Here is a 71,873-nt window from a genome sequence, read left to right on the forward strand (position 1 = left end):
TATCGCGTCTTAACGAGATGTGATATGTCGATCCCAGATAAATCGATTGCTACCCACCAATACAGCGGGTAGTGAAGACGTACCCCCAGAGGGAAGAAAGAACATGATAATGAGGTGCTTTTGCATCAGTACCCTGCTACAATTCCTTACAGAAATAGAACTGTTAAATAACAAGTCGAAGTTATTGATAAATATATTCAAGACCACCAAGATCATGAAATTCTTAACATTTGACAGATTTCCCCCCTTAACTATAATGATCTTGTCAGGATTTTTACCTTGAAATTAATTATATTTATTCTCACTTTTGCCTTCAACATAGAGGTTTTTTTTTTGCCTGTGTACTATGAAGACATAGCAAAATAGATTTTAAAAATAGAATTATGACTAGAAATAGATATAACAACAGTGAACATATTAAAGTCAGTAAACATCAACAGCCTTCGAGTTGAATTCAATACATTACCTTGACGCTGAATGATTGCAGATCAGTGTTTCTCCCTTTCTTTCAGTCCATGGATCACTTCACCAGAGAATCCCTCATGGACCAGCGTCTCTCTAAAGCTACTGGTCCCAAGTGCTTGGGTCATCAACTGTTTTATTCTTGGATTCTGGAGAATCACTAGTGTATTGGAATATAAAAATGAAACTAAGTTATGACTTACATAACTAAGGTCTGACTCTTTGCCTAATTGTACTGCCACTAGTTCTCACATTTTTATCATAGTGTTTACAGCAATGAAGCCCATTTCTGCTGGGTTCATTCAGTGTCTGAAGTAGCATGTTACCATCAATGTGCAGCAATTCCTGCTTACTAATTAATCATTGAATAATTGAATAACCAATACTTCAGTGATTAATAGGGGTCATGAGCTATACTGGTGAATGAATAGTATCTTTGCTATAAAACGTCAGTGTTCGGCATTCAGATTTTGTTTTATATCTTTCATGCAAACATTTGTAAATAAAAATACAATTTTATATATTTTAAATAAATGGGATGGAGGACTCACCACATTCACAAATTAAAGAGGGAAGCAAATATTCTTTTTTTCATACAAAAAGCCATTTTTGGGGATAAACAGTATCAATTCCTGATTTTCTGTTCCTCCTTTGCACTTTGGTGCACCCAGTGAGCATTGTGCTATGGCTGATGTTTATGTTTAAGAATCGTTGGCAGACTGGTCATTTGAAATGAAAAGGTGCCTGGGCTCAAGCAATTTTTTTAATTTCATAACTGATGCGGCCAGCCTAGAGGTGCTGGGGCTCAATCCTGGCAAGCCCTGGCACAAATGAATCCCTGGGAGAGACCCCACTGCACCTGGGTTCCACAGCCCACTGGCAACATGAGCTGGAGGCTCCTTCATGGAGCCCTGAGGTGTTCACAGACAGCAGTGGCCTGCCTCTCACACATCCCTGCCCCTTCTGCAGCTGGGGTTCAGCACCTCGACCATCCCCTTCAGATCTGGCTTCTCTTCTCCCCTCCCCTGGTTATTTATGGTCACCCTGCCCAAAGCCTCAGGAAGCCCAGGGACCTCTTCATAAGCTTGGCCTGGCATTGGCCCAGCTCAGCCTATGCAGCTCTCTCCTTTTCCTCATTCCCTCACAAGTCCAGGCAGAGCTCCCCAGGCAGCATCCAGTCACTCCCCAGACATCTCCTCAGAGCAGCAGGCATAATTCATGGTTCTCTGCCTGATGACCCCACTGGCACTCTCTGGCTTAGCCCTGTCCTTCTTGTGTTCTCCCCAGTAATTAGTTGATCTCTGTTCCTTTTTTCTCACCCTTCCCTTCCTCGGGGGGGGGGGGGAGTGGGCACTGCTGTCTGGCAGGCTCAGGCCAAGGGAGGGGAAGAATGAAGGCCCCAGGAAGAGACCTAGCCTGGGAGGGATTTTTCAATCTGTGCTGCATCATTTTTCCTTCAGAGTCCAGCTCCTGCCCCTCAGCAAGTGAGCCAGGGCAGCCATGGGCAAGGGGAGCCCTGGCAGTACGGCTCCAATGGACTGATGCTGCTATGGAGCTAGGATGGGCATCAAGGAGCAGAGTCAGTGTAGAACATACGAACGTAAGAACGGCCATACTGGGTCAGACCAAGGGTCCATCCAGCCCAGCATCCTGCCTGCTGATAGTGGCCAATGCCAGGTGCCCCAGAGGGAGTGAACCTAATAGGCAATGATCAAGTGATCAAGCCCAGGGGCTCTGCACAGATGGCTAGGATCAGTGCAGGTCCCTGAGGCTTTCACTGGTTTGTGGATAGGTCCTGCAGCCTTTTCACAAAGGGCCAACCCTGACCACTCCCCCCATGCGATGATGTGGGGAAAGGTCTAGGAGGGGCCCAAACAGACCTGCTCTGCGCCACAAAGTGAACAACAGAGCGAGCTAACACAATGTCACCGGCTCCTGCGATTTTATTGTGAGTCTCGTGATACTTGGTGTTTGACAGAGAACCCCAGCTCCTGGAGTCAGGTGACTAGGTGAGAGACTCAGTTTTTATTTAAACAAAAAAAGTCAGTTTTTAAGCCCTCCTGGTTGCAGACAGAAGCTTGAAAGTGAGTGCGGCCAGAAGTCTTGGGAGAAAATGTGTTTTGTTTCGGTTTTTTTAAATAAATTTCATGGTGTTTTGGGGGCCAGGTTCATGACTTTCTAACATTTGGGGTCAGCAATCCTGGTAACATGATGCCAACCATAACTGATCCTGGTCCAAATAGCCAGTCCACCATATCATCTATTTACCAGCTGGCTTGCCTGGTTTCTCCTGCCAGGGGGCAAATGCAAGGGGTCTCCTCAGGGGATGGATGTGGCTGGGAACATCAGGGGCTGGATAGGGGACGGAGTGGAGGAGTAGGAGTTCAAAAATCCCCAAGCAGACCAGAAGGCATGATTTATTTTTTATCTTTTGGGGGCCAGGCTCATGATTTTCTGTGCTCCTATGCTTGTGGTTGGCTATACTGGTATTTCAAATCCCTCTTCTACAACCAGAATGCTGCTGAGTATCTTCCTATGGGGGTAGGCAGGGTGGTAGGAGGATTTGGGGCTGTCAGCCGGACAGAGGGGAGGGGAGTGGAGGGGAGGAGACTGTGCAAAGCAGAGGGAAATTGTCCTTTTGAGAAATTGCTGATTTCTGCCTGTCTGTCTTGTTAGTGATTGCAAGGGGCGCAGTATGGCAGTGAGGCCGTTTCATTACAATAGCTAGAATGACTAGACCAACTCACCACAGGCTGCTTGCCCCACACAGCATCCCGCATGGGCACGTACAATTTATGGCTTCAACTTTGTTTTTAATTGTATAAAATGGCAGCAAAATTTCAGACTGTCCTAGTGGAGCAGACCTAGGTGCCCTCATTTTAGTGTCTCCCCCACAGCCTCCCAGAGCCTCCCAGCAGGGTCAGCTGTAAGCTAGGTTTGAAGAGATTCCCAGGTCACCTCAGGGCCATTAACTGCCTGATCTGACTCCCAAAAGAAGCCAGTCCCAACGCCTCGGCATTTACTGTCCTAGGGACTCTGTGCCCATGGCAAGGAGTGAAACGGCACAGGAGGCAGGTGTGAGAGCACCAGGCTCTGCTGCAAGGGCTGCTCTGTGCTGCAGACTCAGCCTTGTGAGAGGAGCTGGTCTCAGTGTGATGGAGGGGTAGGGTTACCATACGTCCGGATTTTCCCGGACACGTCCGGCGTTTTGGGCTCCAAATTCCCGTCCGGGGGGAAATCCCCAAAAGCCGGACATGTCTGGGAAAATCGGGACATGCGGGCCGGCGGCCGGCGGTCAGCGGTGCCGGGCCGGGGGCTCGGGGGCTCGGGAGCCAGCGGTGCCGGGCCGGGGACTCGGGGGCCGGCGGCTCGGGGGCTCGGGGGACGGAGGTCGGCCGGGCCGGGCCGGGGGCTCGGGGGCCGGCGGTGCCGGGCCGGGGGGCCGGCGGTCGGCGGTGCCGGGCCGGGGGCTCGGGGGCCGGCGGTGCCGGGCCGGGGGCTCGGGGGCCGGCGGTCGGCGAGGCTGGGCCGCGGGTGCTCGGCCGGGGGCCCGGGGGCCGGCAGTGCTGGGCGGGCCGGAGGTGCTCGGCCGGGGGCCGGGCCGGGGACTGGCAGTGCTGGGCAGGCCGACCCGGTCTAGGGTTACCATATTTTGAGCCTCCAAAAGGAGGACACTCCACGGGGCCCCGCCCATGCCCCCCCGCCCCAACTCCGCCCCTTCTCCAAAGTCCCCGCCCCAACTCCGCCCCCTCCCCTGCTTCCCACGAATATTTGATTCACGGGAAGCCTGAAGCAGGTAAGGAGGGTGTGGGGGGAGGAGGCGCGTCTCCAGCCTGGGTCGGCTAGGGTTACCATTCGTCCGGATTTACCCGGACATGTCCTCCTTTTTGTGCTAAAAATAGCGTCCGGGGGGAATTTGTAAATCACTCAAAATGTCCGGGATTTCCCCCCCCCCCCGGCAGAGCAGAGCGAGCGGCTGGGAGGGCTGCAGGAAAGTCACGGGCTGGACTCCGGAGCAGCTGTAGAGGAGCTCCTCCTCCTCCCTCCCTCCCTGCATTCTGAGCCGGCAGCTCCTCCCCGGCAGCCCCGCGCCCGGCTCCAGCAGCACTGTGCAGGGCCAGGGACCATGTTGTGTGTTGTGCTGGGGAGCGCAGCCACATGTCCGGCTCGCACAGAGCCCAACACCCTGTTCTGAGCAGCAGGGTAAGGGGGCCAGGGGGGCAGGAGAAGGGGCAGGGAGGTTCTGGAGGGGGCAGTCAAGAAACGGGGGGGGTCGGGAGTTCGGGGGGGGCTTTTTGGGGGGAGTGGAGAAAGTTTTGGGCAGTCAGGGTACAGGTAGGGGGTAGGGTCCTGGGGGGCAGTTGGGGGGGGTCTTAGGAAGGAGCAGTTAGGGGATAAGGAACAGGGAGGCTTAGGTAGGAGGTGGGGTTCTGGAGGGCAGTTAGGAGCAGGGGTCCCAGGAGGGGGCAGTCAGGGGACAAGGAGCGGGAGGGGTGGGGGGTTGGGAGTTCTGGGGGGGAGCTGTCAGGGAGCAGGAGTGGGGAGAGGGATCGGAGCAGTCAGGGGACAGGGAGCAGAGGGGTTTAGATGGGTTGGGAGTTCTGGGGGGGCTGTCAGGGGGTGGGGAGTGGTTGGATGGGGCGTGGGAGTCCCAGGGGTCTGTCTGGGGGTGGGGGGGTGGATAAGGGTTGGGGCAGTCAGGGGACAAGAGGCAGAGAGGCTTAGATAGGGGGTGGAGTCCTGGGGTGCAGTTAGGGGCAGAGGTCCCAGGAGGGGGCAGTCAGGGGACAAGGAACGGGGGGAGGGTTGAGGGTTCTGGGGGGGTGGGAAGTGGGAGGGGCAGGGGCGGGGCTCCTCCCATCCTCTTTTTTGCTTGCTGAAATATGGTAACCCTATGGAGGGGGAATGGGGAGAGCTGGGGAAGGGGATCTGGTAGCTGGGCCAGGGGAAGGGGAGTGAGACCCCTGCCCCAGGACTGTGTGAGCAATAGGCCCTGGCTGGGTGAAGGAAACCCACTCACAGGAAGGAGCCATGCAGCTTTTTGCCCCTCTCCATGTTAGCTCCACCCCAGCCTCTTGCCTACCCCTTCTATCTTTGCACCTTCCTCCATGCCTGGAACGCCCACCCTGACCTACTGCCCCAGGCCTGCAGACTTCTCCTCCTCCTCCTTGCTTACACCCATTAGTGAGCCCCTAAACCCAGCCCAGCCTGGAAGCTCCCAGGACAGGGACCATACGACATGCCCAGGGCACTGAGGGGGCTACAGAAATAACATGGGAGTAACCCCAGTAATTCTTCAGACAGAGCAAAGGGGTAAATAAACCAAGACCCAGAGAGTGTGGGGGTGGGGGAGAGACAGAAGGGCTGAAAGCGGAGCTGGGGGAAATAATGTACTGCATGTGTTGTATCCAGTGAGCTCAGCTTCTGTTCCAGTTTCTCAGCTGCCCACAAACTGACCACAATTTTTTCAGATTTATTTGTTATTCAAAAATATTTGCTAAATACGTTTGTCAAATACATTGATCTGCATGGGTTAGTTCTGATTGGACACACAGGTCACATGGGATTGTTTCTGAGTTCTGAATGGATGAATTTAATTCTTATAAACAGGATTTTGGTGCAAATATTTGTGATTCAGGCTTTGGTGGGTTTCCTTGCATTGTGAGAGTTATGCATATGCTTGTTAGATTAGGGCCTTAATTTTCAAACATTGCTTCCCATGAATATTTTATAACATTCAGCAGAAATCCCTGGTTTGCATGGCCATTCCTACCAGGAAGCGCCTTCGACTGATTATACCTGGGGCGAATAGAGAAGGGGCAGGATCACAGCTGAAGGGAGTTCATGGGAGCCAGGCACCTCACTCACACAGGCACTCTTGAAAATACCACTCGGCTTCTGTCTGAATCTTTAAGTGCCTAAATAGCTTTACAAACCTGGGACAGAGACTAAGGGCAGAGTTTGGAAGGTCTGTGGGCACCTAAAGATGCAGTTGGGTGTCTAGTGGGATTTTCAACAGCATCGAGGTGCCTAACTCCCATTGGAAGCTCAGTGCCCAGACACCTTTGAAAATCCCACTAGATACCTATCTGCATCTTTAGACATCAAAACACCTTTGAAACTTTGGGCCCAAGTGACTTGCCTAAGGCCACCCAGGGCGTCTGTAGCAGGGCAAGGAATTGTGCAGCCTGACACTGGAACTTCTTTCAGAGCTGCACCTGAAGCATCTCAGAGCCCCTGAGCTCTGTCAGCACAGGCAGTGGAGTGTTTAATTATCATTTCCTATCAGTGTTTTCTGGAGCACATGGGCTCAGCCTTGCTATTACCCCAACTCAGGGCCTCTCTGTCAGATAAGAGTTCAATGATGTGCAATAAAAAAGGAGACTCTGACCCCCAGAGGCTCCCACTGGACATCGCTCCCCTCTGCAGCTCAATCAACTGATGCTTATTGTTACCCTTTGTCCCTGATGCTCGTCACTTGCCCCTTTCTGCTGCTGTTATCCAAGGTCATCATCTCAGCTGGATTGTAAATGATGGGGGAGGGGAGAATGCCCTGAGTAATGATCGGGAACAGTTGGACAGTAACTAGGGTGTCTTGATAGCTTTTCCCCTTAATTTTTAAATAGGATTTTTCTCTCCCATTCTCACCTCTTTCCTTGGAAACAATAATATGGCCACATAAAAGAACAGCTGATAAAATCACATTGTTAGTTTCTCTTTGCTCCTTCCTCTTCAGGAACTTGGGGTTTGCCACATTCAAAGTGAAAGCTGCACCTGAGTCTTATCTGAGCCTGGATTGGGCTGGGCTGTGAACGTCAGACTCTGGACCACCGTGTCCCTGCAGAATCACTCGGGTCAGCGCAAGGGCTGTTGTTACTTTCTGACATTTTCATTTTCAGGGACAGGGTGGCGGAAACCCAGAGGAGATTTCACAGAGGAGACAGAACTTTGTGAGCTCAGCTCAGTGCCCCCCTGTAACAATAGCCCAGGGGTTGCTAGGACCCTAACAATGCACATAGCAATACACAGGTGATGAGCTGTGCGCTAGGGTCAGTTCCAAGGCCCAGAGAGTCTCAGATACGTCAGAGCCCACTGATAAGAAATGTCATAAGAACATAAAACTGGCCACTTTGGGTCAGACCGGTGGTCCATCTAGCCCAGTATCCTGTCTTCCAACAGTGGCCAATGCCAGGTGTCCCAGAGCGAATGAACAGAACAGGTAATCATCAAGTGATCCATCCCCTGTTGCCCATTCCCAGCCTCTGGCAAACAGAGGCTAGGGACACTTCAAGAGCATGGTTTTGTATCCCTGCCCACCCTGGCTAATAGCCATTGATGGATCTATCCTCCATTAACTTATCTAGTTCTTTTCTGAACCCTGTTATAGTCTTGGCCTTTACAATATCCTCTGGCAAGGCGTTCCACAGGTTGATTGTGCATTGTGTGAAGAAATACTTCCTTATATTAGTTTTAAAGCTGCTGCCTATTAATTTCATTTGGTGACCACTAGTTCCAAATGTGGGATTGGAAGGGCCCTGGAGATGTCAACAAGTCCCAGGGCCGCCCAGAGGATTCAGGGAGCCTTGGGCAAAGCGGGGGAGCTGCAGCACTTGTACTCACCCGGCGGCGGTCCGGGTCTTCAGTGGCATTTCGGCGGCGGGGGGCCCTTCAGTCGCTCCGCGTCTTCGGCAGCACTGAAGGACCCCCCACCGCCGAAATGCCACCAAAGACCTGGACCACCACCGGGCCAGGGCTCGCGGGGCCCTTGCAGGGCCTGGGGCAATTTGCCCCACTTCTCCCCCACCCCGGGTGGCCCTGCCAAGTCCAGCCCCCTGCACTGAGGCAAGGTCCAATAAACTGACAGGGGTTCACCCTTGTCTCTGGGTGCAGTGGGGGAGGGGCATCCTCAGACAAGGCTTTGTGCAGACCTCATTTTGCTGCTCACAGGAGGCAATGCTGGGTAAGCCGAGGGCAGCAGAGAACAGCAGGAGGGAAGGGAGAGGGACTCAGCAGGGAGCCCAGCAGGGACATGGGGTGCTGGGCACACAGGTACTATTGCTGAGATGTAACGTGTTTGTCTATAATGCAGCTGCCACATTCAATAGGAGCAAGGCAGAGTATAGCACAGGGGAAGAGGGGTATGTGTGTGTGTGGTGGGGGGGGAGGGGGCAGCCAGAGTTGGTGTGCCAGGCTGGGCTGTCACCATGTGCATTTTCGGTGAGACCTTGCTAGAAAGGGATTAGGCAGAGGCAGCAGGCCCAGTAGTTAGAGCAGGAGATCTCTGGGAAGGATCCACTGCTGCAGGGAATCTGTGGGGGCGTGGGGGTGGCTGAAGGCAGAAGCCAGCAGAGCCATGTGCCAGGAATCTGCCCAGGCAATAACTCCAGGCCTGCCTGGCTCTGGGGCATGTCTACACTGGCTGTACTGCCGAGTTTGGCCAGCCAGGCTGGGGGGAAGCAGCCAGGCCTACGGCCCTTCTCTGGGTGGGGAGGAGAGGGGGCAGTGGCTGCAGGCAGGAGAGGGGGTGGCTGAAGAATCCACATGTGACACAAAGGTATTATATCTCTCCCCTCCCCGAAATCCCATTGCCTCCTGCTTCTCATTCAGGTGTTGGCCCTCACTCATTTGCTGGCCCCAAATGCAGTGTGTGTGTGTGGTGTGTGTATGTCATGTGAGGAGGGCAAGGGTTGTACTGGTACCGCGGGGCTGTATGGGACCCCAATGTCTCTGGGCCCCCTAGAGCACACACTGGTCAGTAACCCTGGCCCAGATCAGCAGCCTCTTGTATCGCCTCTTGTGTCACCCTCTTGTAATGTCAGAGGCGGCAGCTCCCCTCCCGTGAGAACGGCTTCGGGATGCTGGGGGAGGGGAAGGGGAGCTCTTCCTGTGGCAGCCCTGATCAACTGTTCAGCCCCAGGATGTGGGAAGAGCAGCGTGGTGGAGGGATGGAGCTTCCTGTATTATCAAGGGACAGGTTCCAGACTGTCCAGAATCACATCACCGTGAGAACATCGTGTGCTAGTTGCTGACACGGCCTGGCTGTGGATTGGAGCTGCGCAGGGAGCCCCATGTACCTGTATGCAAGGGAGCGCCTGTGGGGGGCAGCTGCTGCAATGGGTAGGCTGGGAGGCTGTGGGCTGAGGAGATGGTTCAGCCTCGTCTATGCAGCAAGATGAGCAGCAGCCCCTCCTGCCAAGTGGAGATGCAGCGGATAGTAGCAGAGAATGCTTTCCCCAGGAGAGATGACACCAGCTCCCTGACGGGAACAAATTGTACCAACAAAAGGGCCACAGGGCGGCTTTTTCTGGCATACCTATGTGGGCTGGGGGTGAGGCGGGTTCAAACTCCTAAGCAAGCTAGCTTTGCCAACACAACATTTATCTGTAGACCAAGCCACAATCTCTCGGGGCCTCCATAACACTGACACTGTCCATTGTAAGGGACTCGGTACAGTGGTGAGGCCCTTTCAGAACAAGAACGACTAGGCCAGCTCAACGCAGGCTGCCCCCCCACACACACACTCACAGAGTCCCACATGGGCACTTGCAATTTTTGTCCTCAATTTTTTTTTAAATCGTATAAAATTCAGAGAATTGCAGCAGGATTTCAGAATGTCCTGGGGCCTAGGGCCCCTCATTTTAGCACCTCCCACACAATCTCCAAGAGCATCCCAGTGGCATCAGCTCCAAGTCAGGGGGATTCCCAGATTCCCTCAGGGCCACTCCCAAAGGAAGCCAGTCCCGGGGGCCCAGTGAGTGCGACGTGGCCAGTGAGTGTTAGGGAACGTCCTGCCATTTACTGCCCTAGGGACTCTTTGCTCATGAGGAGGAGTGAAACAGCCACAGGGAGCAGGACTGAGACCACCAAAGCGTTGCTGTACCCATCATGGAATCATAGAATATCAGGGTTGGAAGAGACCTCAGGAAGTCATCTAGTCCAACCCCCTGCTCAAAATAGGACCAACACCAAATAAATCATCCCAGCCAAGGCTTTGTCAAGATGGGCCTTAAAAGGATGGTGTCATGAATATAAAGGGAAGGGTGACCACCTTTCTGTATACAGTGCTATGGGGTCCCTCCTGGCCAGAGGCACAAAATCCTCTTACCTGTAAAGGGTTAAGAAGCTCAAGCTGGCACCTGACCAAAAGGATCAATAAAGGGACAAGATACTTTCAAATCTGGGTGGGGGGGAAGGCTTTGTCTGTCTGTTCTGTGTGCTTGCTGGAGTCAGATCAAGGAAGCAAGCAATCCAACTCCTATAGAGTTAGTAAGTATTTAGCAAGGAAATGTGTTAGTTTACTTTTATTTTGGCTTGTGTTTTCCTTTGTGTAAGAGGAGGTTTATGCCTGGTTTTGCATCTGAAGAAGTGAGGTTCTTACCCACGAAAGCTTATGCTCCCAATACTTCTGTTAGTCTCAAAGGTGCCACAGGACCCTCTGTTGCTTTTTACAGATTCAGACTAACACGGTGTCATAACTATAAAGGGAAGGGTAATAGCTGTCCTGTGTACAGTACTATAAATCCCTCCTGGCCAGAGACTCCAAAATCCTTTTCCCTGTAAAGGGTTAAGAAGCTCAGGTAACCTGGCTGGCATCTGACCTAAAGGACCAATAAGGGGACAAGATACTTTCAAATCTTGGGGGGGGGAAGGCTTTTGTTTGTGTTCTTTGTTTTGGGACGGTGTTCGTTCTCCGGGAATGAGAGGGACCAGACATCAATCCAGGTTCTCCACATCTTTCTAAACAAGCCTCTCCTATTGCAAACTTGTAAGTAAATAGCCAGGCAAGGCGTGTTAGTTTTCCTTTGTTTTTCTCAACTTGTAAATGTACCTTTTACTAGAGTGTTTATCTTTGTTTGCTGTACTTTGAACCTGAGACTAGAGGGGAGTCCTCTGAGCTCTTTAAGTTTGATTACCCTGTAAGGTTAATTTCCATACTGATTTTACAGAGATGATTTTTACCTTTTTCTTTAATTAAAAACCTTCTTTTTAAGAACTGATTGATTTTTCCTTGTTTTAGATCCAAAGGGGTTTTGGATCTTGATTCACCAGGAGTTGGTGGGAGGAAGGAGGGGGGATGGTTAATTTCTCCCTGTTGTAGATCCCAGGGGGGGGGGTTGGAACTGATTCACCAGGAGTTGGTGGGAGGAAGGAGGGGAATGGTTAATTTCTCCTTGTTTTAAGATCCAAGGGGTTTTGGATTTGTTTTCACCAGGGATTTGGTGAGGGTTTTTCAAGGCTTCCCAGGGAGGGAATCCATTGATGGTGGCAGCCGAACCAGAGCTAAGCTGGTAGTTAAGCTTAGAAGTTTTTCACGCAGGCCCCTACATTTGTACCCTAAAGTTCAAAGTGGGAATCTCAGTCCTGACATGGTGGCAGCGGTGGGATCATTTTAAACCCAAAAGCCAGTGAGATTTTTTTTTCCTTCTAGCTGCTTGGAAAGCCGAGCTGGAAGTAGATAGATGCATATCTTATCTCTCCTTGCCTGAAGGCAGAGGTGTTAAGTTTTTTTTTACAGGTCCTTTGTTAAGAGAAGGGTTCAATTAGCAAATGACTGGTAAAAGGTATTTACAAGCTGAATTGTTTTTTTTTCTTTTTACATCCTCGGGAGTAGCTAGTTAGAAAGTTACTGTTAACTCTGCAGCAGCCAGAGCTGAGAGCTTCCCAGTTTGTCAACTGCAAAGGGGGTTACCCAGCACAAGAAAACAGGAAAATGACTACCAAAGAAGTAGCTAACAAAATAGAACTGGCCAAACTAGAAGCAGAAGAAAATGAAAGAAAACATCAGAGACTGCTTCAATTAACAAAACTCGAGACAGAGCAGAGAGAAAGAGAAGAAAAAGCCAAAGAGGAGGCCCACAAGAGAGAGATGGAGCTGAAAGAAAAAGAGATGGAGGAGAGAGAAAAAGAAAGGAAGCATGAACTGGAAGTAGCAAAGGCTAAGCAGGATGCACCAGCCAATGCTAACAACCCCCCTCCAGGTACCACTTCCCATCCCAGAAAATTCCCCATCTACAAGGCAGGCGATGATACTGAGGCCTTCTTAGAAAATTTTGAAAGGGCCTGCCTTGGATACAGCATCACTGCAGACCAGTACATGGTAGAGCTGAGGCCGCAGCTCAGTGGACCCTTAGCAGAGGTGGCGGCTGAAATGCCTAAGGAACACATGAACAGTTATGAACTTTTTAAAAACAAGGCCAGACTCAGAATGGGGCTAACACCCGAGCATGCCCGTCGGCGGTTCAGAGCCCTAAAGTGGAAACCGGATGTGTCATTTACCCGTCATGCCTACCACATTGACAAAAATTGTGATGCCTGGGTATCAGGAGCAAATGTTAAATCTCTGGAAGATCTGCTTTCCCTAGTAAAAATGGAGCAGTTTTTAGAGGGTGTTCCTGCGGAAATAGAAAGGTACATCCTAGATAGGAAGCCCAAAACTGTAACTGAGGCGGGGGAGATTGGAGCCCAATGGGTGGAGGTGGCAGAAAAGAAAAAAACTAGTAGCAGTTGGAGCGAATATCAGAAGGGGCAAGCCGAAACAAAACCTTACCACCGGGGAAAACCCAAGGCCCCACCCACATCCCAAGGGAAACCCCAGACGCCTTCTCACCCCATCACACCAGTCTCCACCAACCAACCTCGTCCCGGTGATACCTTAGCAGGGCGATGTTTTAAATGTAATGGACTGGGACATATAAAGGCTCACTGCCCCAAGAACCCCAACCGATTACAGTTCATTACACCCCAATCACACCAAAGATCCCCAAACCCAGATGCCTCTCTCATACCCTCGGAGCGAAGGGAAACCTTGAGAGTGGGCGGAAGGAAGGTTACCGCTTGGAGGGACACTGGGGCTCCAGTGTCAACTATCCACCAATCCCTAGTGGACCCCAAACTCATCAACCCAGAGGCTACAGTGACAATTCAACCCTTCGTGTCACAATCTGTAACCTTGCCTACAGCCACGTTGCATGTCCAGTACAAGGGCTGGTCAGGAATGTGGACTTTTGCAGTCTATGACAATTATCCCATTCCCATGCTGCTGGGGGAAGATTTGGCCAACCATGTGAAGGTAGCCAAGAGGGTGGGAATAGTCACCCGCAGCCAGGCTAAGCAAGCTTTCACCCCCATCCCTGTTCCTGAGCCGTCCACCAGGGCCCCGTCTGTGTTACCGGAGACCCAGACAAAGGTGGTGGAACTGGATCCTCTGCCAACGACTGCAACAGCCGTAGTGGATCCAATCCCAGAGACCCAGCCAAAGCCAGTCCCAGAACCGGAACTGGCAACGCAACTAGCACCAGAACCATTGCCAGCCCTGAGTCCAGCGCTTGCAAACCCGTCTACAACTCCAATGCCAGAGGGGACCAGCGAGCCTGAACTGGCAGAAGCAGCAGATAACCCTACCCAAGAGGCTCAGCCAGAGCCTGAGTTACCACATAGTGCACCAGCGGACAGCGGTTCACAGTCAATGGAAACAGCCCCAGCACCTGCATCACTTCCAGAGGGACTAAGCCCCAGTCCACAGTCCAAGGAGGAACTGATGTCTCCAGCATCAAGGGAACAGTTCCAGGCCGAGCAGGAAGCAGATGACAGCCTTCAAAAAGCTTGGGCGGCGGCGCGGAGCACCCCACCGCCTCTCAGCTCTTCTAACTGATCCCGGTTTGTTGTAGAACAAGGACTTTTATACAAGGAGACTCTTTCTGGTGGGCACCAGGAAGACTGGCATCCTCAAAGGCAGTTGGTAGTTCCCACTAAGTATCGGGTAAAGCTCTTGAGCTTAGCCCATGATCATCCCAGTGGCCATTCTGGGGTGAACAGAACCAAAGACCGGTTGGGGAAGTCCTTCCACTGGGAGGGAATGGGCAAGGACGTTGCTAATTATGTCCGGTCTTGTGAGGTGTGCCAACGAGTGGGAAAACCCCAAGACCAGGTTAAAGCCCCTCTCCAGCCACTACCCATAATTGAGGTCCCATTTCAGCGCGTAGCTGTGGATATTCTGGGTCCTTTCCCAAAGAAGACACCCAGAGGAAAGCAGTACGTACTGACTTTCATGGATTTTGCTACCCGATGGCCGGAAGCAGTACCCTTAAGCAACACCAGGGCTAAAAGTGTGTGCCAGGCATTAACAGACATTTTTGCCAGGGTAGGTTGGCCCTCCGACATCCTTACAGATTCGGGAACTAACTTCCTGGCAGGAACCATGGAAAGCCTGTGGGAAGCTCATGGGGTGAATCACTTGGTTGCCACCCCTTACCACCATGAAACCAATGGCCTGGTGGAGAGGTTTAATGGAACTTTGGGGGCCATGATACGTAAATTTGTAAATGAACACTCCAATGATTGGGACCTCGTGTTGCAGCAGTTGCTTTTTGCCTACAGGGCTGTACCACATCCCAGTTTAGGGTTTTCACCATTTGAACTTGTGTATGGCCGTGAGGTTAAGGGGCCATTACAGTTGGTGAAGCAGCAATGGGAGGGGTTTACGCCTTCTCCAGGAACAAACATTCTAGACTTTGTAAGCAACCTACAAAACACCCTCCGACATTCTTTGGCCCTTGCTAAAGAAAACCTAAAGGATGCTCAGGAAGAGCAAAAGGCCTGGTATGATAAACATTCCAGAGAACGGTCCTTCAAAGTAGGAGACCAAGTCATGGTCTTAAAGGCAATCCAGGCCCATAAAATGGAAGCGTCGTGGGAAGGACCATTCACGGTCCAGGAGCGCCTAGGAGCTGTTAACTATCTCATAGCCTCCCCCACCTCCAACATAAAGCCTAAGGTATACCATGTTAATTCTCTTAAGCCCTTTTATTCCAGAGAATTAAACGTTTGCCAGTTTACAGCCCAGGAAACAGATGACGCGGAGTGGCCTGAAGGTGTCTACTACGAAGGAAAAAAGGATGGTGGCGTGGAAGAGGTGAACCTCTCCATGACCCTTGGACGTCTGCAGCGACAGCAGATCAAGGAGCTGTGCACAAGCTTTGCACCAATTTTCTCAGCCACTCCAGGATGGACCGAACGGGCATACCACTCCATTGACACAGGTAATGCTCACCCTATTAGAACCCCACCCTACCGGGAGTCACCTCATGCCAAAACTGCTATACAAAGGGAGATCCAGGACATGCTACAGATGGGTATAATCCGCCCCTCTAAGAGTGCATGGGCATCTCCAGTGGTTCTAGTTCCCAAACCAGATGGGGAAATACGCTTTTGCGTGGACTACCGTAAGCTAAATGCTGTAACTCGTCCTGACAACTATCCAATGCCACGCACAGATGAGCTATTGGAGAAATTGGGACATGCCCAATTCATCTCTACTTTAGACTTAACCAAGGGGTACTGGCAAGTACCACTAGATGAACCCGCTAAGGAAAGGTCAGCCTTCGTCACTCAGGCAGGGGTGTATGAATTCAATGTACTCCCTTTCGGGTTGCGAAATGCACCCGCCACCTTCCAAAGACTTGTAGATGGTCTCCTAGCGGGATTGGGAGAATCTGCAGTTGCCTACCTCGATGATGTGGCCATTTTTTCTGATTCATGGGCAGAGCACATGGAGCACCTGGAAAAAGTTTTCGAGCGCATCCAGCAGGCAGGACTAACTGTTAAGGCTAAAAAGTGTCAAATAGGCCAAAACAGAGTGACTTACCTGGGGCACCAGGTGGGTCAAGGAACTATAAATCCCCTACAGGCCAAAGTGGATGCTATCCAAAAGTGGCCGGTTCCAAAGTCTAAGAAACAGGTCCAATCCTTCTTAGGCTTGGCTGGATATTATAGGCGATTTGTACCCCACTACAGCCAAATCGCCGCCCCGCTGACAGACCTAACCAGAAAGAAACAGCCAAATGCAGTTCAGTGGACTGATGAGTGTCAAAAGGCCTTTAACCAGCTTAAGGCAACACTCATGTCTGACCCTGTGCTAAGGGCCCCAGACTTTGACAAACCATTCCTAGTAACCACAGATGCGTCCGAGCGAGGCGTGGGAGCAGTTTTAATGCAGGAAGGACCGGATCAAGAATTCCATCCTGTCGTGTTTCTCAGTAGGAAACTGTCTGAGAGGGAAAGCCATTGGTCAATCAGCGAAAAGGAATGCTACGCCATTGTGTACGCGCTGGAAAAGCTACGCCCATATGTTTGGGGACAGCGTTTCCAACTACAAACAGACCATGCTGCGCTACAGTGGCTTCATACCGCCAAGGGAAATAACAAAAAACTTCTTCGGTGGAGTTTAGCTCTCCAAGATTTTGATTTTGAAATACAACACATTTCGGGAGCTTCTAACAAAGTGGCTGATGCACTCTCCCGGGAAAGTTTCCCAGAGTTAACTGGTTAACAATTGTTCTTGGAATGAAACATATTGTTAGTTTTTATATAATCAGTAGTATGTCTAAAGGTACATGTGTCTTATTAACTCTGTTTTCTCCTAGAACTCCAGGAAGAAATCACAGCCAGTGTGGAACCGAACATCCAACACTATCTGTGATTTGGGGGGCGTGTCATAACTATAAAGGGAAGGGTAATAGCTGTCCTGTGTACAGTACTATAAATCCCTCCTGGCCAGAGACTCCAAAATCCTTTTCCCTGTAAAGGGTTAAGAAGCTCAGGTAATCTGGCTGGCATCTGACCTAAAGGACCAATAAGGGGACAAGATACTTTCAAATCTTGGGGGGGGGAAGGCTTTTGTTTGTGTTCTTTGTTTTGGGACGGTGTTCGTTCTCCGGGAATGAGAGGGACCAGACATCAATCCAGGTTCTCCACATCTTTCTAAACAAGCCTCTCCTATTTCAAACTTGTAAGTAAATAGCCAGGCAAGGCGTGTTAGTTTTCCTTTGTTTTTCTCAACTTGTAAATGTACCTTTTACTAGAGTGTTTATCTTTGTTTGCTGTACTTTGAACCTGAGACTAGAGGGGAGTCCTCTGAGCTCTTTAAGTTTGATTACCCTGTAAGGTTAATTTCCATACTGATTTTACAGAGATGATTTTTACCTTTTTCTTTAATTAAAAACCTTCTTTTTAAGAACCTGATTGATTTTTCCTTGTTTTAGATCCAAAGGGGTTTTGGATCTTGATTCACCAGGAGTTGGTGGGAGGAAGGAGGGGGGATGGTTAATTTCTCCCTGTTGTAGATCCCAGGGGGGGGTTGGAACTGATTCACCAGGAGTTGGTGGGAGGAAGGAGGGGAATGGTTAATTTCTCCTTGTTTTAAGATCCAAGGGGTTTTGGATTTGTTTTCACCAGGGATTTGGTGAGGGTTTTTCAAGGCTTCCCAGGGAGGGAATCCATTGATGGTGGCAGCCGAACCAGAGCTAAGCTGGTAGTTAAGCTTAGAAGTTTTTCACGCAGGCCCCTACATTTGTACCCTAAAGTTCAAAGTGGGGATCTCAGTCCTGACACACGGCTACCCCTCTGATACTATGCCTGGTTTTGTAACTTTAAGGTTTTGCTTAGAGGGGAGATCCTCTGTGTTCTTGAGTCTTTTGTTATTCTGTAAAGTACTTACCATACTGATTTTACAGAGGTAATTCTTTTACCTTTTCTTTAATTAAAATCCTTCTTTTAAGAACCTGATTGATTTTTCATTGTTTTAAGATCCTAGGGTTTGGGTCTGTGTTCACCTGTACCAATTGGTGAGGATATATTCTCAAGCCTGCCCAGGAAAAGGGGTGTAGGGGCTTGGGGAGATATTTGGGGAAGGTAGGTCTCCAAGTGGCCCTCCCTAAATCTTTGTTTAAATCACTTGGTGGTGGCAGCGTTACCTAATCCAAGGTACAAGGAAGGATTTGTGCCTTGGGGAGTTTTTAACCTAAGCTGGTAGAAATAAGCTTAGGGGGTCTTCATGCGGGTCCCCATGTCTGTCCCCTAGAGTTCAGCATGGGGAGGGAACCCTGACAGATGGAGATTCCACCATCTCCCTAGATAACCCAGTCCAGTGCTTCACCACCCTCCTAGTGAAATAGTGTTTCCTAATATCCAACCCAGACCTCCCCCACTGCAACTTGAGACCATTGCTTCTTGTTCTGTCATCTGCCACCATTGAGAACAGCCTAGCTCCATTCTCTATGGAACCCCCCTTCAGATAGTTGAAGGCTGCTATCAAATCCCCCCTCACTCTTCTCTTCTGCAGACTAAACAAGCCCAGTTCCCTCAGCCTCTCCTCATAAGTCATGTGCACTAGCACCCTAATCATTTTCATTGCCCTCCGCTGGACTGTCTCCAATTTGTCCACATCTCTTCTGTAGTGGAGGGACCAAAACTGGACACAGTACTCCAGGTGCGGCGTCACCAGTGTCGAATAGATGGTCTGCTCTGTGCTGCAGACTCAGCCGTGTGAGGGGAGTTGGTCCCAGCACAATAGAGAGGGGATGGGGAATGGGGAGAGCTGGGGAAGGGAATCTGGTAGCTGGGCCAGGGGAAGGGGATAGAGGAAAGAACCCAGGAAGCTTTTTGCCCCTCACCCTATGTGTTAGTCCATGCCAGCCTCTTGCCTGCCCCTGCCCAATGTCCTTCTATCTTTGCATCTTCCTCCATGCCTGGAACACCCACCCTGACCTACTGCCCTGGGCCTGCAGACGTCTCCTCCTCCTCCCTGCTTACACCCATTAGTGAGCCCCTAAACCCAGCCCAGCCTGGAAGCTCCCAGGGCAGGAACCATAGAACATGCCCAGGGCACTGAGGGGGCTACAGAAATAACATGGGAGTAACCCTAGTAATTCCTCAGGCAGAGCTAAGGGGTAAATACAAGTCAGGAGACCAAGACCCAGAGAGTGTATGTGTGTGGGGGGGGGGGGCAGGGGGGATTGTGGGGGAGGGACAGAAGGGCTGAAAAGCAGAGCTGGGGGAATAATGTGCAGCATGTGATGTGTCCAGTGAGCTCAACCTCCATTCTGGTTTGTCAGCTGCCCAAGAACTGATCATAAATAGTTGCTAAATACGTTTGTCAAATACATTGATCTATGTTGTTACTTTCTGACAATTTCATTTTCAGGGGCAGGATAGCAAAACCCAGAGGAGATGTCACAGAGGAGACAGAACTCTGTGAGCTCAGCTCAGTGGCCCCCATAACAATAACCCAGGGGTCTCTAGGACCCTAACAACACACACTGCAATACACAGGGTGATGAGATGTGCCCTAGGGACAAACCCAGCAGCCAATGGGAATCTCACCATTGATTGCAATTGGTCAGGCTCCAAGTCCCAGAGCGTCTCAAACAGAGCAGAGCTCATGGATAGAAATGTCAGGCTGGATAGGCCCTGGAGAAGTCACCAAGTCCAGCCCCCTGCGCTAAAGCAGGGTCCAGTAAACCTGACTGGCAGGGCTTCACCCTGGTCTCTGGGTGGGGCAGAGGCATACTCAGACCATGCTTCATGCAGACCTCGTTTTGCTTCTAACCCGAGGCGATGCTGGGCAAGCCAAGGGCAGCAGAGAACAGTGGAAGGGAAGGGAGAGGGGCTGAGTGGGGAGCCCAGCAGGGACACGTGGTGCTGGGCACACAGGCGATATTGCTAAGCTGTAACGTGTGTCTATAACGCAACTGCCACATTCAATAGGAGCGAGGCCGAGCAGTGTGTGGGGGAAGGGGTGGCAGCCAGAGTGGGTGTGCCAGGCTGGGCTGTCACCATGTGTGTTGTCTGTGTAACTTTGCTAGAAAGGATTAGGCAGAGGCAGCAGGCCCAGTGGTAACAGCAGGAGATCTCTGGCCCTATTTACAGCTGAGCTAATGGCTCCCTGCCCTTTACTGGTCCCCCCGATATGCTGAGCTGGATGGGCCTGTCTCCAGTAATTCCCTCTAATACCTTCCCTCTGCCCAACCCCGCTCCCTTGTCCACATCTGTACTGGTGGCCCCTCTCTGGGAAGTTCAGGAGGGGTGGGTGGTGCTGTATTACTCTGAGGTGGGTTAGTGATGAAGGAGCGATGAAGGCCACAGTATAGTCAGCACATTTGTTTATTCCCCTGTTCGCTGTTAATGGTTATCAGTATCAGTGATGGTGTGTTAGTGCCTAGGAACCCCAGTCACAGATGTGTAACAAGAGACTCCCTGGCCCAGAGAGCTCACAATCTACACAACAGACACAACAGGAGTGAGGCCTGGTCTACACTACGAGTTTAGGTCGAATTTAGTAGCGTTAAATTGAATTAAGCCTGGACACGTTCACACGGCTAAGTCCCTTTTTTCGACTTAAAGGGCCCTTTAAACCGATTTCTTTACTCCACCTCCAACGAGGGGATTAGCAATAAAATCGGCCTTAGCAGGTCGGAATTGGGGTAGTGTGAACGGAATTCGACGTTATTGGCCTCCAGGAGCTATCCCACAGTGCTTCATTGTGACTGCTCTGGACAGCACTCTCAACTCAGATGCACTGACCAGGTAGATAGGAAAAGCCCCGCGAATGTTTGAATTTCATTTCCTGTTTGCCCAGTGTGGAGAGCACAGGTGACCACGCAGAGCTCATCAGCACAGGTAACCATGGATGGAGTCCTAGGATCGCAAAAGAGCTCCATCATGGACCGAACGGGAGGTACGGGATCTGCTCGCCATATGGGGAGATGAATCAGTGCTAGCTGAACTCCGTAGCAGTAAACGAAATGGCAAAATATTAGAAAAGGTCTCCAAGGCCATGAAGGACAGAGGCCATAACAGGGATGCACAGCAGTGCCGCGTGAAAATTAAGGAGCTAAGACAAGCCTACCACAAAGCCAGAGAGGCAAACAGAAGGTCCGGGGCAGAGCCGCAAACATGCCGCTTCTACGCAGAGCTGCATGCCATGCTAGGGGGTGCAGCCACCACTACCCCAACCATGTGCTTTGACTCCTTCAATGGAGAAACACACAGGTAAGCAGGTTCGGGCTATGAGGAAGATGAGGATGAAGATAATGTAGATAGCTCACAGCAGCAAGGAAGCGGAGAAACCGGTTTCCCCAACAGCCAGGATATGTTTATCACCCTGGACCTGGAACCAGTAACCCCCGAACTCACCCAAGGCGTGGTCCCAGACCCTGAGGGCACACAGGGGACCTCTGGTGAGTGTACCTTTGTAAATATTACACATGGTTTAAAAGCAAGCGTGTTTAATGATTAATGATTAATTTGCCCTGGCAATCGCGGCCAGTACAGCTACTGGAAAAGTCTGTTAACGTGTATGAGGATGGAGCGGAAATCCTCCAGGGACATCTCCAGAAAGCTCTCCTTCATGTACTCCCAAAGCCTTTGCAAAAGGTTTTTTGGGGAGGGCTGCCTTATCCCGTCCGCCATGGTAGGACACTTTACCACGCCAGGCCAGTAGCACATAGTCTGGAATCATTGCATAACAAAGCATGGCAGCATATGTTCTCGGTGTTTGCTGGCATGCAGACAACATCCATTCCTTATCGCTCTTTGTTATCCTCAGGAGAGTGATATCATTCACGGTCACCTGGTTGAAATGGGGCGATTTTATTAAGGGGACATTCAGAGGTGCCCGTTCCTGCTCTGCTGAACAGAAATGTTCCCCGCTGTTAGCCACGCCGTGGGGGGGAGGGGTGAAGTGATCATCCCAGAGATTTGGGGGGGGTGTTAGTTGGGTTTGTGCTGCATGTTAACCCGGAAACCGCAGCCCCTTTTAAATGGCCAACCCAACGGGTGCTTGGTATGGGAAAGGAGGGTGCTACTGTTTGAAATCATTCCCACATGTTAAGAAGGTTAAAAAAGCCAAAAGACTGTGGCTTACCATGGCTGCCTGCAAGCCGAAATCTGTTGCCTGGCACTGCGTGAGTGATCTCTCACACCAAACCGGCAGGCCCTCAATATAAGAGGAAAAATGTGACCTTGTAACGAAAGTACATGTGCTGTGTAATGTGAACAGCAAAATTTAACGTGAAAGAGTGTACCCATTGTTCTCTAAAATGTGTCTTTTTTAACCACCTCTCCCTTCTCCTCCACCAGTTGCAATTGTTTCTCCTTCACAGAGGCTAGTGAAGATTAGAAGGAGAAAACGGCAGACTCGGGATGATATGTTCTCGGAGCTCCAGATGTCCTCCCACGCTGACAGAGCACAGCAGAACGCATGGAGGCAGTCAATGTCAGACTACAGAAAAGCACAATATGAACGAGAGGAGAGGTGGCGGGCTGAATCGCGGGATGAACAGAGCAAGTGGCGGGCTGAAGATGATAGGTGGCGTCAGCTTGCAGACAGAAGGCAAGAGTCAATGCTCCGTCTACTGGAGCATCAAACTGATGTGCTCCAGCGTATGGTTGAGCTGCAGGAAAGGCAGCAGGAGCAGAGACCGCCGCTACAGCCCCTGTGTAACCAACAGCCCACCTCCCCAAGTTCCATAGCCTCCTCAACCAGACGCCCAAGAACACGGGGGGGGGGGCCTCCGGCCACCCAGTCACTCCACCCCAGATGATTGTCCGAGCATCAGAAGGTTGGCCTTCAATAAGAGTTAAAGTTTTAAACTGTAGTGTGTCCTTTTCCTTCCCTACTCCCCCACCCATCCCGGGCTACCTTGGCAATTATCCCCCTAGTTGTGTGATGAATTCATAAAGAATGCATGAATGTGAAGTAACCATGACTTTATTGCCTCTGCATGTGCTGCTCGAGGGTGGGAGGGGAGGGTGGGGTGGTTGGTTTACAGGGAAGTAGAGTGAACCGGGTGGGGTGGGGGCGGACGGTTCATCAAGGAGAAACAAACAGAAGTTTCACTCCGTAGCCTGGCCAGTCACAAAACTCATTTTCAAAGCTTCTCTGATGCGCACCGCGCCCTGCTGTGCTCTTCTAACCATCCTGGTGTCTGGCTGCACGTAATCAGCAGCCAGGCGATTTGCCTCAATCTCTCACTCCGACATAAATGTCTCCCCCTTACTCTCACAGATATTGTGGAGTGCACAGCAAGCAGCAATAACAATGGGGATATTCTTTTCGCTGAGGTCTGAGCGAGTCAGTAAGCTGCGCCAGCGCGCTTTTAAACATCCAAATGCACATTCTGGAAAAGACCTTTCCAACACTCAGCTGGACAGCATAGCAGAGTTCATCAAACAACTGGGGTTAAAACCAGGAAAAAGGGGGAGGGAAGGGAATGTCTGTGGGGAACATGGCAAGGAGCTCACATGGTTCTGTAAGGAGATTGCCAAAGCTCTTTGTGAAGATTGCAAAGGATCCCCGACTCACCGCTCTCACGCTGTGATTCCCATGGCAAAGGCTGCTCATGGGTCCAAGGTAGGGGTGTTTTGCTAGCTAATTAAATCACTTCAAGGCCCTGTGTCACCCCCTCTCTGGACTGACGCCAGTCTGCTGTGGGTGGGCCTAACCCCAGGATCCCATGTGCTTCTGGGCCTCTCAGACACACTCCCAGCTGCAGACCCCATGTCTGCCACCCTGCTTTGTGGAGTGCTCCTGCACAGCCCAGCTGCCTTAACCCCACGAACCAGTGCTGCTGCCCTGCCAAGCTCCAAGTCACATACACACGCTCCACACACTGTGCAGATTTCCAGCTTGCTGTGCGCACGCTGAGTTCTCAACTGACCCTTTCAGGGACAATGTGTCAGCCGAGTCGAGAACACTGGCCTAGGAAAGGGATTTCTGAACCATGGGCCTTTGTACCAAAAAAAAAAAAAAAAAAAAAAAAAAAGCCGCAATCGCGATCTGCGGCGGCAATTTGGCGGGAGGTCCTTCACTCCCAGGCGGAGTGACGGACCCTCCACCGAATTGCCGCCGAATACCTGGAACTGCCGCCCCTGTCCGGAACGGCCGCCCCAAGCACCTGCTTGAGAAGCTGGTGCCTGGAGCCGGCCCTGATTCAGATGTACCAATAGTCAAAAAGGCTATTAGCTGTAATCTGTGCAATTTAAATGAACAAGTCTACAATCCATGATCCCATGGTCCTACACCACTCCAAGCCTAAGACGGGTTGACATATTTTAAGGACAATGAAGCCATCAAAGCCAGATGGAAGGAGCATTTTGAGTCACTCCTGAATCGTGAGTCAACCGTCTCTAATGCCACCATCGAATCTATACCTCAGTGACATGAAAGAGAATCTCTTGCTGATCCTCCTGCCCTCGAAGAAGTAACATGATCCATCATGCAAATGAAGAACAGCAAGGCAGCAGGGCCAGATGCTGATGACATCCTCGTGCACACTAAGACTGACCTTCAGTCCACACTGGATTTTTTTGCACAAGCTCATCGAAGCCTAGGACTCTGACTCAATATTCGGAAGACTAAAGTGCTCCATCAGCCTGCCTCAGGCCTTTTACATAACCCATAAGACAAATATGACTCCTACACTCCTTTAGGGATGCAAACCCAGCTGTCTGGAGAGGTACCACCGACAATGCTTCTGGAAGATCCTTCGCATCAAATGGGAAGATTGCTACGCTAACGCCAGCATCCTCACTGAAGCCAATGTCACCAGCACTAAGCAATGATTCTCATGAACCAGCTTCATTGGGCTGAACATTGTGTGCGGATGCCATACTCTCGCCTCCCAAAACAAGCCATCTACTCTCAGATCACCCATGGTCAGAGATCCCGTGGTGGTCAGAGGAAACGCTACAAATAGACACTGAAAATGTATCTCAAGAAAACTGATGTGGACATCACAAGCTGGGAGGAGCAAGCCACCAACTGACCTCAGTGGTCAGCCTCCATCAGGTAGTGGCCCGCTTCGAGGAGAAGCGCCTTTCCCTCAAAGCTGAAGGAAGGAAAAAGAACTTTCTCACAATGGGGAGCTGACCCGCTAGGAAATGTCTGTACCTACTGCGGGCAGATCTGTGGTTCCAGGATTGGACTCCTGAGATATCTCAGGACCCATAAGTAAATCTGTGGTAGAGATCATCCGCGAACCAAGGAACTGCCGATGATGATGATTTCAGCTGAAAAATGTTGCCCAACTCTAGTGATAAAAAACGTCACAAGAGAGCATGCCCAAAACAGGAAACAAACAAACAAAAACTGCCTGTGTTTGACTTGCAAACATAACAAAATGGATGAAGGTAGCAGGGGTGGGGAGAGAACCACTGTACTAAAATTTTTAACAGCTATTACACATTATTAATTCCTCTTTTTTGTCTTTTAGAAGAAATTCTTGCTGAACTTGGTAAGTTCAATTTTTCCTATTCCTTGTTTCTGGAGTCCCCTGAAACCTCTCCCACTAAGGGATGAGGCTTTCCTGACCTGTGCATCCCCCCAAAAAAACAACAGTCCTACATCTCCTTCCTTTCCTCATCTTTCCCCTCCCAATTCTGCCAGATCATCACACCTCTCTGCCCCCAAGTTCTATCCTCATCCCACATAGCCGACTCCTCCCTGCCTTCACTTGACCCCACTTGATCACACGGTGCATTTGAGACAGGTGTGTTTTAAACCACTAACTGTAAATCTGTCCCTCTCTTTCACAAGCACAACACATTGTGTTCAACCGTTGGAATATCACCATAACCATGGCAGAACGAAAGCTCATAATTTGCCTTTTTCTCCTTCTAGCAACCTTGCGATCTGAAATGAAGAAAGACAAAGGTAATTTCTGGGACCAGTGGGGTGTATTCAAAAGACTAGCAAAGGGGAAATAAACACAGCTTCTGCTCTTCCTTTAAGATGAAAGAAGAAGGGCTGAAACACTGTTTTTTAGAATGTGATTGTTCAATATATTAGCAATTCAGGTCCTGCCTAGGACCATGGAGGGCAGAGGGAGGCAGGGAACGGAGCAGAGCAAAGAGGAAACCAGCAAACTGAAAAGGCCAGAGGCTGTCTGGGCAGCAGGCTATTGCTGCTTTGCCGGCTACTGCTGGAGGAATCCTGGCTGCAGGGGCTTGGAACACCTCTAAGTTTTCCTGCTGTCATTTCCCCCATCGCCATGTGGCTGGGCAAGGAGGTTACATGGGGCTGGTTCCCCTGTGGTCAGGGGGACTCTGGTTGGGTCTCAGCCCTGGCACCAGGTGCTTTTGTTGCTTCTCAAGCTCTTCTCTCCCACCAGAGAAATGAAGAGCCTGATCGAACATTGTGCCAGCAAAATCAGCTGCCTCAATTGTTCTCCAACCATGTCGTCCGCTCCCTACTCAAATCCCTCCCCTGGCTCCTCTTCTACTTCTGCAGCAAATTGTAGCTTCTCCTCAATGCCAAGGATCAGCACCCAGGAGCTGGATATTTTGTAAGAGGGGCTGCTCTCCTGTCCTGGCATCTGTGGGGTGTCCCACAACCTCAGCCAGAGGTGGATGAATTTCAGGTTCAGAGATGGGCTCCCAGGATGATCAGGGTCATGGAGGGCCTGCCGTAAGAGAGGAGACTAAAAAAACTGAGCTTGTTTTGGGTAGCAAAGGGAAGGCTGAGAGGGGATGTGATTGCTCTTTGCGAATGCATCAGGGGAGTAAACAACATGGAGAGAGATGAACTGTTGAAGCTAACAATCAAATCGACCAAGAAGAAATGGGGATTATCTGGCCTTGAATTCAATTCAGGCTGGGAACTAAAGGTTTCTACCCATCAGAGGAGTGAGGTTCTGGGGCAGACTGCCAGGAAGGGTTGTGAGAGAAAACAACAGGTATTTAAAGGTATTTTCAGGTATTTAAAAGGGTGTCATAAGGAGGAGGGAGAAAACTTGTTCACCTTAGACTCTAAGGATAGAACAAGAAGCAATGGGTTTAAACTGCAGCAAGGGAGGTCTAGGTTGGACACGAGGAAAAAGTTCCTAACGGTCAGGGTGGTTAAACACTGGAATAAATTGCCGAGGGAGGTTGTGGAATCTCCATCTCTGGAGATATTTAAGAGTAGGTTAGATAAATGTCTATCAGGGATGGTCTAGACAGTATTTGGTCCTGCCATGCGGGCAGGGGACTGGACTCGATGACCTCTCGAGGTCCCTTCCAGTCCTAGAATCTATGAATCTATGAAACAGAACTAATGTTAAAATGGAACTTGCTAAGTTTTTTAATAGGATTTTATGAAGGGGCTGTGATGGGGATCCCAGGATGTCACCTGGACTGGGGGACTGCTGAGCCCTCTGTCCCACCACTGGGTGGTTGTTGGCAAGCTACAGACCTCTGGCAGGTTCTGCATTTACACGGATATCCACAGGAAGGGACACACCTAGCTGAGTTACATGAATGCTTCTCCCAGCCACTCATGAATCGTCAGCAGAGAGGCTCCAGCCAATCCTCACAGCTCCCCAGCCTAGGACCCCAGAGCTGAAGTGTCTTGCGCTGGTCAGAAGCCTGAGCAATGTAAGTTCATTACCCAGTCTGCCCCTCCCTCAATGTGGAGAGGACACACACTAACCTTTGTATCCTGAGCTGAGATTTTCCAAGCACTTCAACTATTTTATGTAAAATATAAAACAGATTTAATAACTACAGAAAGATAGATTTTAAGTTATTATAAGTAGCAGACATAGAGATCAAAGTTGGTTACCTAAGAAAGAAAAGTAAATTTGCAATCTGAGTTCTATAAACTAAACAGGATTTGAATCAAGCAGTGTCTCACCCTGACAGATGGTACAAACAGGTCACAGATCTTCAATACAGTGGCTGGGTCTCTCCTCCAGCACCGGACCACCCTCCACAGTTCAAAGTCTTTGTCCGCTAGATGTTTCTTCCAGGTGTTGAGTTGTGGCAGGAGTGAAGCCAATCACGATGTCACATCCCTTCTTTTATAGTTTCTTCCAGTTTGCTGCAAAGATCTATGCTTGCGAGGTGGGGGTCTGCCTCCATTGGTCAAGTAATCTCCATTGTCTACGTGACCTCTCTGAGAAATCTTCTGGGATGGCTGCTGGGAAAGTGAATTCCCTTTAATGGCCCATCAGCACATCTGGCTACTCCATTGTTGCACCTGAAAGGCTGGTTGTGGATGTTTCCAACCTCACAACATATTTCAGTAACACACACCTAGCAAAACTTCATAACTTCACATACAATCATAGCACATACAATCCAACAGGATATTAATGTTAAACAGATCAAGAATTTTAAAATGATACTTTACAATGGATACTTTGTAGGAAACATATCATAATTATATGATGGGGTGAATATAGGGATTTCAGGGGGCTGCTTTGAGGTACAAAGTGCCACAGGAGCTGTCTGTGAGAGCAGGGGACTGGAGTAAGTGCAGGCTTCACTAGGGAAAAGGTCCAGGTGTATATCAAGGTAGGCTGCATGGATGTAGCTAACAGTGAAGTCTGATAATGGAGCAGCAACTCTGCTGTAGTTAGGATTGAGACTCGCAGTTTAAAAGATAACTTTTCTCACTGAGCTAAAACTGATTGAAAACTGCTCTGCCTGATGGGAATGGTATGTTGTGGACATGGTGGGACACAGCTTAAAAGGGGCAGAACTAAGGATGTTTTGAACAGGTGGCATGTAACTTAACTTTGTATTTCCTGGATTTCAGAGGTGTTAGCGCAGTGTACAGTCCAGCCCAAGGTGTGCACCATCATCTCTGACACAGCTGTCATTTCAAATAGCAGCAAAGCAGGGTACAATGGATTTACTGAGTACATGTTGTCGTTTTCAGTCAGACAGTGGAAGAGATAAAATTTTCCATCGAATGGAGGAAATCTGTTTCCCTGCTGTATATTCAAAGCAACGTGCTGTAATTTCAGACAAGAAAGTTTACTTCACACCTTTTGAAATTCAGGAGAATAGCAATGGTTGAGCATCAGAGAGCACAGTTATTTTATAACAGTGCCATTGCTTAGTCAAAGAGCTGAGGTATTCAGATGTAACAAAGGTCAAAAAGTCTATCAGCTACAACCTCTCCAACTTAACGCCTCTGCTCCCTGGTCTGTGCAGGCAGACTGGTTGGTGAATGACAGAGTCAGAGAAAGAGCTGTTGAAATAATTGATTTTTTTGTTTGTCTGGTAGTTATAAAAACTTCAAAACTATTTCATTGTGATTTGGGGCTTTTGAAAACATTGTTTAAATTAAAAGCTAAGTCAGTTTGGAAATGAAGGGCTAGATTTAAAGAGGTGGTCAGTGATAGCAGGGGACTGGCTCAATGATTCAGGTGGTTCCTTCCAGTCCTATGTTGTTAGGTTTCACAAGGTGCCTTAGGCCAGATCTACACCACAAACATCTCGGTATAACTACGTCACTCAGGGATGTGAAAAATTATACCGACCTAACCCTGGTGTAGACAGCGCTTTGTTGACGAGAGAGCTTCTTCATCTCTGCAGTGCTGTACATGTAGACAAGCCATGACGCGTCATTCTAAAAACTAAGGAGCACCTCCTTAGTTTTTCGAATGATGCGTCATGGCTTGTCTACATGTACAGCACTGCAGAGATGATGTCCCTCTGATCACCGATAGCCCAGTTATTAAGTCACTCAGACGAACTGCGGCGGCCCAGCTTTGAATCCCTGCTCTCCCCTTTCCTAGGCGAGTGCCCTAACTGCAGGGCTGCTGGCTATTCTAAGTGGGTCTCTCTCAATCTCTCTGTCGAAGCTGTTCTAGGTGGTATAAATCATTAAATAGTCTTAGGCACAGAGACTGAAACCCAGGAGCTCACCCCTCCCCAGTGACCATCCTAATCCCTACCCTACAGAGCCTACACTTGCTTTCTGGGCCAATGAGTATTAAATATTAAGGTACATAAGTATTTTCATAAATATTCTCTAAGGTATATTAAGTATTAAACATATAAAGGTGACAGCCCTGCCAGAGTTAAGGTTTAGATCAGGCCTGTGTTTGAAGCTGGTCTTTCCTAACTGCTCTAAAATCAGCGTGGTTCCTTGGATTGCCCTGACATATGATGTGGCTCCTGGGAACACAGGTTTCTATTACTGATCCATATTTGACCATTTGACTTTGCAAAAATACAAAAAAGGACAGGGGAGAAAAAATACCTCTATTATGAAACATCTTAACAACTATCATCATTTTCATACATTATTTATTTTTCTTTATTTGTCTTTTAGAGGAAATTCTTGCTAAATCTGGTAAGTTCCATTTTCCCTCTTCCTTCTACCTGGAGTACAGAGAAACACCTCCCACTAAGGGATGGGAGTTGTATGATCTTTTGAAAATTGTTTTTAATGTGGAACCTTAACATTTTATTTCTACACATTTAAGAATCTGATTAAAAAACTAGAAATAAATAAGTTAAAAGGTCTTGTTAGAAATGTTTGCTGACACCTCTTCTTGCTGACACCTCCACAAGCTGTTTTGTTTTCAAATATAGCAATATTTGAAATGTATTCATTGTTATGTTTTTTAAATGTGTGAGAGATTGAAGAGATGAATGAAAAGCATAGTTCCACTTTTTCTACAATGAACTGGAAAAAGTATAGCTATATATATAGCACCACTTAAGAGCTTAAAATAAGAGTCTAGCTAAGGCTTGGTCTACACATGAAAATTCTATCAGTGTAGCTACATTGGTCAGGGGTATGAAAGTCTTCCAGGCCAGTGGAAGAGTGCTTCCATCACCTTAGCTAACATCATTCCCCCTTGTGCTCCGGGGGGAAAGGGGGCTGCACACTCCGGCAGATCAAAGCAAGTTCGATATAACGCGGTTTCACCTATAACGCGGTAAGATTTTTTTCGCTCCCGAGGACAGCATTATATCGAGGTAGAGGTGTATCTGACTGATTTGCAGAATATTGGCTAAATCAGCTAGGGAGAGAAACCTTTCTCTAGACATTGCCCTTCCAGAGATCTGCTTTGTTGGTGGAAGAAACTGTTGTTCTGAGATTATTTATTATTATACCCAGGGATTTCAAAGGAGTTTGAATCCTCCTTTTATCTCTGGCACTAAGTTCACTTTGAAGCTCAGAAGCAAACTCTGAGTGCACCTCAGACTGCTGTAGGAAACAAACAGGATGGTGGGGAAAAGGTCTGGGATAAGTTTAAAGAATTATCATTAGTGCAGCCCTGTGGGTTTGGGTGAAATATAACACACCCAGAGCCTTCTGCACTCAGGCCCAGATCCACAAAGGAACTTGGGCACTATGCCTAACTTTCAGCTAGCCCCTCCCCTCCCCCCCCGTGGCATCTACAAAGCCTCAGTCAGGCACCTAGGCCCCTGATACCATGTGTGGGGAGACGTGAGGCCTATGAATGTGATTCACACAAACTAGGCAATGAGAGATGCTCAGAAGTGGAGTGTGACCCTTGCTGGAGAAACACAGCCCAGCCCTGGACAGTGCTGCAGCGGCGTGGCTCCAGCAGGGCCTGAGCTCCCGCCGCTCGGCCGCAACTCGCAATCCCGCCCCTTACCTAGGGTTACCATTCGTCCGGATTTACCCGGACATGTCCTCCTTTTGTGTGCTAAAAATAGCGTCCGGGGGGAATTTGTGAAGCACTCACAATGTCCGGGATTTCCCCCCGGCAGAGCAGAGCGAGCGGCTGGGAGGGCTGCAGGGAAGTCCCGGGCTGGACTCAGGAGCAGCTGTAGAGGAGCCGGATCCGCCCTGCATTCTGAGCCGGCAGCTCCCTTGCAGCCCAGTCCGGCAGCACTGTGCAGGGCCAGGGACCGGGTTTTGTTGTGCAGGGCCAGGGACCGGGTTTTGTTGTGCTGGGGAGCTCAGCCACGTGTCCGGCTCGGCTGCACAGAGCCCAACACTCTGTTCTGAGCAGCAGGGTAAGGAGGTCAGGGGGCAGGAAGGTTCTGGAGGGGGCAGTCAAGAAACGGGGGGGGGCTTTTTGGGGGGAGTGGAGAAAGTTTTGGGCAGTCAGGGTACAGGTAGGGGGTAGGGTCCTGGGGGGCAGTTGGGGGGGGTCTTAGGAGGGGGCAGTTAGGGGATAAGGAATAGGGAGGCTTAGGTAGGGGGTGGGGTTCTGGAGGGCAGTTAGGAGCAGGGGTCCCAGGAGGGGGCAGTCAGGGGACAAGGAGCGGGAGGGGTGGGGGTTTGGGAGTTCTGGGGGGGGCTGTCAGGTGGCAGGGGTGGGGAGATGGATTGGAGCAGTCAGGGGACAGGGAGCAGAGGGGTTTAGATGGGTTGGGAGTTCTGGGGGGGCTGTCAGGGGGTGGGGAGTGGTTGGATGGGGCGTGGGAGTCCCAGGGGTCTGTCTGGGGGTGGGGGTGTGGATAAGGGTTGGGGCAGTCAGGGGACAAGAGGCAGGGAGGCTTAGATAGGGGGTGGAGTCCTGGGGGGCAGTTAGGGGCAGGGGTCCCAGGAGGGGGCAGTCAGGGGACAAGGAACGGGGGGAGGGTTGGGGGTTCTGGGGGGGTGGGAAGTGGGAGGGGCAGGGGCGGGGCTAGGGCGGGGCTCCTCCCGTCCTCTTTTTTTCTTGCTGAAATATGGTAACCCTACCTTACCTCGCGGCTCTGAGCGGGAGGAGCTCAGGCCCCGCCCGAGCCATGCCGCTGCAGCGCTGTCCAGGGCTGCTCCTGGATGCGGCGCGCCGTGGCGCTGGGGGATGGGGGAAGGCAGAGGCGGGGGGGAGCCTATGACGTTCTCATGGGGGCCCCTGCGGGGCCTGGGGCAAATTGCCCCACTTGCCCCCCCAGGCAGCCCTGGCTATAGGAAAGAGAAGACGTGAGGGAGGAAGAGGACACAGGAAGTGAGGGGCAAAGTCTCACATCCCAGGTGGTGGTGGGTTTTAGCCAGACCCAATGGAGGTAGTGATGTCATCTGGGTCCCACATTCTGGCCTGGTCTGGTCAGGTGCCTTTCAGGCTCAGGATGACAAAGATCCAACGGTGTCATGGGGGATCCCGGGGTTCCAGGGGACAGTGGGGGTGGCAGCCATGATGATGCAGCTCACTCCATTCAGTCACCCCTCCTCCCATCAGCAGTGAGTCTCAGACTCTCCTGCCACAGGCTTTTCTTTCAAGAACCCCAAAGGGAAGGGAGAGGTGGAATAGCTCTGTTCACTCATTATATTGTCCACCAATTACACCCAGTTTCTGACACACCAATTTTGGTCTCCTTAGTACCAGTCCCACACGTCGCTTCTTCACCAGGCATGAGCTTAACTCAATCCTTGAGTTATAGCAGGAGGTCTCTTTGTCTGGGCTATTTCAGTCTGTTTCACTCCCCTTTCAACCCCTTTCCTCTCAACTAGGGTGACCAGATGTCCCGATTTTATAGGGACAGTCCTGATTTTTGGGACATTTTCTTATATAGGCTCCTATTACCCCCCACCCCTGGTCCCGTTTTTCACATTTGCTCTCTGGTCACCCTACTTTCAACATTTATTACCATGGGTTACTGTGACTTTTGATGAGCTCTCACTCACGTCTGCCAGCGGCGCTCACAGTCAGGGTCAGCCTGTAGGGACAGTTATCACAACGGGGGTTGAAGGGAGGGGGGGTTTCTGCCTTCACCCCTTGGTGAGAAGACGAATATGGGGAATGAAGGGACGGCAAGGGGGACCCACCTGTCACTGAAAGGGGGGTTCATGACAAGTACAGTTATAATAGTTTTCAGTCTTATAACACATTTACGATCTTTTCAACTTAAAATTACCTATCCCCTCCCCATTCTCTGCCCCCTATTTCAGCTCCTACTGTCCTCTACTGCAGTCCTTCCCCTTCCCCCCACTCCCTACCCCCCCCTTCAGCTGCTGTCCCCCTTCCTGTCCCGAGGTTTTTTAACCCATTCCCTTGAATTCCCCACAGTGCATGTGACTCTGGATCCAGACACAGCTCATCCTGAACTCATCCTGTCTGAGGATCGGCGGGGTGTGAGATGGGGAGACACACGGCAGGACCTGCCCAACAATCCTGAGCGATTTGATCGTTGGCACTGTGTGCTGGGCTCTCCAGGGTTCACCACGGGGAGTTGGTACTGGGAGGTGGAGGTGGGGGATGAGGAATTCTGGGCCATCGGGGTGGCCAGGGAGTCTGTGTGGAGGAAAGGCTGGATCGGCATTTCCCCTGAGGAGGGGATCTGGGCCATGAATTGGTGGGGATGGGTGTCTAAGGTTCAACCTGCCCCTCAGAGCACCCTGCCCCAGAGCAGCTGGCACCGGCAGGTTCGGGTCTGTCTGGACTATGAACAGGGGCAGGTGGCATTTTTCAGTGCTGATAATGAGGCCCCGATCTTCACTTTCACTGAGGCCTCCTTCGCTGGGGAGAGAATCCGTCCTTTCTTTCAGATGAACTCCCAGCTCAGACTGGGTCCCTGAGATGGAGGGACGGGGGTGACATTCACCCAGGGCCGTCCTTAGGCATACTCAGCATACACAGCTGTGTAGGGCACCGGAAAATTCGGGGCACCTCCTGGGTCTTAGTGTCCACCCCCCCACCTTCCTATCCCTGTTCTGACCCTTCCTGCAGGCTCCCACAGCTGGCTGCTGCAGCCTGGTGTCTCTTACTCCGGAAGGGAGCTAGTAACTTAAAAGTGAAAAAGCCTCCAGCCTGCCAATCCTATTAGCACAACATTGAAACTGTTAAAGAGCCATTCGAGTGGTAATGAAGCCATTTAACAGGCATTTGCCAACCCCTAGGTATATACTGTCAGGGTACATCTATACTTACTTCCTGGTCCGGATGTAAGCGATCGATCTTCTGGGATCGATCCCGGAAGTGCTTGCCGTCGACGCCGGTACTCCAGCTCGGCGAGAGGAGTACGTGGCATCGACAGGGGAGCCTGCCTGCCGCGTCTGGACCCGCGGTAAGTTCGGACTAAGGTACTTCGAATTCAGCTACGTTATTAGCGTACCTTAGTCCGAAGTGGGGGGGTTAGTGTGGACCAGGTCTCAGTTTCTGAATTTACTGACAAAAACAGTTGTGCATTACTGTAATATTTACTCAGAATATGTTAGTCTACGGGACCTTATTTTTAAAGCAAATTTTAAACTATTTCATTAGAAGATTGCTGAAGATTATGAAATCACATCTCTAAAAAATCCTTGCATAGAGTTTTAGATCCACGATCTGAGTATTCACCTTTAGCCTCACATGCTTGGCTCTTCAGACATATAGTTTTTAAAATAAATCCTTCAAAAGACCACTCTTATCTAAAATACATATTTTAATTTTAGTTACTATAGTACAAAAAACTTGCTTCCAAAGTCTCCCTGTCCTTTCTGTCCATCCCTTTCTCCCTTCACCCCCCTGTTGAAGAGAGGCTAGCCCTTAAAGGGACAACGCTTTCCTTCCAGATAGCTGGACAAACAAGTTTCCCTTTCTTTACCTCTGAACTATTTGATGAACTAGTTTTAAGAGAACCCTCCAGCACAATCAGTACCTTAGTAAGATTTAAAATCCTTTGTTATGCCTAAAATCTTTGGAAACATAAAGTTGGTGAAATTTCATAAACATGTCTGGTTATGGAGATAACACAAAATAAATTAGTGTTCCCTTTTTCTAAAAGCAATGAACATTGTTATGAACATACTAAACCTCTGTGACTGATTAATTTAAAATAATGTCTTTGTTTCAGTCAATTAAAAATGTAGTAATCTAGAACGATTACTTTATGATCTGTTGAACCGTAATATCCTGTTGGATTGTCTCTGCTATCATTGTGTGTGAAGTTATGAGGTATTGCCTTTTGTGTTACTGAAATATGTCATGGGGTTGGGAGATGCCCAAAGCCAGCCTTTCAGTAGGGACAAAGGAGCAGCCATCAGTGGCCAGACAGGAGTTAAGGGCTCATCAACACTCAATCCGCTATCCCAGAGACTTTTTGGAGAAGGCACGTATGCCATGGGGATACGCTAACCCACGTCACAGCAAGAATCTTTCGAGCAGCCGGAAAAAAGTATAAAAGAGGAAGAGTGACATCATTACTTGGCCTCTCTCCCCGCTCAGCTCAACACCTGGAAGATTGTCTGAAAGACAAAGGCTTTGTCAACACCACTTCTGTTGGTAAAATTTCTGTCGGTCAGGGGTGCGAAAAAAGAAAGCCCTGACAGACAACTGTCACAGACAGAAGTGCTGATATGGACAGCGCTATGTTGGCAGTAGAGGCTCTCCTGCAGAAATAGCTAACGCCGCTCATTGGGGGCGGTTTAATCATGCCAGCAGGAGAACTCTCTCCTATCGGCAAAGCGTGGCTACATGGGAGACCTTACAGCGGCACATCTGTAGCGGTACAGCTGTGCCGCTGTAAGGTCCGTAGTGTAGCCGAAGACTTTGAAGGAGGGAGTTTGGTCCCAAGCTGGAAAGGGGTTCAGTCTGTGTATTGGAGAACTGGAAGCTGCTTGTACCAGCTCTTAGGGTGAGACACTGCTTGATTCAAATCTTGCTTAGCCTCTTTAAGTTAGAATTAAGACCTCTGCATCTGCTACTTATAATCACTTAAATCAACTGTTCTGTAGTTAATAAACCTGTTTGATATGTTACCTCAAACAGTGTGTTTTGTTTGAAGTGCTTGGGGAATTGCAGCTCAGACTACAAAGGCTGATGTGTGTCCATTCCACACTGAGGGTGTGGTGAACTAGGTAATGAGCTTACACTGGCTAGGCTGCTGACAAGTGCACAATGGTACAATCCTGGGGTGCAAGGCTGGGGAGCTGGGGGGAATTGACTGGAGCCTCCCTACTATGGCTCATGAGTGGCTGGGAGAGTATTCATGTAATGCAGTTGGGTGTTGTTGTAGGAGCAGCAGTGATCTGTATGCTATGTATAACCTGTATGCTCAAAAGGTCTGTTACACTTTCCCCCACCCCTCCCTCCTGGAATGCTTGTGGGATGAATGGATTGGTTGAACAGCTGGAAGATCAGGAGAGCTCCCAGGTAGACTCATAGACTTTAAGGTCAGAAGGGACCAGTATGATCATCTAGTCTGACCTCCCGCATGATGCAGGCCACAAAAGCTGACCCACCCCCTTTCCCTTGACTCAGCTGTTGAAGTCCCCGAATCCTGTGATTTAAGGACTTCAAGTCGCAGAGAATCCTCCAGCTAGCGACCCCCGCCCCATGCTGTGGAGGAAGGCGAAAAACCTCCAGGGCCTCTGCCAATCTACCCTGGAGGAAAATTCCTTCCCGACCCCAAATATGGCAATCAGTAGAACCCCAAGCATGCAGGCAAGATTCTCTAGCCAGACCCTCATTGACCATTGATACTATTTACCAGTGATGGCACGCTGTTGATTAATTGACTAAAATCATGTTATCCCATCAAACCATCCCCTCCATAAACTTATCAAGCTTAATCTTAAAGCCAAAGAGGTCTTTCTCCCCCACTGTTTCCCTCGGAAGGCTGTTCCAAAATTTCACCCCTCTGATGGTTAGAAACCTTTGTCTAATTTCAAGCCTAAACTTCCCCACCACCAGGTTATATCCATTCCTTCTCGTGTCCACATTAGTACTGAGCTGAAATAATTCCTCTCCCTCCCTGGAATTTATCCCTCTGATATATTTAAAGAGAGCAATCATATCCCCCCTCAGCCTTCTTTTGGTTAGGGTAAACAAACCGAGCTCCTCGAGTCTCCTTTCATACGACAGGTTTCCATTCCTCTGATCATCCTAGTGGCCCTTCTCTGTACCCATTCCAGTTTGAGTTCCCTTTTAAACATGGGAGACAAGAACTTGCACACAGTACTCCAAATGAGGTCTCACCAGTGCCTTGTATAACGGAAGCAGCACCTCCTTATCCCTACCAGATATACCTCGCCTAATGCATCTCAAGACTGCATTAGCTTTTTTCACGGCCACGTCACATTGCCGACTCATAGTCATCCTGCGGTCAACCAGGACTCCGAGGTCTTTCTCCTCCTCCGTTACTTCCAACCGATGCGTCCCCAGCTTATAACTAAAATTCTTGTTAGTCATCCCTAAATGCATCACCTTACACTTTTCACTATTAAATTTCATCCTATTTCTATTACTCCAATTTACAAGGTCATCCAAGTCTCCCTGCAGAATATCCCAATCCTTCTCCGAATTGGCAATACCTCCCAACTTTGTGTCATCCGCAAACTTTATCAGCCCACTCCTACATTTGGTTCCGAGGTCAGTAATAAATAGATTAAATAAAATGGGACCCAAAACCGAACCTTGAGGAACTCCACTGGTGACCTCCCTCCAACCTGACAGTTCACCTTTCAGTATGACCCACTGCAGTCTCCCCTTTAATAACCAGTTCCTTATCCACCTCTGGATTTTCATATCGATCTCCATCTTTTCCAATTTAACCAATAATTCCTCGTGCGGTACCGTATCAAACGCTTTACTGAAATCGAGGTATATTAGGTCCACTGCATTTTCCTTATCTAAAAAGTCTGTTACTTTCTCAAAGAAGGAGATCAGGCTGGTTTGGCACGATCTGCCTTTCGTAAAACCATGTTGTAATTTGTCGCAATTGCCATTGACCTCAAGGTCCTTAACTACTTTCTCCTTCAAAATTTTTTCCAGGACCTTACATACTACAGATGTTAAACTAACAGGCCTGTAGTTACCCAGGTCACTTTTTTCCCTTTCTTGAAAATAGGAACCACATTAGCTATTCTCCAGTCCAACGGTACCACCCCGAGTTTGGTCTAAATCTCTTTCCTACTAACCGTTTTCCCTTTCTCGGGATACAGGCCTCCGACAGCTCCTGCAACTTCAACTTAAAATAATCCAGGCGCCATCCGCCTTTAGATCCATAAATATGTTAGCCCAATCCACTTCCCTTACCAGTCCCCTTAATTTATTAAAATTAGCCTTTTTGAAATTGTAAACCCTAGTCTCTGATATAATTCTGTTAATCTTTCCATTTAGTTTAAATCGAATTAGCTCATGATCACTCAAGCCAAGGTTGTCCCCTACAACCATTTCCTCAACGAGGTCCTCACTACTCACCAAAACCAAATCTAAAATGGCCTCCCCCCTCGTCGGTTCAGCTACTACTTGATGAAGGAATTCATCAGCTAGCACGTCTAGCAACATCTGAGCCCTATTATTGTTGCTAGCATTTGTCCCCCAATCTATATCCGGGAAGTTAAAGTCTCCCATGATTACACAGTTCCTATTAGTATTTACTTCCCTAAAAACATTAAATAGTTCTCTGTCCATATCCAGGGTAGTCCCGGCGGTCTATAGCACACCCCAAGCACTATCCCGGGGAGGCTCTAGTAGTTCTTTTACCCAGTGTGAGTATTGCCCAGACAGACTCCATCTTATCCATTCCATCAGTTATTATTTCTTTACAGTTTACCTCATACAATGCTACCCCCCCACACCTTTACCTTTGTTCCTATCGTTCCTAAACAGCACATACCCTTCCATATCTGTACTCCAGTCACGACTACTGTTCCACCAGGTTTCGGTTATTCCTACGATATCCGGTTTCATTTCTCGGACCAGGAGCTCCAATTCCTCCATTTTGTTACCTAGGCTTCTCACATTGGTGTATAAACATCTTAATGTATGCCGTTTAGCCTGTCTCCCATCAGTTATGCAATTTGGTACGGACCCCTTGCTGTTCATCCCCCCTCTCCTTCTTATAGCCGGGGGGAAGGGTTTGGACATATCTGTTCTTATCTCATCACCCTCCTTTTCAATGTTGGAATCTGGCGTGGAGATTAACTGGACATCTCCCAACCGTCTCCCCCAGATTCCTAGTTTAAAGCTCTTTTGATGAGATGAGCCAGCGTCCCTCCCAGAAGTCTATTTCCTTCCCTACTCAGGTGAAGTCCATCCCGTGAGAACAGTTGTCTGTCCCCGAAAGCCTCCCAGTGACCATACATCCCAAAGCCCTCCTTATAGCACTACTCCCTTAGCCAGCTATTTATCCTCACAATCCTGTCAGCCCTTTGCTGCCCTTCTCTAGGAACAGGCAGAATCCCACTGAAGATGATCTGAGCCTCGATTTCCTTGAGCGTCTTCCCCAGTCTGGCATAATCTCCCTTGATTCTCTCTAACGAGAACCTAGCTGTGTCATTTGTTCCTACGTGAAGGATTATCAAGGGGTTCTTACCTGCTCCTTTTAGGATCCTTTTCAACCGCAGGTCCACATCCCGTATCTTAGCACCCGGTAGACAGCACACCCTTCTGTTCTCTGGGTCCGCCCTGGTCACAGGCCTGTCTAACCTCCTCAGTAAGGAGTCCCCAATCACGTAAACCTGCCTTTGCCTGGCGACAGTGCGATCTACTAATCTATCCTCTGTTCCCTCTAGTCGTAACCCGTGTCCGTTCCTATTTTCCTTTATACTCCCCCTTGTGCCATCCTGTATCCTCCCGGGGCCCAGATTTGGTGCTGTCTCCATCAACTCCTCCCCTCTCTCTATTGGGCTAGCTGCTCTTCTCTTCTTCCTCACCCTCCCACCTTCAGTTACCACCTGCTGCCCCCCCTCCTCGCTATCCAAACACCCAAACCTGTTCCTGAGTTCTATTTCCCCTTCACTAGCCCTCCTTTTCCTTGGCCTGCTTCTCATGGTCACATGCTTCCACTGCCCTTGTTCTCCCTCAGATATTCCCCCCTCACAGACCTTAGCCCCTGCTTCCACCTGAACCCCTGAGCATTCCCCTTCAGCCCCTCCTTGCCTTTCCTCCATCAGCTGCTCGAACCCCCTTCTAAACTCTACCCGGGTATCTACCTGCATCTCCAACCCTCGGATCTTTTCTTCCAGCAGCTCTATTAGACGGCACTTCATACAGACATACCTCTGTTTAGGCTTCCCCCTTCTAGTACCATGTACATACCGCAGCTTCCACATGCAATCATCTGCATTGTGTCCCCTGCTGCTTGGCTCATGGCCGCTGTAGTCTCTGCCCAGTGCACCTGGGGAAACAGAGCACACGGGACACCGCGCCCTCCTGCCTCCCCTTCCACCTCCCCCTGCAAACTCCCACTCAAACTCCCCAGTTAGCAGCCCTGTTCACTGCCTCCTGTGCCGCTGCCTGGCTGGGCGGCCGCTTTTATAGGCCCCCTAATCAGCCAAGCTCCGCCCCCTACTCAGGGCTCGGCTGCCCTCCCAGCACAGTGCCCCTACAGGCCTCTACATACACAAGCACTACAAAGACAGACACAAGTACAGATACCTTCTCCTCCAATGAGACTCCCACTCAAACTCCCCTGTTAGCAGCCTCCTGTGCCGCTGCTCACAGCTGTGCCGCTGCCTGGCTGGGCGGCCGCTTTTATAGGCCCCCTAATCAGTCGAGCCTCCGCCCCCAAGCTCCACAAGGTGTCTGGGACTCTAATTAGGCAGCGTTCACACACCCAATGCATGGACACTGCATGGACACTGGCTGAGGTGGAGTGTGACCAACCAGATGCAGCCAAGTCATCTCTAGTCACAGGCCATGAGGAGCAGGTCCTTAAAAGGGGAAGGGGCCATGTGCTCAGCAGTGCACTCACAAGCTTGTACCTCCCGTGAAGGCCCTTCGCCCGGACCGCCTGGCCAGTGGTTCACCGCATTGCATTCCATCATGCCTCGGGAAGACTTACCTTCATCGCACAATCCATCGCTATGCTGTGGGACACTTACGTTGAAGGATCCTGACATCTCCAGTGCCATGCCTGTCCTGGGAGCATGAGTATGCAAGTGTGAATGTGACACCACCCTCTATTTTGAGCTTAGCTATCAATATAATAAACGTACTGCTTTCTGCCAAACTCTGGTGGGTCATTAGTCCTCCCTAAGCTCACTAGCTGACCCAATTTCGGGTAACAGGTGTGTCCCTGCCTGTGGATGGCTGTGTGAGTGCAGGGCCTGTCCGAGGCTTGTAGCTTGACATTAGCACCGCAGTGTGAGGGACGGCCCAGGCAGGTGGGGTTGGAGGGCTCAGCAGTCCCACAGTCCACGTTACACCTCAGGGACCCCGTTACAACCTCCCACCATGGGTGTGGGGGGAGGCATTGAGCAATGCTTCAGCTGCTGCCTCTGCAATTGGCTCACAGTTGCTAGCATTCACTCGCTGCTGTCACCCACCACTGCTGTTGTTCACTCTGCTGCTCCACCCATTTTTGTCATGGCCCGCTGCTGCCACCACTTTCTCCGCTGCCACATTCGGAGGTTCTGTCACTTACCCAGCTCTCAGGGATTTCAGCCAGTAGTGGGGAACCTCCCTGCTGGTGCAGGCTGGACAGTCCCTTTCACTGTAACATGGCCCCACACCAGGTCTAAGGCTCAGCACCTACAGCTGGTTAGCAGTGATTGCAGGGGTAGTGACCACGGAACAAAACAAGGGCTCACCACTGAGACTAACCAGCTCTGTCTTTAAACAAGGGAGAGACCACTCTTAGCCAGAGCCCACACCACCAGAAAAGAATTCCCGCCTCCACCCTTGTCTCTCTTTCACTGGGATTTGGCAACTCTACCCCCTGCTTAGCAAGTGAGAATCCCTGCGTGACCCACTCAGTCAGGGGCCTGCAAATCACAGTTCTGATGCCCTTTGCTCACACACTCAGGATAACAACATTTCATTGCCCTTCCACTCAAATACTAGAGTGATTTGTAACCCAAAACCAGCCAAAACTGATCATTTTGGCAGAGCAGCTCCCTCTGCTGCATGCCTAGGCAGTGTAGGTGTGTCTGTGCAAATACAATCTGCTCCTGAAGTCTTTTCCCCCAGGAGCAGTCAATGGGCAGATGATGGCGGGCCAAATCCGGACCACCAGATGTTTTTGAACAGACCCAAAATCTTATAATTATCATTGTTGTTATAATGTCTTTATTATTTTCTCCGGAGTCTGGACCTTGACTATACCTTGACCAAGAAATTTGGCCCTTGACAAAAAATAATTGACTACTCCTGTTCCAGCTCATCACTAGAAATCAGAGAAGAGCTCATTCATTCAGACTCTGCTTACATCACCATTCTCACTTTTGCTATCACACTTGCTGGTGTGCAGTCTGGGTCTAACTGAAGCTGTGTTGATCAGTCAGTGTCTCTTATAACTAGCTAGGGTGACCAGATCACCAAAGACAAATATCGGGATGCGGGGGGGGGGTGACGTGGGGGGGGCATGGCGGGGGGCGGGGCCAAAAAAAAAAAAAAAACCCTTCCTCCGCAAGTGCTGGAGGGAGGCCCGGGAGACTCAGGGGAAGCGCGGGGCCAGGGTAAGAGTCCGGCCTGGTCCCGAGCAGGCAGGACTCAGTCGGGTGGTAGGGAGAGGAGGGGGGCGGCCCGCGGGGCCAGGCGGTGGCTGTTCTCCCCCCCCGGGCAGCGGGACTCGGGAGCAGCCGCTGCTGCAGCTCCCACTGCCGCGGGGGAGGAAGCAGCCATGGCACTTGGCGGCTGCGGCTCTGGCGCCCCCGAACCCCCCGAGCCGGGGCCTGCTGCGGGGACCCAGCAGCGCGCACGCTGGGCCCAGCCCCTGGCCAGTCGCGTCTGGGCTGCTGCCCAGCTGGTGCTATCCCGCGGCGGCCCCGGAGCGGGGGCAGCAGGCCCCAGCCCCCCCGTCCCGCTCGGGTCCCGCAGGGGAACGAACAGGGCTGGGCTGCCGATGCCTCCGCGGGATAGCACCAGCTGGGCAGCAGCCCAGACGCGACTGGCCAGGGGCTGGGCCCAGCGTGCGCGCTGCTGGGTCCCCGCAGCAGGCCCCGGCTCGGGGGGTTCGGGGGCGCCAGAGCCGCAGCCGCGGAGCGCCATGGCCGCTTCCTCCCCCCGCGGCAGTGGGAGCTGCAGCAGCAGCTGCTCCCGAGTCCCGCTGCCCGGGGGGGGGAGAACAACAGCCGCCGCCTGGCCCCACGGGCCGCCCCCCTCCTCTCCCTACCACCCGACTGAGTCCTGCCTGCTCGGGGCCAGGCCGGACTCTTACTCACCCTGGTCCCGCGCTTCCCCTGCGTCTCCCGGGCCTCCCTCCAGCGCTTGCGTAGGGGGGAGGAATGGTGAGCCTGGGGAAGAGGCGGGGATTTGGGGAGGGAGCCAATCGGGGGAGGAGGGGGCGGAGTTGGGGCGGGGGGGGGGGGGCGCGAGCACTTCCGGGCTCCAGGCTCCGGGGCATTTCCTTGTTTGTCCGGTTGTCCCGACCGCATGTCGGTCGGGACGCGGGACAAACAAGGAAATATCGGGACGGTCCCGATAAAATCGGGACGTCTGGTCACCCTATAACTAGCCCATCTCCTATTAGTTCATCTTTAAATGTTCCATATTTCCAACGTTCAGCCAGACTATGAACTGCAGTAATGAAAATCTCAGCTGTTTCCTCTGGTTCCTGGCACCTGCTATTCAAACTGGCCTTTTCCTAGATAACATTCTATGTGCCCAGGAAATGGGCCTTAAACACCTCTTTCCCTTTGGCGTAGTCTTTCCTCTCCTCAGAGTGAGGAGTCTGGCACACAGGATGTCATCAGCAGCATCACCCATGGCAAATGGCCAGGCATTTACCTGGTATTCTTGGGCTTCCTCTATTAAACCAGCAGTCGTCTGGAATTGCTCAAATCTCTGCTTCCAGCAAGACCAGCTGCCTGATTTGCCACAATCACATTTCTGTCGCAGAGCCGTTTGCACTAGGGACTGCAGTGCTGTGCTGAGACACGACTCTGCCTCCTCCTGCTGCAGCTCCCACAGCTCTCCACCCTGAGTCGCCACTGTCCCCACTCACTCACCACTCTGGCCATTTTCTTCCTTTACTCCTGCTTTGGAGAGCAGATTTCACTCACTTCTGACACACTGGGGCAGGACTGTCAGCCTCAGAGATCAAAAATCATGAGTCAGATCCTAAAAAACCATCAGATTGGCCCCACAAACCATGAGAGTTAAAAAACATCAACAAACAATGTTTCCAATCTGTCTGTTGACTTTTTCACTCCCCTCTGCTCCTCTGGCGATGTGTGTGTGATAATCCAGGCTGAAAAGCCAACCTTTACTACACACATGCCTCTCCTTGGAGGCTCAAAAGGAGACTCGCTGGATGCTGGAAGGACACAAACATATGGAAGGAGAATCAGAATGGAGAAGCTTCAAAGTCTTTCTTTTATCTGACCAAGTCCTAAGTGGCAAGAGACTGCGCCAAGGACCCCAAAACTGGGGGTGTGATTGGACTCTGCTCATGCTCCATGAGCTTGAAACACCCCTGGGAATACAGAGCCAGGGCCGGCTCTAGGCACCAGCATTCCAAGCATGTGCTTGGGGCGGCACTTTTCAAGGGGCGGCATTCCGGGGGTTTTTGTGTAGATTTTTTTTTTTTTTTTTTTTTGCTTCGGCGGTGGCTCTCCGGTTGTTTTTTTTTTTTTTTTTTTGCTTGGGGCAGCAAAAAACCTGGAGCCGGCCCTGACAGCAGCCTTAGCGGGTAGCCAGGAAGGAGCACTCACTAGGATCTGTGATACCAGTTCCAGTTATGATGGTAATATAGGTGAGTGATTTGTATCATGACACTATTCATAGTCTGCAAACAGCCGAGTGTAATCCCAGAAATCTCAGTGTGGAGCCTGGTCTGGTCACATGAAGACACTGCCCCTGGCACCAGTAAAATGACATTGACTAGAAAGGGGTGGAGGATGACTGGAAAAAATAGAAAAACAATCATAGAATCAGAGACGATTAGGGTTAGAAGAGACCTCAGGAGGTCATCTAGTCCAACCCCCTGCTCAAAGCAGGACCAACACCAACTAAATCGACTAAATAGTCCTTAACCTGTTCTTTCACCACTGAGGGCTGCTCACCTCCTCCTCATACTGTTTTGCCCAGGATAGCTGTCTGGGAGCTGACCTTGTCTGCTAAGACCAAGTCAAAAAAAACATTGAGTTCTTCAGCTTTTTCCACATCATCTGTCACTAGGTTGCCTCCACCATTCATTAAGGGTCCCACACTTTCCCTGACCTTTTTCATGTTGCTAATATACCTGTAGAAATCCTTCTTGTTACCCTTCACATCTCATGATAGCTGCAACTCCAGTTGTGTTTTGGCCTTTCTGATTACATCCCTGCATGCTCGAGCAATATTTTTTATACTCCTGCCTGTCTAGGTTGGATATTAGGAAACACTATTTCACTAGGAAGTTGGTGAAGCACTGGAATGGGTTACCTAGGGACGTGGTGGAATCTCCATCCTTAGAAGTTTTTAAGGCCCGGCTTGACAAAGCCCTGGCTCCGATGATTTAGTTGGTGTTGGTCCTGCTTTGAGCAGGGGGTTGGACTAGATGACCTACTGAGGTCTCTTCCAACCCCAATCTTCTATGATTCTATGAACAGGAGACACAGTCTGTTTTTAATTGTGATGGGAATTCAGATGTCTAGATGACTAGACTGAGAAATGAGGAATTGTGTCCCACACAGAAAGATCCCAGGTCACAAAGCTGGGGTCAGCAGTCTGGATCTTTCTGGAAGGACCTGACACAACTCACATCCTTCTGATGAAAACACCCCCTGTTGTCCCAGGTTCACAGTCCCCACCCAACCTGCCTCCAGAAACCCTCTCTGGCTCCTCATCTCTCTCCCTTCCCTGCTACTGGAAACTGTACCAGGGCAATGTACACCACACACAGCTTCCCCTCTGCTGTCTGTCCAAGACCCCAGACACGGGCAACTCCAGACACCTGTTGTCCCTTCCAATCCCATCCTGAACACAGCCTACAATGACAGTTCTCTCTGTTCTCAGCTCCACACCCCAGTCTCTGCAATGTGGGCCTGTGCCATGCACTGAGCAGGCCTGTTCCCAGCGCCTGGCACACACTCAAGCCGTCATACCTAGTGCTGCCTGGCAGCAGCTTCATAGGTCCAGAGATTTGAAGGCCAGAGGGGAACATTAGAACATTGACTTTGACCCCCTGTATAGCACAGGTCAGAGAATTTCTCCCAGTTACCCCTATATTGACCCAATGACTTATGTTTGGCGAAAGCACCTTCCAGCAGGGCTTCCAGGTTGGATCTGGAGGAATCAGAATCTGGGTAATCAAATGCTTCCATTGGCCGGTTGTTCTAGTGGTTAATCACCCCCCACTGTCATAATGTTGGGCCTTATTTCCATAGGTGCCAACTGCATGGGTGCTCCAGAGCTGGAGAACTCAGTGAAAAAAATTAGCGGGTGCTTAACACCCACCAGCAATAGAGCTGCAGCCCCAGCCAGGGATAAGTAGCCCCACCCCCACCGATCAGCTGGTAGATGGCTGCATTAATCACCTATTAGCTGTTCAACTTTTGTAGCCCCCCTGGGCTTGCTGCAGCAAAGGCTGACCCAGGCCTGAGTCAGACTTCGGTGGAGGGTGGGGCTCCTCCTCCAGCAGCCTCAGGGAGCTGCTCCACTGCTCCAGCTAGGGTTAGAGGTGGGTAAGGGGGGAGCACCAGGCTCCCTCTGCTCTGCAAAAACCCAGTCTGATCAGCAGTGGTGAGACCCTGCTCCCCTGGGTCGCCCCGCCTGCTACCTAGATCTCCTGGGCAAGCTCCAGCTCCCAGCCAGTGCCAACTGCAGGCACCACTAGGTGAGTCCTGTTTCAGGCAGAGGGAGCCTGGCGGGGGTGGTGATGCTGCAGTGTTGGGGGGGGATGGGGAGTTCCACCATGGGTGCAGTTTGGGGGTGGGGGGCATGCAGACGCACTGCCACTGCCTTTCCCCAATTCTGTGCATGCCAAGCTGCTCTGCTCAGAGCTGGTAGCTAAAGTGGCAGATCATTCCCCTCCCACAGGTGCCCTCCAATCATGCCCCCTCACTAACACCACTTCCTCAGGAAACAAGGGAAATTAACTGCCTGAAAACGTGGTTAATGCAGGTCTTGTTTACACTATAGCGTCTTTGCCAGTATAGCTATGCCAGTCAGCCTTACCCCTGCTGAGTACCCTCTTCAACTCAAGAAGTGTGTTTCAGATTCCTGCTGGCATTGCCAGTCTGACGTGCCTTCTCTGGCTTGTCAGATTGGGTTTATATCTGTTATTGAACCACAGCCACTCATTAGGCTCTTCCCAGGCTGGTGAACCGCTGGGGTTCATTAACTGATTTCCTTAGGGTTGCTCCTGATTTACACGGCTACAAGTGAGAAGAGAATCAGGCATAGGCACTGACTCCATTGGTGCTCCAGGGCTCAAGCACCCATGGAAAAAAATAGCAGGGGTGGTCAACACCCACCAGTCACAGCTGGGCTGCCATTCAGCTGTTTGGCAGCTGTCATGGGGCCTCGGAGGAGAGGGCAGAGCAGAGGCAGGAAGAGGCAGAGTGAGGGCGGGGCCTCAAGGGAGGAGGTGGAGTGGGGGGGCCTTGGGGTGCAGTGAGGATGGAGCACCCACCAGGAAAAATAAAAGTCAGCGTATATGCTTATTTCTCATTTGAATTAGTCTGGCTCTAACTTCCAGCCATTGGTTTTTGTTCTGGTGGTCTCTGCTGGGCTAAAGAGCCTTTTAGTACCCGGGAGTCTCTCCCTGGGATGGTATTTATGCTCTGTAATCAAGTCACTTCTGATCTTCTTTTTGTGATATTCAATAGATTCAGCTCTGTAAATCTCTCCCCATCAGACATTTTCTCCAGCCCCTTGGATCGTATTTGTGGCTCTTTCCTGCACCTTTCCAATTTCCAATGGCCTGTGTCAAACACCGACGCTGCAGCAGTCCCGGGAGGAGGAGCCATGGGCCGATCACCTGTGCCCCCTGCCGCAGCATCCGGGCTCCTGGCCCATCTCAGGCCCCGGGCAGCGCACCAGGAAGGAGGAGGAAGCCCCGCCTGCTAATGCAGCAGCCCCAGGCCCAGGCCCAGCCCCAGCCCGGCGGGTTCCAGTCCTGCGGGGACTGAACACCATGGCCAGGAAGGTGACCGGCATCATGGGCATCCTGCTGCTGTGCCTGCCGGTGGGGCCTGCGGGAGCCGCCAGGCTTCAAGGTGAGCGGGGGCCACCCAACGTGTGGAGAACACAGGGGCAGCCAGAGCCCCAGGGCCAGGCAGAGCCGGGAGCCAGGGGCAGCCAGAGCCCCAAGGCCACGCCAGGCGCCTGCAGCTCCAGAGATGCCCAGTGCAGAGGAGCTGTCCCGTCCCCCTGGCAGCAGCCAAGTGAACTCAAAGACTCAGTTCCCTGGCAGACAGCGAGCCCCCGCGTAACGCTGAGCTCAGGGCTCGTGGGGCGGTCCCTGCAAGCTCCCTTCCTTGCAAATTTTTTTTATTTTCTCATTAAAAAAATACATGGCTAGAAAACCGTAGCGGGTTTAGATACAGTTCCCCGCTCTAGGAGCAGCTCTAAGGGCTTGATTTTTCCAGAGTTGAGTGCCCACTGTCGTATTGAAGTCAGTGGGAACTGTGGACTTTGCCAGCACTTGGGCAGAGCCAGCCCTGTCTGAAAGAAAAATGGGCTGGTTTTCTTCTTGCAGAAAATTTTGATATTTTTTCCTGCAAAAATTCAAAACCTGATAATTTTCAGCTGAAACCCCTCCCAAAATTTGATCCACGCCCAAAATCATCTGTTTTTGGGCCAAAATCTTTTGAGTTTGCAGTATTTGAGTTTTTCCACAGAAAGCAGATCCTTTTTGTGAAAAATGTTTATTAGTTGAAAACCTGTTTCCATCAAAAAACAGTTTTTTGGGATAACTTTTGACCCTCCCCCCGACTGATTTCACTGATATGTTGCCTTTTTTTAAGATTTGTTAGTTCCATACAGCTGTTAAGAGAGGCAAGGGAGCACATTGCCAGCCATGTATTTTAGAACTAGTAATTTCCTAGTAATTATTACCCCCTTGACAACATTGTGCTTTTGTTTACCAATCCAACCTCCCATCAAACATGTGCAAACACATAATGGGCCAGATTCTCAGCGGGTGTAAATCATGCTAATGCCATGGAAATGAAGAGATGTTGATTTACGCCTGGATCATATTCACTGTACTTTATGTAGTTTTGAATGGCTTATGTCTCCTGCAGTTGATTCCTCACTGGGCCTTTGTTCTTTAACAAACTGCATTAATAATGATCAATATTTTATTTTGTAGCTAGGGCTTTGGGGAACTTTTCCCGAGGTTTCCCCACTGTTAGTGGCTTTCGAATTTCTGAGTACTGCTGTGGTTTTGGTGTTGCTGGGGGAATATGAATTTGCTTTTCAGACCTGCACCTACTTTCCTTGTGCACCTCCCAAAGCCAAAGGGAATTAGAGTGCCCAGGGAATGCAGGATCTGGTCTAGAGATAGCTCCAGCCCAGCCTCACAGGAACAATGGAAACTGGCTTAGGCAGGCAGCAACAAAATAATCTGTTATTAGACCCTCAAGGGAGTCACCCTGTTCCTTTAGGCAGGTTGGGACTGCGATGAGGTAATGCTCACCTGACTCTGAAGGGGACGGGGAGCAAAGTCAGAAGGAAAGAAAGGCCATGCTCTCTCTCTTCCACCTACATCTACAGACACCACTACCATCAAGCAACTGAAATGTTGATCAAAGGGGAGAGCCTGACTGAAAAGTAATCAGCCAGCCTGTGGTGAGAAGCATTTTTAAGGACATTGAAAGTGTTAAGATCAGCGTTTTGCTTTTATTTCATTTGACCAAATCTGACTTGTTATGCTTTGACTTATAATCACTTATAGTTAATAAATCTGTTTGTTTATTCTACGTGAAGCAGTGTGTTTGGTTTGAAGTGTGTCGGAGGCTCCCCTTGTGATAGCAAGCCTGGTGCATATCAATTTCTTTGTTAAATTGACGAACTTATATAACCTTGCAGCATCCAGTGGGCATAACTGGACACTGCAAGATGGAGGTTTCTAGGGTTGCGTCTGGGACCGGAGATATTGGCTGGTGTCATTCGCTTGCGAGTAGCTGGGAGCAGCTTACATGCGAGAGGCTGTGGGTGAAAAGCCCAGGAGTGGGGTTTTCACAGCAGAGCAGGGTAAGGCTGGCTCCCAGAGTCAAGGATTGGAGTGGCCTAGTATATCACTGGTCCAGATAACACCAGAAGGGAACGTCACAGCGACACTAACATTCCAGTCATACACATCATCCCACTGGGTTTCCCCATTTCCCCTCCCCAGGGAGAATTTCCAACTTCTCTTCCTTATTGCCCAGATTCCAGTGCCAAGAGCAGTGTTGCTTCCCTTCATGAGTGATATCTTGCAGGGCACATGCTCCGCAGCACAGCATTCCCCTGAGTCCACACTTGTGTTACTGCAGAATGGGTTATCTGTAAGCCAGGGAGAGACTCCATCTCATGTCTCCCTTTCTTCCCTCCATTGGAAAGTACCGGGAAAGAAAGAGAACCATGCTGCCCAGGAACCCTCACACCTTCCCTATCGGCTCTGCAGCATCAGAACAGCAGAGCCTGGATTGGAGCAAGGGAAAGGCCTGTTTTCCACAGAATCTTTCCCTCAGGCCCAGAGCATTTAGAGCAGAAATCCCTGTGGGAGTTAATGTTGCTCTAAAAAGAGCTGCCAAGGAGTGTGCAGCTTCTTGACAACACCACACAAAGTGATCTGTTTGTAGAGATGCATAAAGCCCTGCACTGATTTCTCTGAGCGGATTCCCCCAAGCAGTTGCGGGGGGCAGGACCTTATTCCTTACCTCTGGTGACAGGGCTGTGTGAGAGCTTGTAGAGCCAGAGGCAGCTTTCTAGAGGGTTAATTCAGAAATTCCCTATGGAACCTAGGGGCTGTGGCCTACGGCAGGAAGGAGCCAGGGGGTTGTTGGAGTGACTCTAGGAGGAATGCTATGGGATGGTTCTCTGATCACCTCTTCACTCTGCTTCTTCCCACACCCACTTTTGGGGTAAGTCCCTCACCCTCCTCCTTAGTGCGTGTGGGCTGGAAACCAGATATGGCAGTAGAGAGGTTACCCACTCAGCCAATGCACAGGGGGATCCATTGCAGCTCACGTCCTCCTGCTTGTCACAGCCCAGAGGAATGCATGACACTGAGCCTGGACTCTGTGACTGCATTAGTCAGCAACAGGTGAGTGTGGCAGAGGACACACAACATGTCTACAAATAGCTTTTTCTGGACTGCTGAGCTGGGGGGTGGGGGGGAGAGGGGAGAGGCCAGATTCCATCTGGCTCCTTAGGACTCTGAGGAAACTCTGGGATCTGGAGAGAGGTCTCTGGAGTCTCGGGATGTGCAGGTTTGGAGACATGTGGCTCCTACCTAGTCTAATATAACCTGCGGTGCTCCCCCACAAGAGCCATGTTAACAGGCAACACTGCAAGTGACCCCCATGCCTCTCTATTTCCTTGGCCACATGTATCGTGTTCTTTTTCTGGTGGCTAGTCCAGAAAAAGAGGACAAGAGCTCACTACTGCTACCACCTCAGGGATTTGTTGGGTTGAGATCGGCTGGTAGAAGCACGCAATAGCGACAGGATCTGGGAATTCAAGCCCCTAGAGTTACCTCTTCCCTTTATAGTCCTGCCCTTTCATCACACACGGCTATTTCAAAGTTTAGTGTGATAGTAGAGACCCGTTTTCAACCCTTCACCACACAAGACAAAGCCCGCATCATTAACTCTTTATTTCTACTCTCCTGGCTTTTCCTCCCTACTGCTGCCAGCTACCTTCGAGTTCTCCCTCTTCTCTCCCCGGCTCTGCTCACTTGATTGCAGCAGCTCAGCGGATGGTCCAGCTTTGCTCTTTCATTTCCATTCTTCTTCACTTCTTTGGGTGGCTGCATTTGCCATTGAGCAACCTGTGGAAATACCTGAGTCTTCTGTCTAGGCACGCAGGCCCAGCAGCTAAAGCCAAAGCCCCACTGAGAGCAGTGGGAAATTAGCTTGGAGTGTCAGGAGTGGAGGCTTGGCCCATGGACACCCCAGGCACTGCAGCTGCTGCCATCTACACAGTGAATCCTTCAACCCATCGCCAAACAGCTCTTCCACATTCTGCAAACTGGCCTCACTGGCTGACTAGTTAGGAGAACAGAAACCCTTTGTTAGAGCAGGAGAGTCTCTTCAATGCAGCGCTCTTTCCATGGCTCCCAGAGGGTCACAGTGAAACACCTGCAAGTCTCTAGGAGTCTCTCAAGGAGTTCCCTGCTCAGTCACTTGGCATCCACTAGCAATGGTCTCTGACAGCAGTATTGCAAAGGGGAGCTCAGCAGATGGTCCCTTCTATGGCTTCCTGAGTGGGAGGGGGGTTGGTCTTGTCATTTAAGGCCTAGCTGTCCGAGTCAGGGCTCCTGGGTTCTCTGGCTTTGGAAGTGGGTGGTATCTAGTGGTTGGAGCTGGACTGGTATCAGTACCATGCTTCGTTCCTGCCTCTGGCATGACCTTGTGTGTGACCTTGCAGCCAATTGCTTTCCATCCCAGTGCGCCAGCTTAGAGAGACAATACGGACCCCCCTCAGAGGGGCTGGCAGGGGTCACTACCGTAATGACTCAAACTGGGGTGAGTTGTGCTCTTAGCAGTGAAGCACCCAGATTCAGTCCCCATGGATGCCCAAGGTGTCTATATGTGGCCATGGTTGACTCACCTAGCATTACAGGCTGTTTAGCCCGGTCCTGGCCATGCGTGGTGCATCTGCTCCTGGCCCTCTCTGGCACACAGCACCATCACACACAAGAACATGGCCCACCAAGGACAATCTATCAGCTCCAGGGCCGGCTCTGGCTTTTTTGCAACCCCAAGCAAAAAACAAAAAAACCTGCGGGGGTGTGTGGGCGGAGTAGCGAAGCAAAAAAAAAAAAAAAAAACCACACCTGCGGACCGGCCAAGCGCGCACGCCCCCACACACACCCCTGCAGGGTGGCCAGAGCGGCAAAGCACACACACACACACAAAAACCACCTGTGGGGTGGCCGGAGCAGCAAAGCAGAAAAAAAAAAACCCAAAACGGCAGGGCAGCCGGAGCCAGGGTGCAGGAGGATTCCCTGTGCTGCAGACGTGCAGCAGAGTGCACGCTTGGTCTAGCGGGGAGGGGAAGGAGAGGGAGTGGGGGGGAGAGACAGAAGTGGGGCGGCCAGGGCTTCAGCGGGGCACTCACCACGCGGCCCTTCCTGCCGCGCCACCTGCCGGGAGGGCTCTGCGCCACTCCAGTCGGCTGGGAGGGAAGGACGCGGGCTGCCCTGCCGAGTTTGCTGCAGGGCACTCCCCTCCTCCACGCCGCCGCCCCCTACAGGGCGGCTGGAGCGGCAAACCAAAACGAAAAAGAAAAAAAAAAAAGGCGGACGGAATGCCGCCCCTTAGAATCTGCTGCCCCAAGCACGAGCTTGCTCGGCTGGTGCCTGGAGCTGGCCCTGATCAGCTCCCATCTGGTGTTCAGCTCCAAGATGGATGGGGAGCCCTAGTCAGACCACAGAAAGACTGGATGGTGTGCTTTGGTGAAAACTGCTGGAGCTTCAGGCTCTGCTCCCACCTCTAACAATAAGGGCTTCAAAATTGGTCCCTGATCCCAGGTAAACACAGTAGCTGAGCTGAGGCCAGGGTGGGTGGAATTACTGCTGGGACTGATCCTAAGAGAAGAGCACATTTCTCCTCTGCTCTAGGGAGATTCCCATAGGAAAAGCCGCTGGGCTGGGGGTGGGGGAAATACAAGCACTACCCCTCTCACCCTTGAATAGCCGGCAACTAGGACTTTGGGAGGCAAGGTACTGGTGTATCTTGCTGGAGAGCAGAAAAGGGCATTGGAGAAATTGTACAAAAGTCAATGTCACAGCTGGGTCAAGGGCAGCCAGACCTACTGGTCAGAGCCAGAGTCCACACTCACATGACAGGAGTCGAGAGTCAGCTCGGTCAGGATACTGGAAGATCAGAAGCAAAAGAAACTTGTGATCACAATGTGGTGTTTAGATGCTGCTTGTAATTATTAGAACTGGGAGCACTGGCTGTTGGGGGGTCTGAAAGGACAGGAAACAGGAAGGAGGGGGCGGAGTTGAGGAGGCTGGGAGAGTTACAGAGGGTGCAGCTTCAGCTTGGAGAAGAGACTTGCACTGTAAATAAAGTTCTGTTGAAGTTGTTAATACTTTGCCTGGTGGATACAACATTTTGGCGATGAGGATGGATCTTCTGCCTCTGAACCCACCTGCACCCTTTCTGCAAAGCCCAGGTGAGCCTCCAATTGCTTTTACTGCCTGGATCCGTATGTTTGAGACTTATCTGCTTACAATCAGTGCTACAGAGATTTCTGAAGTAAGAAAGCGTGCTCTGCTAATCCACTGCCTTGGAGCAGAAGGGCAGTGTATATTTTACACTTTTCCCCTTGCAGATGATAAATATGAGACTGCACTCACTGCATTAAAGAACTTTTTTGTGCCAAAAGTGAATGTAGTAGCTAATCGCTATAGATTTCGCCAGCGTGAGCAGAAACCAGGGGAGACTATAATGCAGTATATGGCTTCCCTGAGGAGTCTGATTGTAACTTGTGACTTTGGGAATATGGCAGATGAGATGATTAGAGACCAGCTCATTGAGAAAACAACAGTGCTTCATGTAAGAGAACGCTTACTTCTAGAACCACAACTTACACTAGAAAAAGCAATAACCATTGCTACTCAGATTGAGTCAGCTACAGCTGAAGCCAAAATAATGAGTCAGGGTACAAGAGGCCCAGTCCAGGCTGTGACTCCTTTGCAGAAAAGTTCACTATCACTGCAGACAAACAATTGCAAAAGGAAAACTAATGAAAAGCCACTGAATCAGCGAATGCAAAATACAGTAAAAGCATGCTTTCGCTGTGGATCCCCATAACATCTTGCAAGCTACACAGGATGTCCAGCAAAAGTAGCTCGGTGCAATCATTGCAAAAAGATTGGGCATTTTGCTAAAGTATGTTGCAGTAGCCAGTTCAATCAACAGGTGCATGCAGTTACAATGCCAGATGTTACTGTGCTGAGTGTAGACAAAATCACTACTGCACATATTCCAGAACAGATCAAGTGCACTGTAAATGTTTCTGCCATACCTTCAGGCAAATCACACTCTATTCAGCTAATGTTGGACACTGGCTCAGCAGTATCTATACTACCTGATTCCATCTATTTGCATTACTTTAAAGATGTGCCTCTTACTGAACCCAAACTTCACTTGGTATGCTATTTGAAAAACCATATTCCAGTACATGGCTGCCTGCCAGCAATAGTTACTTTTGGTGATTGCAGTGTAACTGCAGAGTTCTACATTGTCCACAAAGGCACTGCTATCCTTGGCAGAGATTTATTAGCTGCTTTAAATCTCAGGGTAGTTAATGGACGAATTGATCTTCCTCAGCAAAGCACTCTTGCGGTACACACACCAGTTTCAGCTGGGACCCAACTCCAGGTTGAGGAGAAACTCAGCTGTGCTTATGGGTTTCTGCATAAAGTTAAAATGCGGAATAATGTGTTGCCTGTACGACAGAAATTACGGCGCTTACCATTTTCAGTCAGGGAAGCTGTTTCAGAGGAACGTAGAAAACTTGTTCAAAAGGACATTATTGAAGAGATTAACTCCTCGGAATGGGTTTCACCTATAGTAATGATGCAGAAGAAGGGTGGAGACATTCGCCTTTGTGTGGACTTAAGGGAGCCAAATAAAGCTATTGTGATTGACAGTCATCCTCTTCCTCACATAGAGGAAGTATTTGCAGAACTCCGCGGAGCAAAGATGTTTTCTACTCTTGATTTGCAGAGTAGAACATACCACCAGGTTATGTTGTATGAAGGTAGCAGAGACCTCACAGCAATTATTACACATGAGGGACTATTTCGTTTTAAACGTGTTCCATACGGTCTCGCATGAGCCCCAAGTGCCTTTCAAAAAATGATGTCATTGATTCTGAAGAATCAACATGGAGTTCAGTGCTATTTGGATGATATTATTGTGTTTGGAAATACTACTGAGGAGCATGACAATAAACTGCAGTCTGTACTAAACTGCATCAGCAAAGCAGGCCTCAAGCTCAATAGGTCCAAATGCAAATTTAGACAAACTGAACTCTCCTTTCTGGGGCATACAATTTCACAGGCTGGACCTGATGCCCCAAACAGGGGTGATGTGAGAAAGACAATTGAACAAAACCAAGCAAAGTCTAAGGCTTTCACAGACAAACGGCGGGGTGCTAAGGAACCAAAGTTTGAGTGTGGTTCCTTCGTTAGAATACGAAAACCTGGAATCTTACGCAAAGGGAACCATAAATTCACAGCTCCTCTTAAAATCATAAAGAAGAAGGGACCTTACACCTATCGACTTTCTGATGGGCAGGTATGGAATGCTTCTTATCTTGCACCTGCCCATGCACCAAGAGGAGATTATGCCAATACCCAGTCTGCATTGGATGACTTCACTGTAGAACCAACACAACAAGACATTGCACTGGAACCGGGGCTTGAGAGACGGCCTGTCAGACCCAGACGACCACCTGCCTGGACTAAAGACTATGTTATGTAGTATCTACAGTGTTTTCAGTGTAATATTCCTGCCAACAGTATAGTGTCTTGTTTCATATTTGTTCCTCTGGTTAGAACAACAATGTTTATTTTAATTTGGAAAGTTTCTTAAGAGAGGAGGGAATGTGGTGTTTAGATGCTGCTTGTAATTATTAGAACTGGGAGCACTGGCTGTTGGGAGTCTGAAAGGACAGGAATCAGGAAGGAGGGGGGAGGAGTTGAGGAGGCTGGGAGAGTTACAGAGTGTGCAGCTACAGCTTGGAGAAGAGACTTGCACTGTAAATAAAGTTCTGTTGAAGTTGTTAATACTTTGCCTGGTGGATAATACACACAACCACAAATCAGATGCCAGGAAATCAAGCCAGGGGAGCGGCAGCAGAAAGGGGCAGCGCACGGTCCAGAACAGGGAGCAGTCCTGGTGTTCAGTCAGCTTCCTGTTCCTGCTGCTGCCTTAAGCAGGGCCAGGGGCCAATTAGCTTCTCTGGGACTCCTCCAATAGGACCTCAGGAGTGGAGCCTTAAACTGGGGCTGAACTTCATGGGTCCTCGCTAAGCAATTTTCAGCAGGCTGCCAGGTGGAGTGCTGGAGTGTGGCTGCTCCTGTGAGCTGTTATCACTCAAGAAAGAGATCTTGGAGTCATTGTGGATAGTTCTCTGAAAACATCCACTCAGTGTGCAGTGGCAGTCAACAAATTTGAACAAAATGTTGGGAATCATTAAGAAAGGGATAGATAAGACAGAAAATATCATATTGCCTCTCTATAAATTCATGGTACTCCCACTGTGTGCAGATGTGGTCTCCCCGTCTTTGAAAGATATAATGGAATTGGGTTCAGAAAAGGGCAACAAAAATTATTAGGGGTATGGAACAGCGGCCAAATGAGGAAAGATTAAGAAGACAGGGACTTTTCAGCTTAGAAAAGAGACGACTAAGGGGGGATATGATAGAGGTCTATAAAATGATGACTGGTGTGGAGAAAGTAAATAAGGAAGTGTTATTTACTCCTTCTCATCATTCAAGAACTGGGGGTCACCAAATGAAATTAATAAGCAGCAGGTTTAAAACTAAAAAAAGGAAGTATTTGTTTGTTTACACAACGCACAGTCAACCTGTGGAACTCCTTGCCAGAGGATGTTGTGAAGACCAAGACTATAACAGGGTTCAACAAAGAATTAGGTAAGTTCATAGAGGATAGGTCCATCAATGGCTAGAGCGAGGACAGGTCTCTGTTGGACAAAGGACAACGCCCTGCTCCTTACAATCCTCTGTGTCCATGGGAGAGAAGAGATGAATCCCTCCTTGAGAATCTCAGCAGCTTCCTAGGAAGGAGCCAGTGCTCTTCTCTGAGGACCTTCTCCTGGACCTCACAGGGGTCTGATGCTCTCACTCTGCAAGCCTGCCTGGAGCCTTGGAGTTAGTGCTCAACAGAACCAGGCAGAGACCTGTTGTCAAGCACCAGCGCCTTCCCTCTGTCCCTGAAGGAGGAAGGGCCCCAACACTGCTCTGCACTGACTGCCCTGACCACGGTGGCCCAATGGCTCTCAGGCAGCAGGACACAATAGAAACATGGATCATCCAGTCGCTCATTTCCGGGCCTCCCCATGGCTAAGGTAAAAGTCCTGCTGCCCCTGCCCATTCTGCTCATCTCCAAGATGTGCTGGAGTTTGTCTGTGCTGGGGGTTGCTGTCAGCAAGCTCTTCAGCATGTCATCCATGTCTCTGGGCAGGCCTTCTTCAGAGCCTGTCAGCGGAGGGAGACCATGGGTCAGGGTTATGGAACCTGGAGCTACACCGGCCAGGATGATAGCTGGCTCTGCAGTCCTTGCCCAGAGCAGCTCTCTGCAGAGGGCCTGGTGCACAGCATGATAGGGAACAGCCAAGCTGCTAGGGATGGGAGCTGGGCTTCCTGGCAGAGTCCAGGAACCAAAGCACACCATCTGCAAGGAAGGGATTCCCCACAGAGGGGCAACATAATCTCCCACACAGAGATTATAAAGAAACCCTTCGGTGCAGGGCAGCGGGGCCTAGTGGCCAGAGTCTATAAAGCCGCCCTTCGGTGCGGGGCAGTGGGGCCTAACGGCCAGAGTCTATAATGGTGGGGCACCCACCAAGGGTTGTGGTGGCCCCGGAAGCGGGGCCTGGGCCCCCAACTCCACCAGACACCAACCCAGGGCCCTAACAGTAGCATAGCGACTTGCCACTGACTCAGCCTACCGAAACATGCTGAGGTTTCCTGGGTGGGAGGTACCACTCCGTCACCCTCCCTGAGTCACTTCCTACCAGAGTCTGTATTGGGATCTCCCATGAGATGCTGGGTTCTCTGTGGTCAGTGGGTCTGGTCACCTCCGGTGGCTCCTCCAGTCGCCGGGGTGCAGGTGGGCCCAGGGAGGCTCTGAATCCTGGCGCAGTCAGGGGCTGTGGCTGGCCCTTCGCAGGAGCTTCCCAGACAGGTCATTCCCCTGCAGCCTCCAGCCCAGAATAAGCTGGGCTTCCTCCCTTTCTACTGCTAGAGCACTTGGAGCACACCCAGTCTCGCCGGGGAGGCGGGACTTCCGCTGTCAATAATAGGGGCTTAACCCTGTCTGGGCTAGTGCGGGGTAAGCAGACCCTGTCACAGGGTCTGAAAACCCACCATGGACTGCTCCATCCTTGTGTTTGTCCCTACTTCAGTCTGCTTCATCTCTGGGCCAACCATTTCGTCCTTCACCCCTTGCAGCACTCGACAGGGTGTGTTGGTGGAGGGTCTGCAAGGTTCACGGCCATCCCTGCCACCTCCACCTTGCCTGCCGCATGTGGGTTTGTGTCAGAGGACACCTCCTTTCTTTCTACCTTCTTGGGGCTTTGGCCCCTCATTTTGCCACTCAGCAATTTCCTAAGCGGGCCCTGTCTTTTGATATGGCCTGTTTCTCTGCACCCAAAACAAAGAACTCTTGTCCCCATCTTGGTATTAGGCCATGCTTGTACACTTTCTCATGCCCTTCTCCCTGGGCTAACCTTCTCGGCACAGCCCAGGCGCGCTCTCCTTCTCTGCTCTTTTTGTCCATTGGCATAGCAGACCCTGGGTTGATTTCCCTTTGCAGGATCTCTCACAGGTATTGCTGCTGCTGTGCATGCACTTCCTTCTGCTTTTTCTAGGAGCTGCTGGAGAACCCCCTAGAACTGCTTTGGCTGCTTAACCAGTCCCTGGAACTGAAGTGGGAAATCCAGTGACCAGCTTGGTCCTTCGATACACCCACTTCGGTGGACAGACCCTTCCTTCAACAACCAAGACTTCCATCAGCCCTCAGGGATCACAGGGGGAATTCAATCCTCCTGACTATGCCAATCATAAACAAATCTACTCATTGTTACATGCTCCCGGGCCGGGGCGGCTCTAGGCACCAGCAAAGCAAGCAGGTGCTTGGGGCAGCCCATTTGCAGGGGCGGCAGGGAGCCAGCCTGGGAGCTGAGAACCAGCAGGGGGCCCTGGGAGCTGTAGTTCCTTGGTTAGCTCCCTGCCTATAGAGCCAGCCCAGGAGCAGGGAAAGAACTACATTTCCCAGCATTCCCTTGGCCACTACCAACAGGAAAGAGGGGGAGGGAGTGAGGAAGCTGAGACCTCATACTGCAGCCTGCTATGAATGGAGAGCTGCACTGGGAGTAGGGATACCATATTTTAACATTCAAAAAATAGGACACTCCACGGGGAGGGAAGGTAGCCCCACCCTGCCACCATCCACTCCCTCCAACTGCCCCCCCAGAAACCCCAACCCATCCGACCCTTGCCCCAACTGCCCCCCAGGACCTCACCCCCTATCTAAACCCCACTGGTCCTTGTCCCCTGATTGCCCCCTCCCGGGACCCTACCCCCTATCTAAGCCTCCCTTCTCCTTGTCCCCAACTGCCCCCTCCTGAGACCCCCCCAACTTCCCCTCTAGGACCCCACCCCCTACCTGTCCCCTGACAAACCCCTGGGACTCCCATGCCTATCCAACTGCTGCCTGTCCCCCTGACTGCCCCTCCAAACCCCTGACCCATCTAACCCCCCCTTCTCCCTGCCCCTGACTGCCCCCCCAAACCTCCAACCCATCCAACCCCCCCGCTCCCTGTCCCTTGACTGCCCCCCCCAGAGCCCCCTACCCCTTCTCCAACCCCCCAGCCCCCTTACCGTGCCACTCAGACCAGTATGTCTGGCTTAGCGCAGCGCCAGACACGCTGCTGCATACATGCTGCCGTGCTCCCCTGTGGAGCTACAGCCCTCCTGTCCCCAGCACCTGCCTTCCAGATTTGAATACCTCAAAATTCAGGAGTGCTCAAGCTCAGTTTGGGCAGCTGTTACTTCATTTCTCCCAAATCAAATATACTGATCCACTGTAACTTGCTGTAGAGAAAGTAGGATAAAATTGAGCAAGAAATGCTTCCCAGTGGTTATTAGGACTGGAATTGCTATTTTCAACAGCCATTGCCTTTTGTTTGTTTGTTTGTTTGTTTAAAAGGAAGACAGTGATATTGCATTGGCAAATTCCCCATAGAATCAAAGAGTGGAACAAAAGAATAATAAAGGCACCTCAACTTTTCCTCATTTATGTAGGACAGTCTTATAATATGCATCCAGATATCCTCCAATCACACAAGCTGAAAATTGTTCCACTTTACTGCAGTTCTGTAACCATATGGGAACCAATCCTGTCTGTGTTCTGTGCATATCCAAAATTCCTGCTGAATGACCTGCCCTGGGAGCGAGTTACCAATGACCCAGGGCTGTGGCGGAAGGAAGATGCAGGTGCGGGGGGAGAGCCCAGGGCTGGGGCGGCAGGAGGTGTGGGGGGGGCAATGGTGGAGGGGTAGGGGGGAGCCCAGAGCTGGGGTGGCAGGGTGTGTGGGGGGGGAGAGCCCAGGGCTGGGGCGGCACGGGGGTGCGGCGAGGAGCACAGGGCTGGGGGGGGGGCAGCTCCTGTGCTCCATCTCTTCCTGTATCTGCTTAGCCCCTTCTCCCAGCCCCCATCGCTGCTAGGCTGAGTTCCCCCTCTCCTGCACTACACTGCCGCTCTGTGGAGTCCCTTCCGCTCACCCTGTGCCTCCTCTCCTCCACTCCCTCCCCTGCTTTCCCATGGGTCAGTCCTGGGGCTGGTTTTAGTCAACATCTTCATTAATGATCTGGATGATGGCATGGATTGCACCCTCAGCAAGTTCGCAGATGACACTAAGCTTGGGGGAGAGGTAGATACCCTGGAGGGTAGGGATAGGGTCCAGAGTGACCTACACAAACTGGATTGGGCCAAAAAAAATCTGATGAGGTTGTGCAGAGTCCTGCATTTTGGACGGAAGAATCCCATGCCCCGCTACAGGCTGGGGACTGACTGGCTAAGCAGCAGCTCTGCAGAAAGGGACCTGAGGATTACAATGCACAAGCAGCTGGATTTGAGTCAGCAGTGTGCCCTTGTTGCCAAGAAGGCTAACGGCATATTGGGCTGCATTAGTAGGAGCATTGCCAGCAGATCGAGGGAGGTGATCATTCCCCTCTATTCGGCACTGGTGAGGCCACGCCTGGAGTATTGTGTCCAGTTTGGGGCCCCTCACTACAGAAAGGATGTGGACAAATTGGAGAGAGTCCAGCGGAGGGGAAGGAAAATGATTAGGGGGCTGGGGCATATGACATATGAGGATTGGCTGAGGGAACTGGGCTTATTTAGTCTACAGAAGAGAAGAGTGAGGGGGGATTTGATAGCTGCTTTCAACTACCTGAAAGGGGGGGTTCCAAAGAGGATGGAGCTCGGCTGTTCTCAGTGGTGGCAGATGACAGAACAAGGAGCAATGGTCTCAAGTTGCAGTGGGGGAGGTCTAGGTTGGATATTAGGAAACACAATTTCCTAATAGGAGGGTGGTGAAGCACTGGACTGGGTTCTCTAGGGAGGTGGTGGAATCTCCATGCTTAGAGATTTTTAAGGTCAGGCTTCACAAAGCCCTGGCTGGGATGATTTAGTTGGGGATTGGTCCTGCCATGAGCAGGGGGTTAGACTAGATACCTCCTGAGGTCCCTTCCAACCCGGATATTCTATGATTCTATCAGTCCTTTGTCCATCCCCTCAGTAGGCACCGACTTCCCCTCTGGCCAGTGGGTGCTCAACTCCCGCTCTGCCCCAGGCCCTGCCCCCACTCCACCCCTTCGCCAAAGCTCCGCCCCACCTTTTCCCGCCCCTGCTCTGCCCCGGCCGCACCCCCAAATCAACCTCTTCCTCTAACCCCCGGCCCCCTCTCTTCTTGCCCCTGCTCCACCCCCGTCCCGCTTCTATCCCACCCCTTTCCCCAACCCCCACCCCGCCTCTTCCCCATCTCCTCCCCCAAGTATGCCATGTCCCCGCTCCTCCCCTACCCTCCCGGAGCATCCTGAATTCCATGAAAGAGCTGTTTTGCAGTGGGCAGGAAGTGCTGGGAGGGAGCGGGAGGACTTGCTCAGTGGGGCCGCTGGCGGGCGAGATGCACTGCGGGCAGGGCAGAGCTTCGCTGCCAGTGGGTGCTAAACACCCACTAATTTTTCCTTCTGGGTGCTCTAGGCTCCCAGATTCTTTTCCTGCTCATTAGATCGCACATGACAGGTTGGTGTCTCCTTTTCCTAGGGCAGGGGTGACCAACCTGTGCCTCCGGAGCCACATGCGGTTCTTCAGAGGCTACTTTGTGGCTCCGTGCATAGGCGCTGACTCCGAGGCTGGAGCTACAACTGCTAACTTTCCAATATGCTGCGGGGTGCTCACTGCTCAACCCCCTGCTCTGCCCCAGGTCCTGCCACCACCCCACCCCTTCCCCCAAGGCCCCAGCCCCTTCCCCCGAGCCTGCCATGCCCTCGCTCCTCCCCCCTCCTCACCAGAGCCTCCTGTGCACTGCAAAACAGCTGATTGTGGCGGGTGATTGGCGGGGCTGGCGGTGGGCGGAAGGTGCTGGGGGCTGGAGGGGGTTAGTGGATGGGGGGCTGCTGACATATTCCTGTGGCTCTTTGGCAATGTTCATTGGTAAATTCTGGCTCCTTCTCAGGCTCAGGTTGGCCACCCCTGTCCTAGGGACTGGTGGGGGCCAGCGTTGCAACAGTCAGTTCTCAACATCCCGTTTTGATTTGAATGTGGGCATCTTTCAGTTCCCCTTCTGCGTTAGCCTTCCACGTTCTCTGGAGGCAGATTTCCATTATTTGATCTTTCAGCAGACGAGTATGGGTGAATTTCCATGGATAGAACCTAAAGGGAAGATAACAAAACTCGTGTAGAATTTAGATTGATATCTCCATAAATAGTATTTTCCTTGGAGTTGCCTCAATACACTCCTTGCCTTCAAGTTGTGAATCTAAACCTTTTGTCTCATGTAATGATTGGCTAATGTATGTGTATTGAGACAATATCTATCTCAGAATTTACATGACTGAAACACACATAAATGAGATCAAATAATGCAAAAGAAAGAAATCTTAAGCTATTGAAAGTGATACGGCTCCACTCCCATCCCCTGGCTGTCATCTTGGCAGTTCTCTCAGAAATAATCTCATGGAGATAGACTTCAAAACTCTCTACAAATTCTACTATGCCCCCATTGGGCTATATACAATAGATGTGTAAATTCCCCCCTGCAATTCCTTTCCAGGAACGGGGTTTAAATAAACTGTAGCCTACATTTGTCATGGGTCTCGGTGTGATTTCTTTGTTATTGTGTTGGTGGCCCAACTTCTGACTGGATGTTATAAATAGTATGGGAAGTTCTACATTTAAAGTTTACTGGTTATTTTCCCCACGCTACTAAAATCAGTCAACATATTTGCAGCTGCTAATCCATCCTTCCAGACCCTCAAACCTTCTGGATGACAATCTTTTGTTCCTTTTCCTGGGTTCTCTGGGAACAGAGGTTTATTGGTTTTCAGCTTGGCCCTATCTGTTCCCAGAGTCCCAACATTCTGTGCACAAAGGAGTGGGGTTAATAATGAAGCAGTTTTGCAACTAGACTCAGGCAATGACCAAAGAAAATAGAAACTGACCTTTGTTGTTTCAATGTCTGCCCAATGGCAGAGGAGGTGTGAGATCCATGGGGTGAGAGTCAGGCTAGGAAATGTAGCCAGCGACTGTGCTAGGATGGGAGGAATTACAGATCTGGTGGATGGAGAGGTTTCCTGTTAGAGAACAAAAGGGGAGAACCTGTGATGTGCTCTGTCCAAGGAAGGTTATGAGAAAGAGGGAACAGGGATCCTGGTGCCTCTCCCCAAGGAAACCTCAGACAAAGCATCTCCTCTTGGAGAGGAGCAGCAACCTTCACACTAGCAGTTACAGCCAACTTTAGCTTCATAAATTCATAGTTTCAACGGCTCTAAGGCCAGCCCTGATCATCTAGTCTGACCCCCTGCATAACTCAGGCCCTAGAACGTCCCCAGAAGAATTCCTGTTTCACCATGGTCCCATGTGTCTTCACCTTCAGCTGGGGTAGAGTTCAGGGGTAGAGTGTTTGACTGCAGATCGAGTGGTCCTTGGTTCACATCCTAGTGCCCCCTTTGAAGTCTTTGTTAATAAGCAGCAGGTTTCACACAAACAAAAGGAAGTATTTTTTCAAACGACGCACAGTTAACCAGTGGAACTCTTTCCTGGAGGACGTTGTGAAGGCCAAGACTATAACAGCTTTCAAAAATGACCTCGATAAATTTATGCAGGAGAGGTCTATTAATGGCTATTAGCCTGGATGGATAGGGATGGTGTCCCTAACCTCTGTTTGCGAGGAGCCGGAAATGAGCAACAGGAATGGATCACTTGACGATTCCCTGTTCATTCATAGAATCATAGAATATCAGGGTTGGAAGGGACCTCAGGAGGTCATCTAGTCCAACCCCCTGCTCAAAGCAGGACCAATTCCCAACTAAATCATTCATTCCCTCTGGGGCACTGGCTACTGTCGGAAGACAGGATACTGGACTAGATGGACCTTTGGTTTGACCCAGTCTGGGCGGTCTTGTGTTGCTTATGTTCTTGGTTGTATGAACCAGTGCTGGCTATTAGAGGCGCAGATGGATTCAAAAGACCAGTCTCTTGGATCTGTGAATCCTGGGCAAACTAATTCCCTTCCTTTAGAGAATGACAGAAAAACCCATTTCCTCCTTCTTTCTACTCCAGGCTTCGTTCCTTTTTCCAAAGACTCGCCTCTAGGTTGCAGAGAGAGATCTACGTGCACAAAGTGTTCGTCCAACCTGCAGCAATTGAGGCATGCTCTGTCCTCAGCCAGCAAGAACAGGCCTTGCCAGAGAAGCCCCAGAGAAGCAAATTCTCATGGACCATCCTATCAGGCATGAAAAGACTCTGTGTCTGTAGCCAATCTGACACCTCGATGGCAGATAGCGATGAGGAGAGAACAGTTTCCTCACCAAGAAGGTGGACGCACTTGTCCCTGAAGAAGAAAGCAGCTGAGACCCAGGTGGAGTCAGAGGAGGTGAAGCTGCAGGAGAGTACAGAAAAAGTCAAACTGGGAATTTGGCTTTGCACTTTTCTCTCTGTCTCTCCCAAGCTCTGATCCTGTTGCCCATCCCCACAGACCTGAGTGCCTCCCCCGTGAATTAGATTGGCCTAGGGAGATCTCTGGCAGAATTCATTTCTACGTCCCCTGGGTAGGAGGCTCTTGGCATCATTTACTCCCCCTGATTAATGAAGCTCCACCGCCCTCCTGGGAGGTAGGAATTCTACCCATTGGACACCTGGGGAAACTGAAGCCCAGAGAGCTCCGTGACTTGCCCCAGCCTGCACGGTGGGGCAGGGTTACCATCGAACCCAGGAGAACACCCTGGCCAGGGCTCCTAGAACCAACGCTGCCTATTGGGGAGTCTGACTGTGTTGCCCTTCAGTTGTTGCTGCTGGGAATTCTCAGCCAGGCTGTGACGAGGCGATTCTGGCGGGACCCAACGGAGAGTGCCAGTTCAGGACAAATCGCTTCAAGCAGGGCACTTACAGCCCAGGGCTGGGGTCTTCCCACCTCTAAGGCAAACCAAACCAGCCAGACAGAGAGGACTTTGGTTTTTCTCCACTGGCTAACCACAAGTCACACCAGCAATTCCCTTAGACACTCCAGTTTCCCAGTATCACTACCAGTGCCACTCATTATGGGGATGAATGGTTATGAAAACCAATACCCCTGTCATAACTATAAAGGGAAGGGTAACAGCTGTCCTGTGTACAGTACTATAAAATCCCTCCTGGACAGAGACTCCAAAATCCTTTTCCCTGTAAAGGGTTAAGAAGCTCAGGTAACCTGGCTGGCATCTGACCTAAAGGACCAATAAGGGGACAAGATACTTTCAAATCTTGGGGGGGGGGGAAGGTTGTTGTTTGTGTTCTTTGTTTGGGAGTGTGTTCGTTCTCGGGACTGAGAGGGACCAGACATCAATCCAGGTTCTCCACATCTTTCTAAACAAGTCTCTCCTATTTCAAACTTGTAAGTAAATAGCCAGGCAAGGCGTGTTAGTTTTCCTTTGTTTTCTCAACTTGTAAATGTACCTTTTACTAGAGTGGTTATCTTTGTTTGCTGTACTTTGAACCTAAAACTAGAGGGGAGTCCTCTGAGCTCTTTAAGTTTGATTACCCTGTAAGGTTAATTTCCATACTGATTTTACAGAGATAATTTTTACCTTTTTCTTTAATTAAAAACCTTCTTTTTAAGAACCTGATTGATTTTTCCTTGTTTTAAGATCCAAGGGGTTTGGATCTTGATTCACCAGGAGTTGGTGGGAGGAAGGAGGGGAATGGTTAATTTCTCCTTGTTTTAGATCCAAGGGGATTGGATCTGTGTTCACCAGGATTTGGTGGGAGGAAGGAGGGGGGATGGTTAATTTCTCCTTGTTTTAAAATCCAAGGGGTTTGGATCTGTATTCACCAGGGAATTGGTGAAGGTTTTTCAAGGCTTCTCAGAAAGGGAAAAATTGAAATGGTGGCAGCGGAACTAGAGCTAAGCTGGTAGTTAAGCTTAGAAGTTTTCATGCAGGCCCCTACAGTTTGTACCCTAAAGTTCAAAGTGGGGATCCAGCCTTGACATGGTGGTAGAGTGGTGGGATCATTTTAAACCCAAAAGCCAGTGAGATTTTTTTTTTCCTTCTAGCTGCTTGGAAAGCCGAGCTGGAGGTAGATAGATGCATATCTTATCTCTCCTTGCCTGAAGGCAGAGGTGTTAAGTTTTTTTAACAGGTCCTTTGTTAAGAGAAGTGTTCAAATGGGCAAACAAAGGGAAAGGAATTTAGAAGCTGAATTGTTTTTTTTTTCTTTTTACATCCTCGGGAGTAGCTAGTTAGAAAGTCTCTGTTAACTCAGCAGCAGCCAGAGCTGAGAGCTTCCCAGTTTCAGTCAACTGCAGAGGGGGTGACCCAGCACAAAAAAACAGGAAAATGACTACAAAAGAAGAAAAAGCCAAAGAGGAGGCCCACAAGAGAGCTATGGAGCTGAAAGAAAAAGAGATAGAGCTGAGAGACAGAGAAGAGAAAGCCAAAGAGGGGGCCCACAAGAGAGAGATGGAGATGAAAGAAAAAGAGATGGAGGAGAGAGAAAAAGAAAGGAAACATGAACTGGAACCTAGCCAAGGCTAAGCAAGCTTTCACCCCCATCCCTGTTCCTAAGCCGTCCACCAGGGCCCCGTCTGGGTTACCAGAGACCCAGACAAAGGTGGTGGAACAGGATCCCCTGCCAACGACTGCAACAGCCGTAGTGGATCCAATCCCAGAGACCCAGCCAAAGCCAGTCCCAGAACCGGAACTGGCAACGCAACCAGCACCAGGACCATTGGCAGCACTGAGTCCAGCGCTTGCAAACCCGTCTACAACTCCAACGCCAGAGGGCACCAGCGAGCCTGACCTGGCGGAAGCAGCAGATAACCCTACCCAAGAGGCTCAGCCAGAGCCTGAGATACCACATAGTGCACCAGCGGACCACAGTCAATGGAAACAAGCCCCAGCACCTGCATCACTTCCAGAGGGACCAAGCCCCAGTCCACAGTCCAAGGAGGAACTGATGTCTCCAGCATCAAGGGAACAGTTCCAGGCCGAGCAGGAAGCAGATGACAGCCTTCAGAAAGCTTGGGTGGCGGCACGGAGCACCCCAACGCCTCTCAGCTCTTCGAACCAATCCCGGTTTGTTGTAGAACAAGGACTTTTATACAAGGAGACTCTTTCTGGTGGGCACCAGGAAGATTGGCATCCTCAAAGACAGTTGGTAGTTCCCACTAAGTATCGGGTAAAGCTCTTGAGCTTAGCCCATGATCATCCCAGTGGTCATTCTGGGGTGAACAGAACCAAAGACCGGTTGGGGAAGTCCTTCCACTGGGAGGGAATGGCAAGGACGTTGCTAAATATGTCCGGTCTTGTGAGGTGTGCCAACGAGTGGGAAAGCCCCAAGACCAGGTTAAAGCCCCTCTCCAGCCACTACGCATAATTGAGGTCCCATTTCAGCACGTAGCTGTGGATATTCTGGGTCCTTTCCCAAAGAAGACACCCAGAGGAAAGCAGTACGTACTGACTTTCATGGATTTTGCTACCCGATGGCCGGAAGCAGTACCCTTAAGCAACACCAGGGCTAAAAGTGTGTGCCAGGCATTAACAGACATTTTTGCCAGGGTAGGTTGGCCCTCCGACATCCTTACAGATTCGGGAACTAATTTCCTGGCAGGGACCATGGAAAACCTGTGGGAAGCTCATGGGGTGAATCACTTGGTTGCCACCCCTTACCACCATGAAACCAATGGCCTGGTGGAGAGGTTTAATGGAACTTTGGGGGCCATGATACGTAAATTCGTAAATGAACACTCCAATGATTGGGACCTAGTGTTGCAGCAGTTGCTTTTTGCCTACAGGGCTGTACCACATCCCAGTTTAGGGTTTTCACCATTTGAACTTGTGTATGGCCGCGAGGTTAAGGGGCCATTACAGTTGGTAAAGCAGCAATGGGAGGGGTTTACGCCTTCTCCAGGAACTAACATTCTAGACTTTGTAAGCAACCTACAAAGCACCCTCCGACACTCTTTAGCCCTTGCTAAAGAAAACCTAAAGGATGCTCAGGAAGAGCAAAAGGCCTGGTATGATAAACATTCCAGAGAACGGTCCTTCAAAGTAGGAGACCAAGTCATGGTCTTAAAGGCGCTCCAGGCCCATAAAATGGAAGCATCGTGGGAAGGACCATTCACGGTCCAGGAGCGCCTAGAAGCTGTTAACAATCTCATAGCCTCCCCCACCTCCAACATAAAGCCTAAGGTATACCATGTTAATTCCCTTAAGCCCTTTTATTCCAGAGAATTAAACGTTTGCCAGTTTACAGCCCAGGAAACAGATGACGTGGAATGGCCTGAAGGTGTCTACTACGAAGAAAAAAAGGATGGTGGCGTAGAAGAGGTGAACCTCTCCACGACCCTTGGACGTCTGCAGCGACAGCAGATCAAGGAGCTGTGCACAAGCTTTGCACCAATTTTCTCAGCCACTCCAGGCTGGACAGAACGGGCATACCACTCCATTGACACAGGTAATGCTCACCCTATTAGAACCCCACCCTACCGGGAGTCACCTCATGCCAAAACTTGCTATACAAAGGAGATCCAGGACATGCTACAGATGGGTATAAGTTGCCCCACTAAGAGTGCATGGGCATCTCCAGTGGTTCTAGTTCCCAAACCAGATGGGGAAATACGCTTTTGCGTGGACTACCGTAAGCTAAATGCTGTAACTCGTCCTGACAACTATCCAATGCCACGCACAGATGAGCTATTGAAGAAATTGGGACATGCCCAATTCATCTCTACTTTAAACTTAACCAAGGGGTACTGGCAAGTACCACTAGATGAACCCGCTAAGGAAAGGTCAGCCTTCGTCACCCAGGCAGGGGTGTATGAATTCAATGTACTCCCTTTCGGGTTGCGAAATGCACCCGCCACCTTCCAAAAACTTGTAGATGGTCTCCTAGCGGGATTGGGAGAATCTGCAGTTGCCTACCTCAGTAATGTGGCCATTTTTTCTGATTCATGGGCAGAGCACATGGAGCACCTGAAAAAAGTTTTCGAGCGCATCCAGCAGGCAGAACTAACTGTTAAGGCTAAAAAGTGTCAAATAGGCCAAAACAGAGTAACTTACCTGGGGCACCAGGTGGGTCAAGAAACTATAAATCCCCTACAGGCCAAAGTGGATGCTATCCAAAAGTGGCCGGTTCCAAAGTCTAAAAAACAGGTCCAATCCTTCTTAGGCTTGGCTGGATATTATAGGCAATTTGTACCCCACTACAGCCAAATCGCCGCCCCGCTGACAGACCTAACCAAAAAGAAACAGCCAAATGCAGTTCAGTGGACTGATGAGTGTCAAAAGGCCTTTAACCAGCTTAAGGCAACACTCATGTCTGACCCTGTACTAAGGGCCCCAAACTTTAACAAACTGTTCCTAGTAACCACAAATGCGTCCGAGCGAGGCGTGGGAGCAGTTTTAATGCAGGAAGGACCGGA

Source organism: Chrysemys picta, unplaced genomic scaffold (assembly GCF_011386835.1).
Source record: "Chrysemys picta bellii isolate R12L10 unplaced genomic scaffold, ASM1138683v2 scaf113, whole genome shotgun sequence".
Taxonomy (NCBI): domain Eukaryota; kingdom Metazoa; phylum Chordata; order Testudines; family Emydidae; genus Chrysemys; species Chrysemys picta.